Source organism: Anarhichas minor, unplaced genomic scaffold (genome assembly GCF_050575085.1).
Source record: "Anarhichas minor isolate MPS153535 unplaced genomic scaffold, ASM5057508v1 ptg000052l, whole genome shotgun sequence".
Lineage (NCBI taxonomy): Eukaryota > Metazoa > Chordata > Actinopteri > Perciformes > Anarhichadidae > Anarhichas > Anarhichas minor.
The window spans coordinates 492099-564187 of record NW_027466498.1 but is presented as its reverse complement, the minus strand read 5'-3'; the positions used below and the strand labels follow the sequence as shown (position 1 = coordinate 564187).

Here is a 72089-nt window from a genome sequence, read left to right as displayed (position 1 = left end):
TTGTATTTATGAATTTTATGATGGTTTTTGATGTATGTTAAGCGCAATCATCATTTTAAATACATTCTCACATTAACAATAACATTTTCTACAAAAGGAAACGTCCGGCGAAAACAATTTATTCTGATTTACAGTTCTTCAAATCTTTCATTTTTACTCTACTACATATATTCAACTGCAATAGTTAGTAGTTACCTTTCTGCCACATTAAAAAAGACTGTCTACTTCCATCAGCCACGAGAATAGTCATTAGAATGTATCCTCTGTGGACATTGGATATGTGTGGCTAATTCCATAGCAATCCACCTGATAGTTGAGAGCCACAATGCTGCTATAGATATAAGATATAGGCTTAAGCTATATGTGTTATCATCTTATGAAATATGATATATTGTTATACATATTATAACCCTGCACACCCATGGAGGTGTTTGCAGTTATTGTGGCTGATTAGATCTACTCATGTCGAAGGAGCACAAAGCTATTCTGGGATTTATGTGAGGTCACCAACCTCCATGTACACACTTTAGGGCTTTCTTTCTGTTTGTGCACATTAAAGGGTAGTACTCCCAAAGAACTGTAAATACATGGAAAATATGTGGAGTTCCCCTTTAAGTCCAAAATATCTGTTGTCACTTTCCATCTAAAACACAGACATAAAAAAATAACTTCCTTGGCAGGTTTTAACAGAATTCAATCTCAGCACAGTTGCTTTATTTTTATTTAACATAAATAAGCCAACTGTGACATTTGCAAGGAAATGTGTTTTCTCCACTCTGTGAGTGTGTGTGTCCTTATCAATATATTCCATAGCTGTGCTTCTTTCCATCTCTGTATCTGTCCAGGTAGCGTAGGGGCTGTCGATGAGGGTATTTGACCTGTGGAGGGTGGTACACTGGAGGCCAGATGAACTCAAACACCGGCTCCCTCATGTCTACAGGGAGAAGGTACAGCAGAGAGGCTTCATGGTTAGCGCACACACAACGTCGCTGTCCTAAAGTCTCAGAAAGAAAAGGAAAATGTCACAAGACCAAAGTTGTGCTTTGTCTGTGAGCATTAGCGTGACTCACTGAGTGTGGTGTGAAATGTTTCGGTAATAGATTCGTCCCACTGGCACTGGAAGAAGGACGTGTCATGTTGTCCTGGTGCTTTCTGTAGAAATCCATCGTCTTAAATGAGCGATCCACCAGAGAATGGCTACTGGGGGGAGAGCAACACATGCTTAGTGTCTAAGATGCTATACAAAAACATGTGCTAACATGCCTTAATGGTATGCTTGTGAATACAGTTTATGGTCTGATGTCATGGCTGCTGACAATAGGACACTCTTATGCTGAAACCGCCGGTTAAATTACATGAAAAAAAAATCGTTATTCAGGAAAGTTTTCGATTTATAGCTTCATGCCTGTAAATCTGTCACTTCCCGTGGGGAATCATTGGTTTTGGCGATTGTGGCCAATAACATAAACATGATTCATAACAGAAGATTCTATTTGAGCATCACAAGAACAAACCAGAAAAGTGTATTAATGCAAAACTTCACCCACAAAATAATCATTTGTGTATCAACTACTTAACCCGAAGAAAACTTTTGTTTTTCATGTAGTGAAGGTTCTTGATGAATTGAAGTAAATGAGAGCCGTGTATAATAAACAGCAGAACTATATGTATAATGTGTATATATGTGCGTATATATATATATATATACACACACACATACACACACATATATATATACAAGACTGTTTGGACGCTGGAGGAGCCATCAGTGCTCAGTCTGTGTTTAACCAGAGTATTGGGAAAGGTCGTGCCAATAATCCTGTGACTATTATTGATGTACAGTTTGGTGATGAGTTGATGCTGTTTATTGAGAAAAACGACACACGTGCAGACATAGATATTCTCCCTACATTACTTGCTTGTTTGAGCCAGGAGGATACTCTGTCACTATCGCTCCCTGTTTTTTCAGCAGAATCAAACCCGTTGGAATTGTGCGATCCCTATGATATCGGTATCGATCTCTGTAAGTCATCGCTACCAGAGCAGGCAAGTCATCAGGGAACATCTGTACAAAGAATCCCAATCAGAACCGTTTATTGCCAAGTATGTTACACAGGAATTTGACTGGCATGAATTGAAAAAAGATAAATTGATGTCAACTGTAATTTATGTTTGTCATAAATTATTTAATGACATGTTTAAACCTGCCTGTAAAAGCAACTTTTGCACAGTTGACAAAAAAAAGATTTAAAAAAAGTCGTAGTATAGCATATTAAAAAATTTAAGCGTGTTGAAAAAAGTCATAAAAAAGCCATTATGTTAAAAAAGTATAGACTTTTTGAAAAAAAAGTTATTTAAAAGTCCTAGTTTAGGATGTCAAAATATAGTATAGTAAATAAAAAACAAAAAATATCATGAAAAGTAACAGTAACAGTAAAAAAGTTATAGTACAGTAGGTTGAAAAAAGCTAAAGTATATTATGTTGAAACAATCATAAAAATGGCACAGTATCTGAAAAGACTGCTGCTACAGAATATTTTGGGTAATTTAGTTTCACCCTCCAGCAGTTAGAAGACATGACATGTTTGGATCCACAGGCAGGATCCACCCAGACCCCCCTACAGAGGTCAGGGCCCAGAGTATCCCCAAATGCTGGAAATGCCTACGAATATTATCCATCAACACTATTCAAACCTGCAGCAATGCAAATTTGCGACAGTTGCAAACCTTTTTCAATGAAAGGATGGAATAGATTTGCTCAGTCAGTGGACCACCGTGTCACCCAGAGCAGATTCTGCCAGTCTGTCTAAGCTACTGTAAGATATTTAATGGAGTTTCCTTTTAGCCAAATGCTTTGAGTAAGTTCCCTCTGGTAAACAGTAACTCTGTGAATATCTTTAGGGCTTTTATTGTGAAAGGTAAGAACGCAATGAGTGGATCTGGTGTGCTTTGTCAATGTTAAAAAGAACACTGGAGTGTATGTTTTGAATGTGTCCGTTCCACACAACTTCATTGGTTGATGCCTCTATTTGGATTGCAAAAGCTCAAAAAAATCGACCTTGTTTCGATCCCTTCTTCACTAGTTAATCACGTTCTGTGTAAAAAAAACGTTAAACAAAACGTTAAACAACAAAAAATACATTAAACGCACAAATGAAACGCCCCTGGTGTGTAACGGTCTTAACAGTCTCTCTGTGTGTTTTGCAGCCTTAAATCTTCATCACCTTAAAAGGAGGCATTAAGCATTTTCTTCATCAAACAACATGATTGTGTAAAAAAACAATATCCTGTAGTAAAAATAAATAAAAAACTTTCCCTACCATTCAAGCAGACTGAACCAGCATGATGTGTGCTTTTAATCCCCCTCACCAAATAAATAAAGTGCTTCTGTCAAAAGAAGAAGACAAGCACAGCTTGGTTGAAATTTGAACAACACATACACTTTTTCCAAGAAAAATACCTTTTTATTTCATTATAAATCCACATAAGTGTATCTATGAAAGCATAAAATCCCCATTTTGCATGTTGTTGTGTTTTTTTCTCCTTATTGTGGTCATTTGTTTCATAATATTCAAAGTAAATCATGGGTATCAAACCATCGAAGACTGTAAGGTGTATGTCACATACAAACACAGACACTGGCAAACGGCAAAGGGGGAGCAAAGGGGGGAGGGAGTGGACGGGACAGCGCAAGTTCTGCTGGCCATCTTTTAAAAACGCTTAATACATTTAACTCGAGCGCCAGCTTTCAGTGATAGGAGGTTCACCAGTGTTTCTTACAGGTACAGTTGCTTTCCAGTGTCAAACTGAAAATCAGGATTCACCATTAAATGTAGAGGCCTGGACGTCAGTGCTTTAAGTTTGGCTGTGAATAAATCCTCGCAGGAGTTCCTCAAGGCTCCGGTCTCAGGTTTTCTTTTTTAATACTCCAACACAGAGAGAACCAATCCACCATGGACGCAAACACACTGATTATTTCAACATTATCTAAGTCATTCGCAGCCAGAAGAGTTAGATTGGTAATACTGGAGAGTATACTATTCAGTTGTTCATGAAAATAAGAGAGAGAGAGAGAGAGAGAGAGAGAAGGTGAAGACATACAATTAAAGTGCCAGAGAAGTTCACCGTTTAATTTGACAGTTGGTTGTTATTGATGCTTTGAGACAAGACGTTTGACGATGTGCTCGTATTTTCAATCCAAGGCCCAACATGGATTTTCTCTTTGACTGCCAAGAGATAATAGAGAGGTGTGCTTTTGGAAGTCTGTATATTCTCCCGGTTTTGTTATAATGCTGTCATAATACTGTAGTAATCCTTTGGCATATGACTGTATGCTGGGGAAAAGAGAGGAGCAGTGCCACCAAACCATCGACAAACCACAATCGAGGAGATCCTGGAAAAAATGTCATAAAAGGGGTTTTCTGTAATCCAGTAATCCATTCAGTGTATTCTCAGAGCAGCATTGAGTGTCGGCATGGATTCTAACTGTCAAATCCACACGCCAAAAAATCCACACGACACCCTTAAGAGCCCTGTCAGATCATCGGATACTTCCTTCAAAAAAGAAGAAGAGATCCCCGAACATGTTCACTCCCGACTCCTCTGATCCAAGGTTTCAAGCTCCAGTTAAGCACCGATCATAAGCAGGGTTCAAAGCCCAGAGCCAGACCTGTATCCAACGGGGAGCAGACCTTTCTTCTGCCAACAGGAAGGCTGTTTCTCCTCCTCTGGATGCCCACTGGATGTTCGTATCACATCACATCTGGTTCTGAGGTGGTGTCAGGGGTTGGGCATGTGTGTCTGGGTGGAATACCTGATCATCGGGGCTCATTAGAAGGATGTGACCATGCAACCCACAGGGGCACCTGTAGGAGACGAGAGAGGGAGACAGGTACAGATCGATCGAGTGATTGATTGATGACTGTGAGTAAAGGTGCATAAAGTGGGATTTTAGCGGTTTGTGGACTCATGTTGACTTTTTTATGGCAGTAGTGGAGGAAGTATTCTGATTCATCGCAAAAAGAAAAAACTAAAATGATCCTGCATTCAAAATATTGCTTGAGCAAAAGTATGGTAGATTATAAACAACATTTAATTAGTAAAAGTGATCAAATATAAGGAAATGGCTCTCTTGAGCGTCATTATATATCTTATTATTATATAATTATTGAAGCATTAACATCCAACTTGAGCTACTATTTTGCATACTGTTGGGCATGGATTCTGAGACGATGACACTTTGGGACCAATGTTTTCTAACTTCTAAGTGAACTTGCTTTTCCTCAGCTGTGCATGTTCCTTTAGTATTGGCTTGTTGTTTTTGAACCTACGCGCCTGAGACATCCTTTGAAAGAAGAGTGCAGATATCCTCTCCCACCTTGTCCAGACTCACATAAACACCCTGCAGTAGCTGCACTGGTCTATAAAGTTGTTTTTCAGCAATGATGACTCAGTGACTGCTCGGCCAACTGCTGAGATTTCAGGCTTTAAAAGCCATTTCCTGCCTACACGTTGCTTTGAAAACTACCCCCTTCACACCCACAAACCCTTTTGTACTTGTGCTTGAAACACAAACAAACGGAATCCCATAACCTTTTTTTGTCTGTTTAATAAAGCAGATGGTAAAGCTGTGCTGTGGTGCATGGTGAGATACTACTAATAAACGAAAGGGCAGGAAAGTGAAGTACAACTCTAGTTTTGCCAGCAGGGGGCCCTCAAAGTTCAGTGAATGCAAATGACAGTCAACTAATGGTAGGGAGGAGAACCATAGAAAATCCTTTTATATTACAAGTTATCCTGGAAAAAGGGAAGTGCTTTAAAATGAACTCTCCATGTCAATAATTGGCCGATAGTTGGTTTCCCACTGTGCAACTAGTGTATGAAATTGACAAGTGAGGATTGTGCATAATGGAGCCTTGATTATGGAGCCCGAGTAATTATAGACTTTAAGTACATCATTATAACTAATTCATAAATTGATATATTTTAAAAAGCTGCAGGGCAGCAGCAAGAGCTCTGAGTGGTCAGCTGCCAGTCTGGCCAATCAGAGCTCATGCTGCTGTTAGTCGTTATGTCTTTAAATCAAAGAGAACATGAAAGTAAAACTCTAATCTTTTACAAAGGAAATAAATGATAAGTGAAATATATATGGAATATATATGCAATAATGAATCATTTAAAGATAGAATAAGGAAATTATTAATTGGCAAATGTAACAATATCATTTGTACTTGATATTGAGTTTATGAATCAGCTAAGTGCAAACTGACTCAATGTATAATTGCTTTTTAACATTTAGCAATTATTCCATTGAAAACAAATGCTGTAAAGGTCTATAATTAAGATGGTACAATCAACACTCCCTTAAGTGGGCTATTTTATGAAGGAACATTTTCCCAAACCAGAAATCTATTAGAAATTAGAAATCTTCAGAGTGTCAGAAGTTGATACTTTAACCACCAAACATCATCAAGTTCTGTTGATCAACCAAGCATTGTTCATCAGACAATATCAAGTTCTAACATTTCAAAATATTAAGCATGGATATTAATAGAAAATGATTCACAAGAAAGCCATATGTCCATCTGATGCAATGATGCAGATACATGAGAGGAGGACATCTTGGGTTTGAGCATCTCTCAGTAAACATCATGCTGAACTTCAAAGGTCGGATTCAGGTGAGCTTAATGAGGAACATTTATCACAATGATTTTGTAAATTTATGCTAAAAGTCTTTTGGATAAAACAGTACAAAGTACGTTAGTGCAGTTTAGTAAATGCAATAATAAATGAGCATCTGTTAGTATATTGAAACATTAATATAAAGTAAAGATCTGTTGTGTGTTTTGTTCAGCCGTCTCCTGCTGCAGCTGATTTGATCTTCAGCAGTTTGTTTCAGTCGTTAAGGCCCTGTCCACACTACTCCGTTTTTACTCCGTATTTGCTACGTTTACACTGAGCGGCCACACTACGCCGGAGTTTTGGAGCACCCTAAACGGAGGAATCTGAAAAGTGCTGTCCGCCTTCGAAGGCTGCCGTGTGGACGCAGATCAACTCGAGAATGATGCTGAAACTCCCGTGTGGACGGAGATCGTTTCTATTTGACAAATCTGCATCCAAGGAGAAACGGAGTAGTGTGGACAGGGCATCAGAGAGGAGCTTTGGCCTGTCGAGCGTCTCCACATACGAGGTGACGGAGAGGAGGGGGAGGGGGAGGAAGGGCGTGGCACGGCACGAGAGAAGATGAGGACGGAAACGAGAGGAAGGAGACGAGAGTATAGGGGACAGAGGAGCAGATGAAAAAAGACGAGGGGAGAGTAGAAGAGAGGAAGGAAAGAGGAAGGGAGTTAGAAAAGATGAAAGGACAAAAAGGGAAGAAGGGAAACAAAGAGGAGAAAAAAAGCAAAAGAAAGGAGGCAAGGGGGGAGTAAGGGCGACCACAGACGGGAAAGAAAAGAAAGTAAGACAGGGGAGAACAACACATGATACACAAGAAAAGGAGATAAGAGAGGGAGGAAAGAGGAGACAAAGAGGAAAAAGAGAGAGGACATGAGAAGTAAGTGAAATGAAGAAAGAAAAGGGTCATGAATGGAGGAGAAGGATGAAAAGAGGAAAGATTAACAAGAGACAAGGGGGAGAGGAGACAAGGGAGGAGGTAAAAAGAGGAGAGAGCAGAGACAAAAAAAGATGATGGAGTGAGAGAGAAGAGGAGAAAGGGTAGCAGGAGGAGAGGAAACAAGATAAAGGAAGGTGAGGAGAGAGGAATCATGGAGAGAAAAGACAAAAGAGAGGCAAAAGGAGGAGAGAGGAGACGATGCAGTGAGAGGGAGGGAGTAAAAAGCAAGGGAACGAAAGGAGGGGAGTCGAAAAAGATAAGGAGAGAGTGACGAGGGAGTGAGGGAGAAGAAGAAAGGAGGAGTGGAGGAGACTGCTTACATAATGGAAGATAGAGCTTACATAATGGAGTGACACCAATCTGCATACTGTGGGGGATCAGGCCATTATATAATGGCCCAATAAAGAGGAATAATGTTGTTTACTAAGGCAAGGAGATATTTACAGAGCACTTAGAGGCAGACACACTCCAGGCCGGCTAATGGCTGCTCGCTGCTCCTCTCTTCCTCATTCCCTCTCTCTTCCTCATTCATCCTTTACTCTCCCTACGTCCTTCTCCGTTAAAGACTGGGCAGCATGTTCCCACGCCTCCCTCCCTTTGAGATGCTCTGGTGTAAGCCTCTCCGCTGGAACAATGGAGGAGGGGGGGGGGGGGGGGGGGGGGGTTACCCTCTCTCACCTGTGTGTGTGTGTTTGATCTCTCACCTCTACTCTGCCTCCTCTCCCTCCAGCGCTGTGAAGCTGACTGTAAGGATCTGGAAAACACACATCACCAACAAAAAAGACAAATGTCAAGAGGAAGAGAGAATGTAGAGCTCAGAGAAACAGATACAGTTTAATGGTGTGTTTGCATGTTCACGTTTAAAAGAGCGCCGTCCTTCATGAAATTGAAGAAACTGACGGTGTCATAAATCAGAGTGGCGACATTTCTTAATCACAGGACAGTCAGGGGATTAAATCAGACTCCCCCATCCCAGTGGAAATGATGTCCTTGGATAGACAGACGGATAGATAGATAGATAGATAGATAGATAGATAGATAGATAGATAGATAGATAGATAGATAGATAGATAGATAGATAGATAGATAGATAGATAGATAGATAGATAGATAGATAGATAGATAGATAGACAGACAGACAGACAGACAGACAGACAGATAGATAGATTTAGAAAACTCTAATATGCAGCTGAAGACGTGGTTGTGGTTGAGTGAAAGTATATTTTATGAGGGCGTATTATGGCCATTGTAGCTCAATATACAGTATTTACATATTTTTCAATAATACAGAACAAGGGGAGGGTAATAACAAAACTCATGAATTCTCCAAAATTAAAGTCACAAATAAAAGAATAAATCATAAATCATAAATATTGTGAGGTGTTTTTGTCAAGGAACCACCTTGTTTCACTTTGGATCAGCCTCATCACAGCACAGATGCCACCGAGGAGAGCAAAATATGTTAAGTATTTTAATATTCCTTTAAGTTATTGAGAAATAAAGAAGACATGTCCGGTAAAGGACAAATCAACGGTCCACACTCATTTAGGTACTCAGTGAGCTGTAAATCTGGGCTTCAACTTTCTATTTGCAGACTTCTCCTCATCTTCTTCACATCCAATCTCCTCCCAATCCCTCCCTCCGTCCCTCCTCCACCTCCCCCTCAGTTTTCATTTTCTCTCCATCTCTCTTTATCCCTCCATCTCTGCGCGTCAATAACTGTGTCTCGGGGCTCAGTGACTCATCTGTACTTCGCTCCCTGTTTGCTTGGCTGTTTCTGTCTCACTAACTAAATATGAGTCCATAATCCTCCCTTCTGTCTCTCTCTCTGTCTTTCTCGGGATGTCTCTCTCTCTCCTTCACCAACTCCAAGCCCACAATCCGCCCGTCTGTCCCTCTCTCTCTGTCTCTCTACTTCCTTTCCACATGCACTCATGTCTCTTTCAGATGGAGATTAAAACGAGTTTGACTTTGTTTTATTTTAGTCAAAGGCTTTATGAGAAGCCACTGGCAATGTTATTCTGTAAATTATATTCAAACGCCTCCCTGTGAAAATAGATATGGGGAAACAGAAGAGACGGAGTTCAACATGTGCATTCGCGAGATATATTTAGAGGGAGCAGCTGTGTAGAAAAGAGTGAAACTGAACTACTTTAAACCTTAAAGGTACTTTATTCTGTTATCTTTTCACAAGTATGCTATTGTAACTGGCTTTGAAAGTGAAAAAAGGAACATGTGCTGGATTTTGGAGGGCTACTTCGTGGTTCAGCGTGGACTGGGTTTGCTGGTGCTCCCACCGCAGATAAAACGGTTAAACTGGGAACTTCATTTCTACTTTTAGCATCATGGCTGCAACGCATGACTCACACGTGGATACTGTATGCAACCCAAGCTCAAGCATGTCCAGAGTTTTGAAAAAACCTTTACAGATGATGAACTGTAAAAACACAACTCCAATTCACGTTAAACCGGCACAAATAAGACTCTCGAATAAGTAATTCTCGAAGCACCTCAAAGGGTGAAAGGCCACCCTAACTGCGCTGCCAAGCAAATAGAGTCTCAATGCTCCTTTGCTATTTACATGTATTTAAATCAAGTTCAATTTGGCACAAAATTTGCTTCTTTCTATGCAAAAACAGTCCAATTCACAAAGATCAGGGCTGATAGCCACACGCAGTTACAGTGAAATTATTAGCATCTTCAGAGAGTTGGTGGAACTAAAGCACATTTATACTGACAGACTGTGGCATTCAGTCCCAAACAGTGTTTCTCTCTGTCACGTATAAAGTCCTGGCCTGAAGTTTTGAGGAATGCCTCTGCACCTCATCGACATTTCCTTGTTTAATTTTTCTCTCTGCCATTGTTCTGCCTACTGTGCTCTCGGCATTTAGTCTTTGCCTCGTGGATAATTGCAATCAACTGCAAACTTTATGTGTTTGCTCTGTAATATCATTAGCGCAGTATCTTTTGTGTGTCAGACCTTAAGACGAGGCAGATAACGGTTGCAAATGACGAGCAGGTCATGTTGCTATCAGCGACCGCAATCCATTCTTTGTGAACTCGCCGGTCAATTAAAAAAAACAAAAAGCAAAAAAATATTTATGAATAATTAAATTGCAGCAAATTTAAAGGCAAGTACAACGTGAAGTTCTCAGAGCAAGTTAACCTCCAGGTAAGGGAACATGAAAATGATGTGTTTTACAGTTTACAGACCCACTTCCTGCCAATGACTCAGTGTGGTTGTGAGCATTGATGGTGTTTTCTAGTTACACATACTTCACAATAAATTGGTTTAGCTAATGTGGTTGAACGGTCGGCTTGTTTATACCTGTTTGATCATCTGATGCTGGTGTTTGTTGGCCTGTTGTTTTTAATGTGAATTTTCAGGCTGGTCTCATCCAGCATTCATAGTTATACTGATGAAAAATAAAGCACAGAGGAAGTATAAAGGCCGCTAAAGCACACACAGGGCGGGAGGGAGTGGAGTCAGATGGGGCCAACAAACAGCAATCTTTCAGATCCCCGTGTGACACGAGAAGTCAATGTTCATTTATTTGTCATGTAACTTGTTATTTTAACCCAAAAAATCATGTTTACCTAAACCTAACGAAGTAGTTTTGTTGCCTAACTAAGTTAATTACAAAGAGAGAAGTTTATTTTGAAAAGACCGTATGTAACGAGGGGAAATTAAAACGAGTTGCTGAACTTTAGTAGAAAACGAGCAGTAACTTTTCTTAAGATATCATACGAACCGTTGTATGATTTTTTTTTGTATTTTCTCTCAAATTTTTTTTTGTTGTAATCAATCCGTTTTTCTTATAATCAATGTCTTGTTGGATCATTCTGGAGGACACAGCTGTGTCTAATGCCAACATTCAGCTCTAATGCAAGAAGTAGTATGATGCTCATGTCACATGTTGGAAAGGGGCTCATGGGTATACAATCGGATTAGACGCCGTAAACTGGGGTTCATAGCCGACTCACACTTACAATGACTGCTGGCTTTTTAAAATATGATGATGTTAATTTGAGTAATACTGGGTGACCCATCACTTGGAGGCTTTTTTATTTAATGGAAAGGGAGGTTCTGGACCTGGTAGATGGTTGTTGTCAAGGCTGTTGCAGGCAGGGCCTTCTTGGTTTCCTAAATGTATCTTTTGTGTTATGCTATTTTATCATGCTGTGATGAAGAGAGTGTTGAAACATTAAATACAGCATAACAAATATTGGGAACACCCACTTATAAACCTTCAGAAAACCTGATGAATGCTGGTTTCACAGCTAAACATGTTGGTTTCCCTCAAAAATGTTTCCCAACATCTTCCGGTAGCAGACTGCAGGTCTGAGCGTGTGAATGCATGAATGTGAATGACTGCGTCCTTTACTTTCCCTGGATACTCGAGCGGAGAAATAAAAGCCACTACATGGTGTGACCACCAGGTGTCACTGTGGCTCTGCGTGGGGCCGCAGCCTGCCGCCCTCAGTGGGAGCTCTGTGGCAGTTGCTAACCGTTTAGTCACTGTGCCAGGCTTCGGATAATAAAGAAACACTGAATGAGGCCCCGATGCCTCGTGGCTTCTCGGGTCGCTTCGTGATGCTATCAGCCTGTGTCTGCCTTTGTCTCTCTCTACCTTTCTCTACCTTTCTCTGTGGTACTCGGGGTGGGATGGTAGGATTGTATTGGAGGCAGCCAGGCGGTGTTGAATTAAGGTGTATATTTCTGTACTGTGTGTGGCCTGTGTTCGTGTTTCTGTTGTTGGAAAATACGGCTTGAAGACGTTATATATTACATTTCAAGTGTTTTTTACACGGACATGCCTCGTCTTAATGCCTGCATACTCTTATCTCTATTTACCACAGTGCTCTAGTTCATTACTGACAGCCTGTACCCATCGTGCTCCGTATAATAAGGCTGCTGGCCTTGCACACACTAATACTAAGCTATTCTTGGGTATCCTATGTTTATGCATTCTCAGTACAGTAAGTAAAGCAGAGAACTGCTGTTTACACTTATATCTGTACTGAACAAGGAAAAAGAGACTAAATGTTGTGATGCTGCTGCCTCTGATATTAATCTACCTCTTTGTGTTTTTGATTTAGAGACAATTCTGAAAAAAAAAATCCACATAAATGTTTGTGTCAAACTTTGAGCCGATCCATCAAGCAGATGAAATATTTCACTGGGTAAAAGTTTGACCTGCTTGTGGCATTACATGAAAAGCCAGAGGCTTCATCCTCTGGGGACCATGATAATCAACCCAACAGGTGTTATATTAGGACATGTTTCAGTTTAGACTTGAAGGAATAGTTCACCCAAAAACAATATCAATTGTACATCGTACTCGACTCCCTGGGCTCTGTATGGTCCCAGACAAAGTTTCCTATCAAAATGTCAATAACGTTGTCATATATTACTAACACAATACAAGCAATGACATCGCTCCAGACCGGCAAAATCAAAAGCTCTCTCCATAACGCATTCATTCGCCAGAAAACCTTTTCCGGGACTTCAAATAAGATGGGATTGATTTTAATTTATCCCAAAGGAAATTCTGGTGCCAGAGTTTGGTCAAAGATTAGAAGAAAAACTAAAAAAAACTATGTAATAAAAACGTAAACATATATGTACAATAGTGTAATAGTAGTTTTGTAAAAAATTAAAATCAACTAAAATTAATTAAGTTAATTACAACAACAAAAGATTAAAAACAAGAGTAAACATATGAAGTCTATAAGAAGTAATACTTCAGCCTTTGTGAGTTTAATGTACTATTTATTGTGTTTTTTGGTGAACTTTACTCCTTCAAGGCGGACTGACATGCCATCCCTACTTTCAATATGTGTGTGTGTGTGTGTGTGTGTGTGTGTGTCTACTGGGAGAGGATACTGATGGCATTTTGAGGAGCGGTAAGTCAGGCTGATCAACAAACACTATATCATTTCACATGGGTGGGAGAGAAAGCAGGCACGTTGAGATTGCCAAGGTTTGTGTGTATGTGTATGTATGTGTGTGCGTGTGGTTGATATTAAACCCACAACAAATGGTCTAAGGGCCAGAGGGGGCTGCTGAGATTGCTTCCATCAGAAAAAAAAAGTGTACTTCTGCTTGTGTGTCTGTGTGTGTGTGTGTGTGTGTGGGTGGGGTGTGTGTGTGTGTGTGTGTGTGTGTGTGGGTGGGTGGGGTGTGTGTGCATACATCCATGACAAACTGTGTGTTTTCGATGGGAGGTGTTTTATTACAGGAAGGAAAGGAGGGACAATATGATGAGTAGATAAAAAGAGCATGTAATATTATAGAGGAATCACGTGATAGTGGAGTAGTGGATGATGGATGGATGACTGGAGGAAAACAAAAACAAAGGAGGAGATGAAGATAAAGAAATAGGAGTAAGAGTCAACTCTTAAATCTTAGAGTTGAATGAGAAAATCATGGCGGGTGGATAAAAGAGAAAAGGAGGAGACAAAGACTGGAGAGTCAAATAAGAAAGTGAGGAGGAGAGGAGAAAGTCTCTTCCACACATGTTCCCGGTAAAGTACTGGGATAGCCTTTGAGGCACTGCTAGTGATTCTTACTATTCACACATCATTCAGGAACATTTCCATCTGGCACCTTTTCACACATGCCATGGTGATGCAGGAATAGATGGAGCGAGGGACAGTCCAGCACAATGCGGTAATGCGACACTTATGGATTTCAACCGCCGTAAAAAACTCAACAGAAGAAGAAGACAGCGTGGCGGATAATGTCTCTTATTCTTTTCGGAACATGGCGGACGGTGCCAATGTTCTTGTAGTATATTAGATAGTCATTAAGTTTGTTTTTTCATGATCTACTTGAATCAGTAAAAACATATGTGAGTCTTGTGATTGGTTCGCTCACTCCAGGACTGATTCATTAATCACTTCCAACATTACCACTAGTGCATGACGGTGGTAACTGTCTGCAGCATTTGTTTATTACGATTACATTATATGACATATTCTTATGGATATTGCGTCCTAAAAAAAGTAAGAGTCAGATTATATTTGATGATATTTCAAAAGAGCAGATGTTTTCCTTTCAATGGAGCGAATGATAAATGAATAATAATCTTCTAATACTGTGCAAATAACACCAAGTATGATTTAAGTTTTCATATAGTTTTTGTGTGTAAAATCGCTGCAGTGAACACGACTTTGTTTATTTCATTCATGGGGACAGAATGCTGTATTCAGACAAACTGAATGAGTGTTCGGGGATCAGCTCACCAGCAACAACCTCCATTTCTCTGTCAGAAGAAAATCCTTTTCTTGGTGGTTGTGTTGTTGCCACTATTCCTCCGTAAAGAGAACCAGTGATCAGCAGGCTCATTTCTGTCCATAGACATTCACGGCGATATACGAGTTGGGATTTATAAAAGGAAATTGCTCACTGGCAGGCGTACGTTAGGTTTTTAGAAATCAGAATATTAGTTTGCGTAAGTACATTGCCTCATTTGTATGTACGCAAACGTTTAGTGTGAATCCTACGCTCTGTTTTATTAAAGAGACCCCTGGTCTTTTCACAAACACAGATGCATAAATGGATTGTCATTTAGGTTGTTTAAATAATATTTGGGCCAATATGGTACTACTTGATACTTTAATCATGCTGTAGCAGTCATGTAAAAACCTCAGCTACATTTAACCACTAATTCTATTCATCACGTTGATGACGGACTGACAGTTTAAAGCAGGAGACTGAGAAGAGGGCTGAAAGAACCGTGTTGATGACATTTGTTCTGAAGAAACAAGAAAAAAAAACACTCGTTATGTGTATACATTATCTCGATTATAATAAGCTGAGCTGGCAACAAACACGGTGACGCAGCAGAGGAGGAGCTCGTCTGTCGTCGATATTACGACGCACAGAAAAGGAAGCAGGCCGATGCAGAGCCTCATGATACAGAAAAGAGCCTCTTCCCTCAGGTTTGGATGCACAGCCCGTCTGTGCCAGCTCACACAGGACCCGTGAACCACAGGCACAAATGACTCGTCCTGCCTGTTTAGTTCAGCAGTAAAGGGAGCCGACAGCGTCAGTGTCACACCCCATCCATTGAGCGACACAGAATTCACAGAGATAAAGAGAAGAGAAAAAGAAACGGCTCATACATTGTGTGAAAGGGGCAGAAAATCCTTCAGAGCTTTGATAGATACCTGGCGATATATTTATACACGCACGTCACAATTTCAGAGGGAAATTGGTGACGGAAATATCACAAGATAAAGAGAAAAGCCGTGGCGGAGGCTAACAGACGAACAAAACGACCTTGAACTGAGATATGAAAGGAGAGGAGAAGAGAAAGAAGACAGCAAAACAAAACAACTCATTAAAATCCAACAAATGACTCAAGGAGACACTGAGAGGGAAACAATGTGCTAGGTTTAAATCATAATCTGTGTGAGAACAAGCAACTCATTTAGTTATTATCTAAATTAAAGTTGGCTTGATATGGAAGCCCTGAGTATAAAAAAATCCAAATTTAAAAGTCTGATCTAAATTGTTCTCCTGTGTTTATAACTTGAGGACAGGTCAAGAGTTTGGGCAGTTGAAAATAATCTTATTGAACAGGAACATTTTTCTAACATCCATTTTTCTTACACCAATGAAAACAGATGAAAAAAAAAGTCTTGGCAAGTGTTTGTTGTTGTAATACACATTTCAGCCACAAGAGGCTGAAGCGCACCACTACAGGACTGACCAGGTGAGTTTTAACTCACATAGCTTGATTACACACAATATATGCACCTTGTGTTTGGAGTGCACGGATAGATTATAACTCACCTGGAAGAAAACATGAACAATTATAGTCCTATTTAGAATAGCAGTGCACTTGAAAAATGATAACAAACACAAACACCTGACAAAACCTTTTTTTCCACCTGTTTTCAAAGATAAATATTTTCCTACCTTCCCTCTTTTCCATAGCTTTGAATCAGTCATTTTGAAATAATGTTGTTACACACACAGTATGATGATATTATCACAATATAATGATTGTGTTGAATATTCACCTAGCCCTAGCAGTGAATGAGATAAAATATCTGCTCTTCTTGGAGCGTCGATGGGCTGATGATGATGATGATGATGATGGGAAATCACACAGCAGCAGAAAGACGGCCTTGGATGAATTACTGATGAATGCCTAACTTTAATTCACCTTCAAATTGGGGTTCAGTTTTTGAGGAATGGGTTTTGAATTTGCTAAAGTTCTGATTCACGTCTGCAACGGAGGAAAAACGGTGTCTCATGAGTATTGTAGTGATACATCAAACTAACAAAACAAAACTTAAAAACACAATGTCTCAGAACTTAAGTTGAAACAAGTGCAATTTATGTCCGTAACATAAACCCATGGCACTGTTACATTAGACAGGAGCCTCCTGTGTCCACATGTTGAGGAACGCTGCGGATTAATACTTTTGGCACCAGGGGCTCCTCTGCATTCAAAGCTCTATTAATAAACCAATACCTACGAGGTACTTCTTGAAAAACTCTGGTCAATGACTACTATTTACTATTTACTATATAGAGATGAGTTTATTGAGAAGACTGAGAAATATTTAGGGGCGTTAGTTCCTAGATGTCCGTATGGTGATGAATCATTCCTCACACGTGCAATAGGTGATGTTACCAGATAATTCTGTGTATGTGCGTGTGTGTGTGCACTGTATAGGCTCTATGCACAGAGTCATTTAATGGTGAGTGCCTATTTCATTCAAGCTGAGGAAGCAGCATTGCCAAGCAGCACCACCCAGTTGTGCGTGTGTGTGTGTGTGTGTGTGTGTGTGTGTGTCCCTTATCCAGGTGAGTGACTGTTCATTAAAGCGTGTTTTTCTAACGGAAGAGTGTTCAGTTGGTGCTCAGCCGTGCAGGCTGAATGAACTTTGTCCGCATGGTTTACTGCCCTCTCTGTCACTTCCTCTCTCAGCGCCTGTCCGTTTCAGATCTCAAGTTCAAACAAACTTCAAATGAAACTCTCTCTCTCTCTCTCTCTCTCTGCCTCTCCTCCCCCGTCTTGCTGTCTGCACTGCTGTCTATCATATTTAACTGAATTATTTTCTTACTGGCAGCAGCAGCAAAAAAAACAAAAAAAAAGGTGCAAGTTATGTGTCTGTGACCACGCCGGGGGCCCCACCAGCGGTCCGTACCCCTACACCTGACCCTGCAGGTGCTGGATATGCGGCTACTTTTGCATATCACTAGTGCTCCTCCCCGCCTCCATCACCTTGTTCTTGCCCAACAGCAGCTACTCACCAATGACAGGAGTCGCTCCTCGGCGTTAAGTGGAGTTTGGCTCCAGGCACCAGCAACAAAACAAATTTAAAAAAAAAGAAAGGGGCGGGAGGTGGAGTATTGGTTTGGGCTCAGAGATTGGTGAGTTGTGGGTTTGATTGACAGTTTCTTGTGTGTTATTGGGAGATGGCATCATCGTCGTGGGTGGGATTTAAGTCTACTACAGTCGTCCCTCGAAGAGAAGCTCCTCCTATCCCCTCCGTTGACGATGACGTTTGGGAGTTTTTATTAGCACCTCCACCTAGGAGACAATGAGACGGAGGTCGATTATTAGGAGCAGATGACAAAGACGAGTCACATATTTTCTTTCCCCCGTCTGTTTGTCCTCCAGTTACCCTGCCCTGCAGAGGAGGACGACGGAGGCAGGACATTGGCTCCCCCTCCGTTGGTCTGGGAGCAGACGTTGGCGTGGCGCGCGGCGGCTTTCTGCTTGTAATGGTTACTGTGGAGCTTGTACTTCATCAGGAGGATGAAGATGAAGACGAGGACAGAGGCGACAATGATTCCCCCGATGATGATGATCATGGTACCTCCCAGGAACTGAAGGAGAAGATCCAGAAAGATAGTTAGCCCAGTGTGTGGATCAGCACATCTGACCTCGCCTTTCACTAAGATGATTTATCAACATCATAACATCCAAAACTGAATACAAACCAAAACAAACACTTTTATTTAAAGCTTTAAAGATGGCTAATTACTTGCTTTTTGAAGTTCATCGTTGACCAAGGAAACAAACTTTTACATCAGCCTGAACAAGACGCCTTCAAAGGGCCCAGAATTGATTTTAACATCTACGGTTCAACGAAAATTGCTCAAACTCCTTTTGATGAGGAAGATTGTGTGATGCAACCAAAAGCATTTTATTTATTTTTTTAAAGAATTGACGATAACTGGCTAATTTAACTTGCCATCTATGAAATCACAACACCTCAAGATCTGCCATTTTGACTTGTCACATTAACTGCGGCTGGATTATGGTTAACTACACAAATAGAGGGAAAATAAATAACTAATGTCATTTGGGAACTGAAAGGGAGAATTGTAACTTGATTTCCAAAATACTTTACGTGTTTTTATTGAAATTTGTATGAACATGCATAGATGCTTCGCTGTCTAATAGAAATCGAGGATTTGGTTAGTATTTTCTGGAAACAAATGCAACATTGTTAATGACTGAAAAAAGACTAGATCAAATTAAACCTCAGTAACTATATTAATGTATTACTGGAAAGTTTATTTTCCATATAAGTAGAACTGCATACTTGCCTGTTATTTACAACCAAACATAAACTGTTGCATGTTCATCTCTGCTGCTGAGCACTGTGTGAAAGACTCTTTAAGATACAAAAGAATTGGAATGACATAATTGAACACCGTCGGCATTATCAGATTAATTAGAGCTAATTACAAAGTGACTCTGGGATCTGTGAAATAAAGCGTTCATCCAAATGGGCTCCTTACGTTGTCAGACTGGCAGAGGTGTAATACACTAACCTGGTCTCGTATCGAGTGACAGCGTCCGTACTCCGTCTCCGTGGAGAAGGACACGCAGCCCACCAGCTTGGTGCCCGTCAGGGCGGTGATGCCGTCATCATAGACGGCCAGAACACACAGCTCGTAGTCCCGCGATGACGCCAGGTCACTCAGCAGGAAGTACTTGTGGTTGGCTGGGATCATCCTGAATGAGAGGAAGACAGAGACAAACACATTTTATTCTTTGATGTCCTGATTTGTAGGTCATTAATAGAACAGGAGAAGGTTGCGGAGACAGATTATTTGGTGCTTTGGTTTTGTTCATATCAGTTAGAGATACATTAAGAGTCACAATCCAGACCTCTTCTTCTTCTTTCAGATTGTTTCCTGTGGTTGGTTAGCTTTACATTCTCCCTCCTAATGAAGCAAAATTCTGTCTATGTACACCCAACACGTTCTCATTCCCAACTCTTCACATGAAGACACTTGGCCAGGACATACGCATCAAACTGTGCAGGCTTTTTGCATCCAGCGATCCCACAAAATTAAATTGAATGTGAACCAGACCGCAAAAGCCCACGTCAAACAAAAAACGATCTTTCACCCAGGAGGCCGCTGTTCGTGCCACGTGTGAAATGAGAAGTCAACGGTGATTTATTTGTCTCGTAACTTTAGTAACGCCACCTCCATAGTTATTGTAACCTAAACAACAGTCTTTTTCTAAACCGAAGTAGATTTGTTGCCTAAACCTTACTTAGTAGTTGACAATCTATTCTTAAACCTAACTAAGTATTTCACGATCTTTTGCTAAACCTAACCAAATATTTTTTTTGCCTGAAGTTGTTCCCTGTGAACACGGAAGTTTATTTTGAAAAGACTGCATGCGTGTAACTAGCGGAAAATTCAAACCGTTGCATGATACTATGGTCACACTTTTAAACACGTGGTTAACGTTGTGATTTTAAACAAAACTACTTGGTTAGGTTTAGGAAAACTTTGTGGTTTGGGTTAAAATAAGTATGTTTGTTTACGTTAGTTAAGTTATGTATGGTAATTAAATAAAAGAGCCACAGACACAAACTGTGGTCTCCTGGGTCAACGTCATGTGTTTGTTTGACCCATCCATCCACCCCATCCTCCTCACTATGTGGACTTTGTCACTCTTCCAACTACATCACCTGACTTCCTCCTTTGTTCTAAAATGTGTCTAAAATTGCCGCAAATGGGTTTACATTGGAGTCCCGGTGCACCTCTTACAGACACTCAAGGGTGCCTTATGCATCGGTATCAGATGTTGACGGCCAGTGACAAAAACCAACGATGCTGGGAAGGCATCGTCATCTTTAGGAGACAAAGGTCATCGACCAGGTGTCTGTGGACGGATGGAGATAAAAGACATCCACATCCAGATGGACCTTATAGATTATATGGTTGCATACACATGTTTCTTTGTAGAAGACCATTTCTGGGTGTCAGAGTTCATCACTCCCATTTGGACATCCACATCAAACCACAGGAGCACTCGCTGCAGAGGTCAGATTAACTGGTCAGAGCATTAATCTCATGAACCTTTTAATATTCTGTGCAGAAATTCCCTGAAAGTCCCATATAGTACAGTAATTACAGACATGGAGCTTAACCACAGGAGCAAAATTCTATTTGGTTTTTCACTGTGACTCTGGCAATTATTATGAGCTGGTGGAGGACAGTGGAGACAGACGGTGAAGAGGTTTGCTGCTGTGCATTCAACCAGACAGAATGAAGGAACTGCATTCTGACACAAATGAACTTCTCTCTGTCTCCACGAACTGTTCAAGCAATTGTGTCCTTGTGCAATAAGTTTATGATTACCAAAACTTGGGAAAAACCTATTCTATTGTTGTGCTGGATGGGTTATTCCGTCCGTTGTTGTCAAAACTATCAGAAAATACCACAACTCTTCACTGTTACTTGCCGTCTCAGAGCCACGCTCTAACAATTCAGCCTCACAGAGAGAACCCTGCCAGCAGCAAATACTATTTGTGTTTTCTGCCAGCTTGTCCTGGATATAAATGCCGGAGTTATCTGTACGTCTTTTGACACGAGTCCAAGTAAAGTCCAAGGTCTTCAGAGGCGAGCCAGTTGCCAGAATAAAACGTAGTCAATAGAATAAAAGATGCCTTTCAACAGAGCAAAATATCAACTTGCATGCACATTGACTCATGTAGTGTGTTTCTAAATGACATACAAATGCACTGCGTTGCAGATAGTGCTCTGTCAACCCTGTCTCCTACAAAATGATGATCCTGTACAATTAACTGCTCTCAATTACATTTCGAGGAAATTATATTTTCTCAAATTGAAAAAAAACTAGTTGGTTATGTTGAGGATAAAAAATGAATTTTGGTCACATGAGACAAGAACAGCAGTCTCCACAATGATCTCCTCCCAATGTGCACTTTTGCTAAATCATTTAAAACACATTTGTGATACATCAAAAGCAAACGTTCGCTAAATATGTTTCCCTCAAAACATAATTCACAATGCAGTTTCATCGTATGAGGACAGAAACTTTAGGAACCAGGGCCGTAAGGATTGTTACACATAGCTTTTCTATTAGTGTTTTAATTTGATATGAGTTTATATTAAGTGACATCATGTTTGATGGATCTTCTGTTACCCAGAGTGTACGGTCATATTTTATTTAGACATTTTGGAGTGTCACTGAAGTTACATTTTTACCTCCACGTGGTGCTGCAAAGAGAAGACCTGTCACTAATCGCTCTGTCTCTATCTGATCAATATCTGATAGTCCTCATGCTTACATGTCTAGATTATTGTATTGATGTTGCAGCTTTGCTGATTGAAATGACTTCTATTCCAAAAGAAGTCAGAGGTAGAGATCCAACACAATTGTTCAGTTAAAGATTGAATTTGAGGTAGAAAATTGAAGTGGAAAGAATATACACACAGAGGAAAGAGAGGCAGAGCAGAGGAGAAGAGGCAATGGAGGACGTTGTAGCAATTTCAATTTCAACTTGAAAATCAAATGGTACAAGGTAGAGTGGGATGAAAGAGAGAGGGGAGGCGAGGAAGACGGCGGCGAAAAAAAAAAGGAAATATGGGGAAAGAGAAGGCAGACAATGGCGAAGGCGCTGAGGACAAGTGATGAGAAGGAGGGGACGAGGGGAGAAAGAGAAGATGGAAAAGGAGGTGAGGGCGTGAAGATACAGAAGTGAGGACGCAGAGAAACGAGGGTAAGATGAGACACAACACAGACAGAAATGACAGAAACAAGAGAGATGACGAGAGGTGAGACTGTACTGAGCAAATGATAAAAACATATTGACCCGAAGCAGCACACCCATTTTTTTCCATTTGTTCCAGTTCCACTTTAGTCTCTTTGCTGTCTGTCCTGATTGGTTCACACAGCCTACTACACATCTCTCAGAGCTGGAAACAAGGATCCATATTAATGTTAGGCTCATCACCTGACACTATCACTTCATACCATATCTAATATCCCATTAAACAAGATGACAAGACTTTATCTCCAGCTTTACGCTCAACTAGCTCACTCTGCGTTGTAGCAGCAACTTCATGTTTCTGTTGTGAACATGTTCAGCAGCACCGAACCTCATACAGACATTTGATGGTATGAATATGAGCCTGTGTGGAAGAGGTTTTGTTTTCATGACAAATAACTTTATGATGCTCAATAAAGTTATGAAATCATAAAATATGAAAAGAAAATCCTGCATAGTGTAAAAGTGTAACTCAAACCTCTGTTGTGTTTTGGTTGAAGACATCAGCACACGTTTTGGGATGTCCACAACCTGTCGAACTCTGTTATGATATAATATTGTAATACAATACACTGCACATTTTATTGGAACAATTGGTCAAATATTTGCTTTGCAAAAGCAGCAGATGGAAACCTACACAACATGTCACATTTCCACTTTCACATAGAAAGAGAGGAAAAGAGCAAATGTTGCATGTTTCTTCATTGCCGTGAACACAGACTCTAAATGCTACCTCAAAAAGAGGCTGAAAACAAGCTCCCGGGTTTGCTGCTAAAACTGGGGGAAAAGAATTATCGAGATTTCAAAGACCTGTACAGCAGAACCAATCCAAAGTGTTTAGGGCGGTGCTTCATATTGGGGCGGTGACATGCAGAAGTCAGGTGCTCGTAAACACTGCTGAGCAGAAACACACGCACAGAACTGTTGTTGCTACAGCTGCTCTGCTAACGGTTTACTCACTGTTGCTGTTTTACGTTTCAAAAGTAAAAGTCATCTTGGAGCTCTCCTCCCGCCAGTAAACTTCTCCAGAATGTGACTCACAGGTTTTATTATTTCTCCAGAATAACCGGCTACCTCCAGACTCTCCCAGGAGCTGCATCCTAGACGATGTCGACCAATGACAGCGTGTTATTCCCATGTGGCAGCTTGTATGTCCTCACGCATGCAGATAAACAGTTGGGATGGGCCTGTCTGAATCCAGGACATGTGAGGGGCGTAGGTTTATCAGCGGCCAGCGTTGTAGCAACAACTTTGCACTTAGAAATGCACAGAAATTCGGTGGGCGGAGATCTCCATCAACATGGACAGCGTCTCCACTGTCAGAATGGTACATATGGTAATGTAACATCTACTCGTCAGTCGTGTCCCTCTTCACCATAACAGGAAGTGAGGGTTTCAACCTTGAAACTACTGAAACAAAGTTGCTGCGGGTGGCAGAAAACTGGCCTCACGGTGGCTGTTCAGACTCAAAAGCAGCAGAAAAGCGTTAACTGTGCCTCCTTTAAGACGATCATAAATCGGCCCTGATTCCTTAACTAATTTGAGTTGAGATAGTGATGGAGAAAAGACGAGGGAACAGCTTGTAAAAAGAACTGAGGGGAAAAAAGAACAAAGACGGAGTATTCTGGGAGATGTTATCGATAAAATGATAACTGAGCGGAGAAACATGGGAGCTGTGAACTAGGCCACCCTCTGAACCACCAAGATTACTGCTAACGCCGGAGCCGCTCATTCGCTCTGTTACGCACACACACACACACACACACACACACACACACACACACACACACACACACACACACACACACTGGAGGAAAAACACAAACATGCAGGAATATAGGTGGACATAAGGACATCTCCTGCTTTAAGAGGAAGAGGTTGACCCAAAGTGGATTTTGAAAATAAAAACGATAGTTTGGGGCAGGAAAAAGAAACCATAAATATGTTTAGGTTACTATATCGTGCCCTTCCACCACCCCGATCTCCACAGCCTTACTTTACTTACTACACCTCGACAATACTTATATTCACGTCATTGAAGGTGAATATTGAGGTTATTAAATATGGACTTAACTCCTCCGTAAACCAGTGCTTAAAGAATGTTGGACTTGCATTCATCAGGAAGACATCGAGAGACCTGGACTCGAGTCACAAGATTCAAGTCACAAATTTGATAACTTTAGACGACTTGGACTTTGTCACTATGACTCGTTGCGTCACTCGGACTTGAGCCTTTTGATTTGAAAATACTTGACACCTTTCCCCTAGCCCAAAAGATTAAAAAGTTATTCAAAAAGTGTTCCAAGAATCAATTAATTTCCAGATTTTTTAAAATAATTACCAGAAAATCGACACTTGACTCCCTAGATCCACTTTGTTTGAACCAATCGGACAGCATCCGATGAAGTTGCAGAATAGAACCACAAAGAACGGCAGTTGGTTAAAAAATGATACCAAAGAATATTTTCTTTGCATACAAAAAATACACAGTGGTCAACAAAAAACAAAATGCACTATGCAAAACAAGTGCAGGTCAAAAATGACAGAGAGAGAGACACAAATGGTATTATATTTGGTGAAGAGCACAGCCTTGTTTAAGACTCAGGACTCCTTGGACTTGAGTGAAAAAGACTTAGTTGTGACTTTCAAAACAACGACCCACATCCCACATCTGCAAACACCACTCCGAACGAATAATCGTGTCTGTATGGGGTCATCATTGTAGCAAAACTATTTCGTGAGCTAAACTGACTAAATGTGTGTGAAGAGTTGTGTAACTGCATCTCAATCTGTGTGTGCGTAATCCGATTTGTAAATGTGTGGAAGAGATTCAGTTACAAAACTCTCCGCAGACATCTGCAAATAGTTCTGCTGCAATCATGCCCCCATAGCTCTGTGTCGGCTAAGTGTGCAAGTAGCCAACTGTTTGCTTCTGTGTTAGGTTCATACAGCTTTAAACATTTCACATTATCATCAGCGTCAACCTCGTACAATCTGCTCTGGTGGTACTCTAATTTATTATGGATTACTACTGGATCTGAGAGACCAAGAGAGAGTGTGTGCTTGTGTGTGTCTTTGTATTTGTGTTGACACCTGTATTCTCTCTAGCTTTGTGTTTCTCTGCAGGTGTGCATGTCCTTTGTGTGTGTGTGTGTGTGTACCTGTGGGTCTGTGTATGCCTCCTATATATTATTCAGGTGTCAGCCGGTGCAGGGCAGTACCTATTTATCAAAACTGGAGCGGAGGTGACGAGACAAGAAATGGAATTATAAAGCCTAGCCTGACCCGCCGGGCTTTGTGTGTGTGTGTGTGTGTGTGTGTGTGTGTGTGTGTGTGTGTGTTTCAGAGAGGGAATCAGGGAGGGAGAATAAAAGGAAAAAGATAGATAGTGTCTATTTTAGTGATAGTGTCTCTACAGAAAAGTGCCTCAGTGTGTATATGAGCGAGCGTGTGTGTGTGTGTATGTTTTTGTGTAATAAAGAGAGACACACCAGGTCTATTATAGATGTCTGGTTTATAAGTGTTGCAGAGTTCTGGGTCACAGTAATGGTTGAATGAAGGCCTCAGGCTCTATCTGTCTTTCACACACACACGCACGCACACACACACACTCTAAATGTACAGCTACTATTGTTGCCTGTGGCCCTGTTGCTGCAGGAGGTAACTCATGTCTCAGCCGGAGGCTTGGAGACAGAACTTTACACAGCAAATACAGCAGCCCTGTCAGGGTTGACTGTTCTAAACCCTGTGTAGCTCAAGGGGCGGAGGAAGGCGCGTTATGGCAACTTGTTTGTAGGGCCACTACAACTCAGCAAATATCTTAACTATCTTACTGTGACGTCAGCACAAGGCAGCAGGCAGGCAGAGGAGCAGGGCCCAAATGCAGGCACACACGGGACGTGTGCCGACGATTAAAGGTGATTGTGATAAAGAAAACATCCAAGCAAAACGTACACGTGGTGCCATTTGTTTTTACATTACGTGCCACCACCACCACATAATGCGCCGTTGAGAGGTCGTGGTCATTCCATGTATCTCAGTGAGATCACATTGGTCTAGAAGCCAACAGAATATCTACAAGTGAAACATGAAAACAAAAAGTCCACGTCCAGAAAAGAGCAAAATGACAAATACAATGGGACCAGGTACACAGGGAGAAGTAGTGCAAAGGCACCCGGGATTATCCATCTTTGTTTTGTACTAGAGTTTGATATGTGTGAATGCACCGTCAGGAGTGCTGATAAAGGAATTCTATTCTATTCTGTTTATGAAACACTGCTTTTTTTTGCTCATCCCGAAATGCTGGATTCCTAGATTTCTCATTTTGACCATGTTGCATTATGACATATATTATAGGAGGAGCAGATACACTCAACCATCCTTAACCAGCAATATTCATTAGTTAAAGGGTCACTCCAATGGTTTTACATGTCATGGTCAAATTACTCATCATGGCGACTCAGCATACTTAAATATTAATTATATGAATTCCATTTTCGTTCTTCTTTTAGAGTGAAATATGACAACAAGGCACTCAAACCATTGACTGTTATTCGGCTCATTATAGTAAAGACATTTGCCAAGTCCATCTTTTTAAAAACATTTAAAAATAAATACGACCTCATATAACTTGTGTCACGTTTACACACCGACTCCAAAACTGAGAGCCACTGTACATGCAAACGTTATCATCCAAGATGGCGTCCGATAAGCCGATTCACTTGGTTCATTCGTCTCCCGGCACAAAGCACTTTACGACAAACAAAGAAAATACAGAGATGCGCAATTGAAATATTGTGCCAGGTGATTGCAGAACAAGGATGTACAAAAGGTTAAACAGTGAAGTGATTGTGCTCGAGGCAGCTAAACGATAGCTTCTTGCTAATGTCAGTCATTCATCAGCCCCGATGGGACTAGCATCATCCATTGCGCCCTCAAAATGAATTCACTTTTGTCTTGTATTGTCTTGTTAAGATTTTTATCAGATGGCGGGAAAAATACGGACTTGTGCAAAAGCCTTATGAGACAGACTTTACGTCCTTGTGTTAACCCAGCTTCTTAGTGTATTTGTAAGCAGACTGAGTTATGACGTACTCAAATGAAATGTACAGCAGCAGTTGGAGCATACAGACAGTGAAAGTCATCCTTTATAGTCTGTATTACCCTTGCCTTGGGCACGGAACAAGTTAGAAACCTGAACAATGGAAAATCAGGCAAAGATCCAAGTTAACAGCAGTTTAACTACGTCAGCATAGCAGTGTGTGTCATTTAAGGCTGTGAATAATGCAGTGCTCATAATGACATGAAATACGTTGAACGCCACGTAGGATTTAGAGAGAAGCATGAACTCAAGTGGTGCCTCTCCATCTGGCCATGACAGCTTTGTGAATAATGCAGTGGCCACAGCCGTATGAAATAGAGCCACTCAGGATTTCATACGAGGCACGACACTAAATCCAACACATCACTCGGGTTGCAAGCTATATGTATGAAATGGCCATAAGCTCCCATTCGCTTTATGTTCCATTATTAAATGACACAGTGCTAAACTGAGAGAAATGTATTTCGATCTGCTTCTGGAAACGGCCGCTTACATCTTTTATTGTCTCTGGAGTAAAGGTCGCAGGTTTGATTCCTGTATTGGCTGCACTGTAATCCTGTTTAACTGTCAACAAGACACTGCCGTCATTCCCACTTAACTCTGGATAAGATCGATAACTTTAAGGTCATTACCAATGAGCATTGAGGTCCTGTTCTCACATGGAAAATGACAGCCCCTGTCGTTCGTTTGATTGCCTTAAATGGCCGACGTTTAGCTGACGGCTGTGAGGAGTATCACTCTTGTCTCTCACGTACAAATGTGGAAGTAGCGTGACGGCGTCAGTAAAGCTCTTAAGGAGGAGGTTGGTCAGCTGCTTGGTGCCAGTTTACCTTACCAACATTGTGCTTTTTTTAATCATGTCTGCAATCTTTGCATAGCCTTTGTGCCAACACCTGAACCAATGGCTGTGGCAAACCCAAAACCCTTTCAGACTGGAATCAATCTTGACGATGCTGGCCTGGTCGGGGCATCAGAGAAACATAATGTCTCCTCCTACAAAGAAAAAAGCTGCAGAAAAAACTAAATTACGATTAGCATAAAAACATGCTTGTGTAAAATAACTAAATACAAACACACATTTACTCCAGTATTGTACTTAGCACAATCTTGAGCCACTCAAGTATATGCAGTCCTTGAAGTTTGAGGCATACCGTCCCATTTAGAACACGTTTGATTCAATATTTAATAAATACATACATAAACAAATACATACTAAAGCCAATAAATATATAAATGAATCTAAATATATAAATGAGTCAATATGGTTGGATAAATAAACACATTTTTTAATTTTTTAAAGAGGAATACTTTTATTCAATTCAATTTTATGATTGTAATTTGTAATGTATTTATTTTATTTATGTATTGTTTTGTTTCATTTGTGTTTCCTAATATCACATTTATATCCCATATTTTTTATTTTTACATCTATTCAAATAACTGGGGCTCGTTTATCAGATTACAACTTCTACTAATACAACTAATGATAATCATATATTTATTGAACCACACTGACTCATTTATATATTTATATACATTTATATATTTGTTGCCTCATCTATTTATTTCAAAGTTTCTTTCAATGCTATATTTATTCATGTCGTTGCCATATTCCTTTATTTAATCATGTGTTTATGTATTTATTTGTTTATTTATTTATTGATTGAATATTTATATTAAATATTTTAAAAAGTGGCACTCCATACAAATCATGTATTCTAATCATTTCTGTAGACCCTTCTGGAATGTATGCTGTAGGCTGCAGTTTCAGATTGTGGTTATTCTTTCCCATTGCATTTATTCTCCATTAACAGCTTTTGGGTTCTATTCATCTCCGTATGGTATTCAAATCTCATATGAGACTCTCACCCTGATCTGTGTAATCCATCACTGTGAACACTAATGTTTAGTTTCTTTGTTGCTAAGTGAAGAACCAGAAAATGCCTTTAAATAGTAAAAGAATCGGCATTGGTAAACCAGTTAGTCCTTCATATAAAAAAGACTACATGTATGGTGTTTGGTTCAAAATGTGTCAAACCCCCTAAAAATAACAAAAATAAGTAAACATTTCTAAAACATAACCTGTGATGTAAAGTAAATTATTTTATGCAGAGGGATAAAAACTTGACTGATGTCTTGATTTGATCACATTTTCAAAGAGGTTTTGTGCAGACCGGCAGCAACACAAATAAAACATTAACAGACTCACTCCATGACATAAAACACAAGCATTCAAACGAAACATTCTGTGACATTACAGCATTTTGTTGAAGACAGAAACAACGTCTCGTAAACTGTCCAGTTATTTCCCACCAGATAAAACCACAGAGGCATGATGGGAGCATGCCAAGAAGGGCTTTTTGAACAAAAGTGTACTGAGACAACACCCTACTGAGAGCCGGACAACAAGCCAAGTGTGTAATTGACAGCAGTGAGTCAGAGCTATACAATTAGTTCTGCACCTGAGGGAAGCACCTGCCAGGGTGTCAGCCATCTGAAGACACTGAGAGAAATGCTCACCAATAATCCAATAATCCAATAATCCAACACCAGGAGAAAGAGTGAACCCGTTTAATGACCAAATAGCCTTTCATGGAACATGGAACTCGATTCCCGACAATTCATTGTGACGTCAATCAAGATCCGAACAACATCAACAGAACTTTCTTTTATTCTTTCAATTCCTGAAAAGGTGACTTTATGGAGATTCCACAGGACACTGAAGGTATAAAATACACATGGATGATTCCCTGAGCAAGACACAAGGTCAGGGTGAGAGTTTCATCGCCATCATCCTCTGAATATCAACAAGGAAAGAAAGAGAGCAGAGGAGAGGAAAACAAACTAGACAAGATGAATTGAGGAGAGGGGGATGGTGAGGGGGATGAGTAGAGGAAGAACAAGCAAGCATCCTTGCGTAGATGAAGAGACGGATCAAATATAAATAAATAAAAAGAAGCATGGAACCTGTCCAGGCACACATCTAGTAAGATGTCTCTTTCACAACTCAATACACCAACATAATGTGTGCTCGGTATCTCACAGATAATACAAACAGCAGCAGCTAAAGAAAGAAAAAACAATCCTGTCTGAAATAATAAACGGTAAAAAGTCCTTCCTGTCTGTTTGAGCAGTGAATGATGTTTAAACTGGTGTGCAGGATGAAAACACAATAAGTTACATTCAATATTTGAACTGAGGGAAATAGCTGCATGGATACTTGTAGCATGTAACAAGACCTGTTAGCAGAAAATCACACATAAAAAGAAATCAAAGTTATTCCAGAATACACATTTTAAATGGTGATGAATTTAATTTCCACTCCGAAGAGATCAATAACCGGTCCGTCGTGTGTGGAGCAAACAGAGTTTATTACTAAATACACTAAACCGCAGCATTTAAGGGGTGAGTTAAACAACATAACTAATTAACAAAACTTCTGTGATTTTAAGGCATGCAGATAATTTAGCTTTCATTTGCTGAGCTTTGGAGATCTCTGCTGTCTTCATCACCACAATACAATGAAGGTGAATTGATTGCTTTCAGCATTTACGGCATTGAAAACTCAACAACAGAGTGTTTATCCACAACATCCTTCGTCCTCATAATCCACAGATGTAAATCCCATCAGTTTTCCCTCCTACTACCTTCTGCTAAAGAACAAGTCTCTGTAAAAGCTCTTTTGTCAAAGACACGAGGCTATTGAATTGTTAGTCGAGGAGCACAAATGAAACTCACTATTCATCTCCACTGTTAAAATGTATACTAGTAACATTTTTCGAGTGTTTTTTTACAAAAATCCAGCAACGCATGTGGAGTTCTGCTCGTTACATGCATACAGTCCGTGTTCACAGGAAACTACTCAGTGCCGTAACTGAAGTACTCCAGTTAAATGAGAAAATAAACACATTGACGGTGACTTCTCGTTTCACATTTGAAACGAACAGCGGCCTTCTGAGTGAAAGATGGTTTTGTTGGACCCATCTACCTCCCCTCTTGCCCTGTGGGAGCTTTTGCCGTCTTTTCCTTGTTCACGATGACGTGGCTTGAAAACAAAACTATTTTGTGGGACATCTACAAATTATGGCGCATAATTTTTCGCAGGTATAGCTACGAATGCTGGACGAGACCAGCCTGGAAGCAGAAGGTTCGGAGGCTGTTAAAAACGACATGATGAGACGGGCTCTGATTTCATGTTGTTGTAATGTGGGTGAGCTGACTCTTTAAGTGTTGCTGGTCTTAAATGGTCCTGCTAGGAAAGACCAGATTGGCCTTAGGGTGACACTGATCAGTGGTGCAAGAACATAGAAGACATTCTGACTATAATGCACATCTTTAGATAACAAAGAGGAGTGAATGTCAAGAGGCCATATTTTCCTATCTTTACCTACAGACCACAACAAAGACATGGACTACAATTCAGCTGGATGGAAGTAGCTTTTCTAAACTGTATGAGTCTGAATAGGACTTGCTTGAGATTTGAATGGGAACAGAGACGGAGAGAAACTGACAGGGCATACAATGCAGAGAGGGTGAGTCAGACAAAGAGAGAGATGAAAAGAGAGACGGCTGGCAGAGAAGAGAGTGGCCATCATTAGTAGGAAAAGGTCAGCGTGGCCTCAGGTTGGGTTTCCTGTAGGAGCTACACACATGCAGACATGTGTGGGTGTGTTTGGTAAAGGGAAGCTGAACAAGTGACTGAGGCAGGGGAGCAAGGTCAAGAGATAATGGTGTCAGATACAGATACTGGTCTGCTGTGTGGGGGGCCGAATAGATGACTGAGATGTTAATTCTGCTGCTCCAAAACATCTTCTGTGTCATCATCATCACCTCTTGGCACAGGTGACTCCGTGCTACCTCGGGTTTAAGTACTTTTACATACATTGTTATCAATAAGAAATAATTTGATAAAAAGTAAACGTAAATATATTTAAATATAAGTACTTTTACATACATATATTTAAATATATTTACGTTTACTTTTTATCAAATTATTTCTTCTTTTTGGTAAACATTAGGCTTACTGTATGCATACATTGTTACAAGCCCTGCTTTCTATAACATTACTTTCCCATAGAACTAACCTGCAGCCTCAATAACGTTTCGAGGGAAACGTATTTTCTCTCGGATTATGTTCTTAGTTTTAAACAGTTTGAATCAGTTTGAAACACGTGGTTCACATTGTAGAATTGTTTCCCTCGACATATAATTCACAATGCACATTTGTTGTGGGGGAATGTAGTTTTTAGGAGACATGGCTGATTTTTCTGACTTTAGCAACATACAAATGAAAGGTTACCTAAGCATCGGCCTCACAGTACAACTGGGGCTAATGAGGATCTAGTCATTGCTTGTAGAGGCAGCCGTCATAAACTAAAGTATTGGACAAGTGGACATTTCAAGCTAAAATTAATTGTACATGCGCTGGCACGACTGTCTGAGATCGCCATTCTCAGAGCCACTAAGAATAATTCCTAATGTCTTTCGCTGACATGGGAAACTCTGAAAATGATTGTTTTGATGATGTAAGATCCGACCCCCCGCCGTCTGGAGCAATGACACTGAGAGCCGAGCTGTGAGTGTGAACAGTGGAGAAAACCTTTTGATTTGATGTTGGCCTAAAAGCCCGGCTGTCATCTTCTGTACTTCAGGTTTTTGCTAACTGGAGACCGAGCGGGACAACGTGACATTTGGCTGACGGAGGAAGAGCAGAGAGGAGGGAAAAAAAAGACGGGGAGGGGCAGGAGGGACGAGGTACGCACGGAGGTGATACTGGGAGATGGAGCGAGGGAAGAGAAAGAGAAGAAAGATGACATTACAATGACTTTCTGAAAGGTCTGTGCACTGATAGAGTGATAGAAAAAAGAGAGGTGTAGCAGAAGAAGAGGAAAGCTGATGCCTCATCATCTCAGCAGAATCTGATCGGCTGTCATTTCCTGCACCCTTGCTCCCCTTTCTTCCTCCCTCCTTCCTCCTTCACTTCCACCTATATCGACTGAGTCAAAGAAAAATCCTGCATCAAGCCACCCCTCCTCCATCACCGCCTCCCTCCGTCTTTCTACTTCTCCGTTCTGCCTCTCTCTCTTCTTTAATCTCTCTCGTTCGAGGGCCGGGCAGGATGGTAGTTAGAAAGCCGGCACACGCACAAATTAAAATGCACACACACACACGCACACTCTTCACACACACACACACACACACACACGCACACACACACACTTTGTAAAGCATTTCATGCAGACACATATTCCGTTTCGGGACAGAAAGAGAAAGAGAAGCAGAAGAGAATATTAAAAGGAGGGGGAATCAATAGATTCATTTCCTGGTGCTGAAAGAGGTTGATCTCTCCCTGGACCCATAATCCTTAGTCTGTGTGAGAGAGAGAGTAAGCACGAGAGAGAGAGAGAGAGAGAGAGAGAGAGAGAGAGAGAGAGAGGTGAAGGATAAAGCTGGTCAGGTTATTCTTACCCTGAGGCAAAACTGAAAAAGGAGGACGGCACATTGTAAAAATAAAACTTCCTTTCCACTCGTCATCCCCTCCAACAGGCACAGAGGGGAGGGACGGAGAGAGAGAGAAAGAGAGATAGAGGGGGGGGGGGGGGGGGGGGGAGATGAGGACATGTCGATCTGTTATCTCGACGGTTCGGTTCACGACTTTTCTGCCAGCGCAGCACGTTTAGCTGAAAACCTGAGAGTTTGATGAAACTGAGATGAAAAAAAACAAAAGAAAACAACCCACAGAGGCACCGAGGAGGAGGAGGAGGTGCTGATGGAAACCATGCAGTCTGACTGCACCTCCAAACCAGCTTCCTCTCTCTCTCTCTCTCTCTCTCTCTCTCTCTCTCTCTCTCTCTCGCCCATACTCCTTTCAAACTTTTCTGACCCGAATTGCTCCTTTTTCTGAAAAATGATTGGTCTACTTCAGATTTACAGTTTTACCAACTCTGCTTCTATGCACCACTGACTTGTTTTGCCAAACACATTTTAAAATAGATGTCATATACCCTTCGCTAAGCCCCGCCCCCCGTCACTCCATCAAGGTGTCAGACCTATCATGGAGCTCACACTGTCACTAACTGCACTCCCTATCGTAGCATAGAAATGCTAACGCTAGCCAATGATGTACTCAGCTAATATTAGCTCCACAGGTTTCTACTCAGACACGTATCGTTTTAGAAAAGTACATGTCCTTCCAACCTCTCTGGGTAATGACTTTACATATATATAAATATATATATATGTATAATATACAGTGCCAGTACTTTCCTTATTCACGTGTTCCTCATTATTTCTACAGTGAATATAGGAAATAGTGGGTTTAGAGGTACTAAGAAAATGTGAAGGTTTTGACTTAAAACTAAGCAATTTCACACCATCTCTTTATGAACCATTATTATTACTACATAACGCCCAAAACGTTTTCTTACCAAACTTCCTATATAGTGAAATAATTATTTTATTAATTACATATATCACAGCCTTCATCCAAACATTTAATTCTTCCTTACATTTTTCCCCCAGTAGAATAGAATGAACTGATTCAGAAATTATATTTCATTATATTTGTTCCCAAATAAAAAACCTATGTAAAACAGTTTACTTATTATTCTTAAAAAAAGGGACATGAACATTGCATTGTTAAATTACAGCACCCTTGTTCTCGACCTTATTTCCTGTCTCCAACATTTCTTTTTGTGCAGCTACATTTGGGTCAGTCTTCCACTGAATACTGTGAGCTGTAGTGATGTTCGCTGCTGTGTATCTTCTCCTCATGTTACAGCTTAAAGGGAAAGAAGAGGACAGGCTATGCTAGTGGGAGAGGACACATCTGTTGATTTGTGCCCAATTAAAAAAACCTGGAGAAGGTTTCTTACATCTATTTCGTGTGTAATGCATAATTTGTTCAGCTGAACTGTACTCCCCTGTGGCACGGGCAGAAATTAGAGCCGTGATGATGGTCACTGAACTTCTAAAAATCTCATTGCCCCATTTGTCACGCCATTATGATAGGGCAGCAGCGGCCTACAGGGAAGAGCCGGCAGGGTTCGGACTGGAAGATCAGCGGCTGGGAAATTGAATGAGCAAAACCCCATCTCGCTTCCCGCCATCCCTCAACAACCTCCACGATGAACACAGAGCTGCTGCTGCTGCCGCACCACCGGCTGACTGCGGTTAATGCAGTTCAAGCAGTATTGGACAGCTCCCAAATGTGAATGTTGAAGCAAGCCGGGGAATAACAGCAGGCCGGCTCACTCGGCTTTCCCTGGAAAGATAAAGGTTAAAAAAAGGCCGTGCACAGTTTGGACGAGCCATTTGTGGGGAAGCTAACTGCATCCGCACTTTTAGAACAGTGTGGGGTAGAGGTGTCTTTGACCAAGAACTGGTGAGATTTCACAGGTATCGCAGGTTTCAATACTTTTGCTGATACTGCAGTTCTCACTTTGTTGTCCACATGAGGATCTGAACAAAATGTTTGTCAGTATCTGTCTACTTGTTCTAACGGTGGACACACTCCTACAGTAGTGCCTCCCTCCTTCACTGCTCTGACTGCCACTGCTCTGAGAATGCAGAGGAGGTGCAGAGAGCTCCCTCATGTAGATTTCAAATGGTCTGCTGCAGACTCTCTTCTTGAACACTTTGATCCAAGTGTACTACTCTCAAAATGGCACATGTTGTGCAGCAGGCTGTTCTCACACAGCGTTCGTATACCTACGAATCCATTTGTATGCAATCCACGTAATCATGAACCAGGAAGTATGAAGACCACAAAAAAACCCACACAGGATGGGCAGGAGGGGAGATGGATGAACAAAAAACGAGTGGTCTTTCACTCAGAACATAACTGTTTGTGTGAAACGCAAAGTCAACATTGAGTTGTTTGTCAAGTAACCTGCGTGCTCAAGTAACCTCACTTCCAAAGTTAGTGTGACCCAAACCACGATCTTTTTCTCAGTAGTTTTGTTGGTTTTTGTTTTAACTAAGTTTATTTTGAAAACACGGTATGCATGTAACGAGTGGAAATTCACACGTGTTGCTGGACTTTTGTAGGCAAACGCATAAAATATATATATATATATAGTAAGATATTATACGCATCGTTGAGCAGACACACAATTGTAAAATATGCGTTGCCCTATATGTCATTATGTTAATATGTCAAGAGATTCTCATCCAAGTAGAAGGATATTTAGTGTTAACAAAAGTGTGACAAAATGTCTCTAAGAATAAAGCAAACATTGTCTTAGGATACGATGTTATAAGATTGCAGTTTTGAAAACTGTGCAAGCTGACACGTTCATCATCTACTACTGCCAGTTCTCTCCATTTTCTGTTGCATTGTGAAGCTGTTAAAGAGAATGCTGTTAAGATTAGCTTTAGTTACATCATTTTCTTCACACATGCGGTTCACATCCTGAAGGCCTTTACACACTGGGGGCGTGAAAAATAAACAACAAGAAAATGTGAAATATATACTATTTTTACCGGCAGTAATGCCGATTTGCTGTAGTTGCAACACTTTTTCAATAACAGTTTAAAATAGCTTTGTGCAGGCAGACGACCAACTACCAGGATCTTATTGACCCAGAGCAGCTTCTGGCTAATTATTTTTTACTTTAAGCTGTTTTATTGAGTTTCCTTTTACCTAAATGCTCTGAGTGGATTTGAGTTCCTTCTGGGAAACAGTTAGGCAGTCTATAGCTTTTATTGTGAAAGGTAAGAATGGATGTGAGTGGATCTGGTCTTCGCTTCCTTTGTCAAGAGAGAAAGGAGTAACAAAGTTGTCCTTCCTGGTTAGTACTGCAGAGCCTCTATATTGTTGTGCACTATAGTGTATATCTTTTAAATATGTCTGTATGTTCCGCGCAAAGTGATTGGTTGATGCCCCGATGTGTAACGGCCATGAGTCCTGTGTGTGGTTAAGTTTAGGCAACAGAAGGACTTTGGTTGGGTTGGTTAGGGCCCGATTGTTCAGTTGCATTCCGAAACTGTTAGAGAAGACCACGCAGAAAATGTCCCACCTTAAATGGACATGCTATTCTTAAGGGCAGTGGTGGGCCGTCAGGGCCTGCAAGGCCTTCTCTGCTGGCCTAAACAGAATCACAAAGTTATAGCTATTTTATAATTTAATAATTTTTTTTAAATACACTACATGTATTATAATTTATAAAAATATTTTCCCCATTATCTTATTTTCTCATTGCACAGCTACTGTCTTCCTCAGTTGCAGCTTGTTTTAAGTAGAGCTTTTATCCAATCAGATTTCACCTCTGTGTCTCTAGGTAAGAACAGAGGCCCGAGGCCTTCAGACTCTCACCTGCATCCATGTGCAGTTTAAGTAAATGGGGACGATATTGTTGATTGTCATAATGTTCAACCAATCAGATCTTTAGTTTGACATGTTGGGCGTATTCTTTGACGTGTCAGAGCCTGCTAGCCGGCCTATAATGACGTCAGCATTACGTGCAGCTCAGTGTCCATGTGCAGCTCTGCCGCGAGGTGCAGAGTGTGCTGTGATTGGTCAGTGGGCGAGCACGTGACTATCGTGAAACGAAACTTAACAGCAGAGGCTTAGTCGGGTAGTGAATCACATCATGTGATGCAGCTCAGCCAATCAAATATGGGCATTCTGACCCGAGTGAGATGTACCACACACCATGACACAGGGGGCTGAGACGAGGGAAGACATTGCAGAGCAGTACGTACAATGTTCAAGTTGTGAAAGTAAAATCCTAAGTCGATCTCTGTGGGTCGCGACTTGTCATTAAGGAATGATGGTGGGTCCCACAGCTGAGAACCACTGTCCTCCATGAGCGCAGAAAACATTATGTTGTCCTGAATTTAAGCTTCTAGCATTATTCAAACATATGTAAGCCTCGTACCGAACGGTTTAATACGAAGACGTATATAGTTACAGCCTTAGAAATGAATAATAGCTGTGGCGCTATCATGTGGTTATAAGGTGGTATTTCAGCTGCAGGGCAGCAGTGAAGGCCCAGCTATAAAATGCACGGCCCACCACTGCTTAAGGGTTTACAGCCTGGTTATAGCATGCAACAGCCTCCAATTCTTCATTTTCCTCTCAGCTCTTAGATTAACATCTACAATGAGCTGTGAGCATATTTTGGGAGTCGGGGTGCTGTTAGAGGCACACGTCTTCTGAAATGTAGATACTACTATATTACATGCGTCAACAAATACGTTGTGTTTAGAGTTGCAGACTTCTCTACATTTCGACTGTAAATAGTTTGATTCTAAAATTATTTTTATGATTTCTCAAGTGCACACAAATCTGAGTTTAACCCCTGTACCGTAATTACAACAATGTATGTGGTGCGTTGCAGAGTGCAGCGCGTGCCTCAGTATGTGATGATGTGGAGCGCGGTGTTGCGCTCTGACTGCAGAGTCTCTGTAAAGCCAGGCACCAGACTGCAGAGGCGGGGCAGAGAGGGCAGAGTGGGCGTCGTGAGTCTCCTCTATTGCAGTGTACAGTGGAGAGGCCAGAGAGCTCCACTTGTGTTATGAAATGTTTTGCTCTCAGAGTCAAAAGTCGAAGCACTGCTACTGTGAGCTGAAACGGGTGCTTGAGGGAGGCCACAAAAAGCCGGAGCACAAAGAGCTGACTGCCTGTTTATAATGGAGGAGCGTGTATGGTGGCCAGCAGGGACAAAGTTTCTGATCAAAGACGATCAGGGTCTTGAGACCTTCATCCATTAACTTGTAAAAAATGTGTCTTTAGAAATACATAATAGTGCAACACAAATCATTGCATAGACACAATCAATTTGATTGTTTGTGATCACGCATACTTCTGCCATAATGTGATATATACTGATACGGTAAAATAGTATTATTAATATTAGAGCATTGATTTCAGCCATATTCCTTAATGCTGTAGATTCTGGACTCTAATGCTAAATAATATTTGCCAAAAAGAAATGTTGTTTCTGAAAGAATGCTAACTTGTGACTCTTTTAGTTGATCTGTTTTCTGGACCCCACCCTCTCAACCCTTACTCACCCAGTCTAAATCTGATGGAGGCTCCGCTGGAGCAACTATAGGGTGTAAACGCCGGGCTCAAGGGAGCAACAGCGGCCGGTGTAAAAACGGAGAGAGCGGTTTTGTTTCACTTCCCATACTCTGGTTGTCGTCGCGTAGCATTTCTCCAAAAGTTGATTCTGTTGCAATTTTGTTTTCCCAGCATCCCATATGGACCACCGCCACTTAAATGAAAGGGAAGACCGGTGTTTTCGGCGCTTCGACTTTTGACGATATTTTTATTACGGCGTCCAATGTGACGAACGGGGCATTAAATACACACTCGTGGGTGGAGATAAAAACGAATTACGGGAAAATCATGAGCTCACCCCCATAGTTCAACCGTAAATGATCCATTTGGACGCCCTGCACTTGACCACATGTTCTCTCCAATCGAATGGTTTTTGGTCAAAATGAGAATTGAAGCTGTGGACACATTTCAAACTGTCATCTGTCAGCTCTCCAAATGCTTGGTAATAACACTCAATTATGCATCCTGAATGACGTTGCTAGGTTACAGAGCTGGCTGAAGTGGCTGATGGGACCATCCAGCGGTCACTCACGATCACGGGCCGATCGAGGGTCCCCACTCAGCCACTTGGCAGCTCGAGTCTGAAACATGCTCTGAAATCCACATCTGGTGATTAGGATGTGCAAATCAGCTGCTGCCTGGAGGATTCAGGGTTTTGGTGACGGACCTAAAAAATCCTTCAGGGAAGTTTCACTGCTCATTTACTCCTCAAAAACGGCACTATTTAATATACATTATAGATTATCACATCATCGTTTGATCTGATTTATGGCTTCCTAATTTGCACTGCATGAACACTTTATGTTCTCTGGACAGTATCTTTGTCCGATGTATTTGTGTTTTTACTGCAGAGTTCAAAGAGTTTTTGCTGCATAGACTCTTTCCCCTTTCAGCATTTTTCTGCATATTCTTTGTTTTAAGTAGTGATTACATTACATTAATCTTAATGTTCTGTCTGGCTTTACTCATTAATTTTCATATTTGTGCCACTACATCTTTTACTTTCCATTCAGCAGTCTATTGCAGGCTCCCACCAGCAGCCACTGATTTCTTTGTCTCCACCTGTCTGATGCCTGTACCCTGCTGGGGGTCCTGACTCTTCCATGCAGACCCCCGAGCTCTGATACGGTCTCGTGTCATCCCTGGCCGAGAGCACAACACCAATAGGTACAGGAAGATTTAGGGTTTTCATTAACAATTGTTTGATCCAGCGTGGACTCTACACCTCCTGTACACCTCACCTAGAATTCATGTCATGTTGTTGTGTTTTAGGATGTGTCCTTCAGAAATAGAATGCATTAAACTCTGAATTATGACGATAATATCCTAAATCCTAATTTGTGCTTTTTGAAACAAAAAATGTTTCGTGAGATAAATAATTGAACCGATCTGATATCTGTTGCCCGAAGCCAAGTCACATTGTTTTTTTCTTCAGCTTACTCGTCTTTTGTTGCTCACTGAGCTGTTTATTTAAAAAAAACCTGACAGCCTGAAAAACCCTGAAACAGACTCCTACGCACGGAAGACCTTGGTGATAACGACTCACACAGGGATGATGTGTGTTTGGAGCAAAGACAGACGGAAAGGAGCACACACACAACACACACACACACACTCATGCTGCATTCACGTGCTCCTCGGATGGTCCCATTTCAAGAGTCGAAAAGTCGACTTCGGTGTGTTCACAAGCTTACGTTGTAATGTAGAAATGTCGTGTAAGAAGTTGTGTTGTATTTTATTGCTCAGACTGTTGAAACAACACGTCGATAGCTGTATTCAGTATTTGCGTGACAACGAAGAGCAAAGGAAACGGATCAGGTGAGCCATGACATTTATTTAGGTTACAACCTAATACCATAATGTAAAAAATGTACATGCAATACGTGAATAAACAAAAACTTTCTGACCATCAACCCAACATTTACTTCCATCTGCTATCATTTTGCCTAATAAGACGTCATCTTAGCAAGCCGTGTACCAAACTGTCCACTTTTTGAGTTGTTGCTCAGACTTGAGGGGGCGTTCACGTTAATTTCCCCCTTTGGCAACTCATTTTTTTTTTATTATTCCGGCACTACATGAATGCAGCATCACACTCACTCACTTCCTCCACCTGTTTTTATCGTGTAAGGATCTTTTTTTGTCCACCTCCTAAGTAAACCCCACAAACATAAATGCAGAAACATAACCAAGAGCGCAAATGTTCATATATGTAAAATCACACGCTGAACAGACTCATCTCCCAAATTACCTAACAAAACACACACACACACACACACACACACACATTTTTAGAAAAACAATCAGCTGTTCCTACTGTTCCTGCAGTGACCCGGGGATCTCTAACAAGACTGCCATATGTAAAACTTTCCATCCTCTGCTGTGGGGGTGTTAAGCCACCGCAGACTACATTCAAACAGCTGCCTGCACAGAGCCTGATATACTAAGAAACATAAAGAATTGCTGCACAGTCAAACATTATTGAAACCCACCCAGAGTTCTCATTTGTGCATCACGAAGTTTACCAATCATGCCAGGCTGAGTTTTAGGTAATTGTATCTCAAATTATATAACAGACATCTAGAAAAATATATGTAGTAGTATAAAAACACGGATTTGAATATTTCACCCAGCGTGAACATTATAAAGCTTCAATGGAGAGCTGGAACTTGACGATGGAGAACATGTGTGTTACCGTGAGACAGAGTAATATTCAGACAAAAACGGTCTTGTTACATTGCCAAAGGTCCAGACGATCCAGTAAAACATTTAGTCCAAAACACATTATTACATCAATAAATACCCACGGACTTCTGTTGCATCATTTCAAATTAGCCGGCAGATATGCCTAATTATTTATGTATTTTCCGTAGTAACTTCAGTCCGCATGTAAACATTGCCGGTATCTGGGTCTCAAAATGGCGGCTGCACTCTGACCTTTTGATTGACACCTCACTTGACCTATTAGGAGCTTCCATGTCCTGTCTACAGCCTACAGTGCCTGCCCCTCTTCTTTCGTGTAAAGCTCGAGCCAATTGCAACCGATCGTTCTGATGACTGACGCTTCGTATAGCCAATGAAATTTCAAAAATAACGATATACAGCTTCAGGGGTGGATTTACAGCCACAATACGGAAGTAACTGCGTAACCGCGAGTCTGCTCCCTGTGACCGTGCGTAGAATGCAAAGTGTGGTTTTGGAGACTTTAGGAAAGTGAATAATGGTGAAATAACTTATAAATTATTGTATTTCGACATAAATAAGCTTTAGTTTGAATTATGAATACACATTTTAACACAGCCTAGGTATGTTACCATGTTTACCATGGGTCTCCAAATGGCCTTTTTTGGAAATCTTCTAGACCAGCGGTTCTAGGCGTGGCCTAAACTTTTTTTTTTGCCACGCACCCCCTTCTACATCCCGACCGGGTTCACGCACCCCCAATCCCCCACACCTTAAAAAAAAAAAGCAACAGAGCCTATTTATAGCCACATAAAAATCGGACCAATGAGAGAACAGTTTGCTCGCGCGTGGCGTTTGTTTACAAGATAAAAAACACAAAAAATACAAAAAAACTTCCTGCACCGTGCCTTCGAAAAGGTAACGGACATACACCAGAAGATTGGCCAGATTGGCCACATCTGTAGGCAACACAGTGTTGTTGGACACCGGGATCATGTCCAACTTGTTTGCTTCTCTCTCTCCAATCATACATTCCACCATATCTTTGGCAGCACACGTCTTCGGCGATTGTGTGAGGTAGCCCCTTTCTTGCTATTCTGTGACCAGATATGAAGCCCGTAGTGCGTTTTTTGTAGACCCAACACATGAATGAGACTGCAGTTGTTTTGGGCTGTTTTGTAACTCCTCCAATTTCGATATAAAAAATGTAAGGGGCTTTTGACTTGCACTGGCATGCTTGGTGTTCAGGTGGCGACGTAAATAAGAGGGCTTCAGACAGCTGTTAGCCAGAACCTCACTGCACCAGGCATGACTGCACCATTAGACCACCATTACATTTTTCCTCTCGCGCACCCCTAGAGGCAGCTCGTGCACCCCCAGGGGTGCGTGCACCACACTTTGGGAATCCCTGGCCTAGACATATCCTTCGAAATGTATAAAATATTCACTTTCTGTGGTATTGTCAGGCTTCATGCTGTGGTCCCATTGTGTTTTCCAGCTAATAAGTCCCAGCTATAGTCATCTGCAGGCATCTGTTTGCAAATAAATATTCAGGCGGAAATAAAAACCTTCTACTTCAGTGTGTTCAAACTTCTATTACTCAATGCCAGTAGCACTTACAGTGATTCTGACTGTTGGGGGACCATGCATGTACTCCAAATGGTTCAAGAACAGCTTTCAATTTACTTTGGGTATACCTTGGATAGACGTTTTAGGCTAATTTTACTGATGAAGACAATGTGCTATTTACAGGGATTTAAATCCATGGGATGTAAATTGAAAATAATCTCTATTTATCAAAGCATCCAGCCTCGTCAGCCACCACGCAGTAACTGGATTTCTATACTAAATGTTCCCTTGGAAAGATGCACCACTCTTTTTCTCCCTATAAGTCATTGTCATTTACAAGCGCTCTTTCCCACAATTGATGGATTACTCTAAAAAAATCCATTGTTTAATATGTAGTGTTTATGATGGAACTCCACCGCACACAGCAGAGAGGGAAATGTGTTATCGTATATCGTTGTCTTACTCTGGATCCTCTGAGCTGGAAAGCTATTGTCTTACATTCTGACTGGTCCTCTTCTTCTGTCTGAACTTGTGTTTTAAAGATAAAGGAGAAAAGCTTGGACGTGCAGATCAGTTTTTTCTTGTCAAGGGACACTATCTTTGTGACCTACAGCAGCCACACCCCCACTATCTTACCTGTAAATGAGGATGTCATCTGAGGAGCTGTTGTACTGGATCTGGTACATGCGGACTCCTGGTATGTGGTTCTGTGGGGGCCATCTGATGGTGGCAGAGCCGGACGATAGATCTGACACACTGACCCTCTGCTGATCAGACCGTGCCTGACCGCCGCTGGCGTTGGACTTGATGGATGTGGGGATGTCCGAAGGCCCCGGGTCGGGGTCCAGTTTTGGGTCAAAGTGTGGCGAGGGGTTGACGACCAACTCAACAGGAGCAGTGGCCTCCCCGGCTGCGTTGGACGCTATGCATGTGAACTTTCCAGAATCCTAGAAATCATTGGAGAAGAAAAGACCCAAAATGTAACTTAGCTTTTACTTTTATAATAAACAGACTTTGAATCTTTTATTCACTTAATTCCGGACAGAATTTGGGGAGTTAAATACTCATTTGAACAAAGACAAAGCGGATAAACACTGACAAATCTAGTAAAACAAAGATTTTATAGGTCACAAGCTAACAGCTAACCATTTAATATGTTAATGTCCCTGCTAAATGCAGGCAGGAATAGCATTTGCAGTTCTTGATGTTGTGCTTCAATTTAATAGCTGTTACTTCAATCTGAAGTCATTTATTTATACGTTCCATCTCTTTTCAGTGGGTTGCGGGCCTTTGCCTGACAAAAAAAAATAAAAATGTTGTGATTTTATTTTGAAGGGCATTTTTTATGCAGCGGAATTATTCCAGCATTTACGGCACTTGTTCAGCAGTGCAGGAAAAACACCGACCAATGCGTTGTGAATCACATCACGTGATGCAGCTCAGCCAATCAAATATGGGTATTCTGACGAGTTTCCTGACTTGAGTGAGATGTACACACACCGTGACACACGGGGGAGAGACGATAGAGAGCAGAGCAGGACTGTTGAGGTGAGAGTTGTGAAAGTCAAGTCATAGAACGATTTCCAAAAGAGAAAAATGTCCAGAGATACCAGAGTCATTAGACTCTGACTGGACACACTCTTATAAGTGAATTCTTCAAACACTCATTTCTCTTTTTAGTAGATGAGCAAAATATAATATTGTGGCTTTTTCACTTCACCCTGAATTAATTGAATTTAAAGCTGCAGGGCAATTCAGTGAAAATAACTTTTCTAAAATGAATTTCATTACGTAATTTATTTTTTAATCCAGCTGTTATTTTACTTGAAATTAGAAGAACATTTATTTATGTATTTCTATGTATTATTTATAATCCATCCAGTTAAATTTGAAAAACGAGAATAATATTTGTTAAAATATAATTGATGTGTACTTTCTTTATTTGATTTGGCAGTTGTTTACTACACAAAGACATTACTACTACTAGACTTCTTGAATATAGATATACCCAAATTATATATATATATATATATAAATAATTTGGGTCGTGGGTCGTGGGTCGCGGCTTGTCATTAAGGGGTGATGGTGGGTCCCGCAGCCAAACCAGTTGAGAACCACTGACTCAGACAGTTATGCTCAAGTGTATTTGTCTCTTTATTACGCAAACGGTGAGTGAGTATAGGATGAGGGGTATTTACTGTATGTCTTCATGTGCTGAAAAAACTAAATGTCCAATCAATATATTTGTAAATATTTAACAGTGTTTTTCTAATCTCTCCAAAAATCACTTCTGTCAAAATGAGTTGTTTTAATTAACTTTATAAATGTCTAAAACTTTACACACGAAACATTACTCATTGGATTAGAAGTTTTGGGTATTTGAATCTGTGCGATGAAACTTCAACTTTCGACTTTATTGCACTCGTCATACAAGTACATACATGACATTTGACCTCTGCATTTAAGCATAAGGAGCAGTGGGCTTCAGTGAAGCTGCAGTGGAGCCGCCTCAGAACCAAATAGTTAAAAGAAAACCGACTCTACCCCCTGAGCTACAGCTGCCCCAAAATAGAAAGCATAGAAAGTTGACCAACACTTTTAGAAATAATCAACACAAGCATAACCAAATTCTGACAATGAAACCCCATCTCTACCTTCACCGAGGCCTTGAGGATGTCCAGCGAGCCGTTCTCGTAGCAGACGGTTCTGGACGTGTTGCCGATCAGCTTTCCTTCAGGACTGACCCAATGCGTGGACGGCTCCGGATCCCCGATGGACTTGCAGCGCAGGCTGACCTCCTGACCCTCCATCACAAACATCTTGGACGTGTGGCGAGTTATCATCGGTGGCTCGCAAACAAACTCCTCCTGTTGAGGGACATCAGACCAAAAACATATGTCACAATATTTGAATGGCTTAAAAAACAAGATGTGGAACGTATAGTTATTGAGAGTTCACTCCACAAACTCTATTATAAACAGCTGCAGTAAAGGTGCAGTACTATCAAGAGGAGTGATTATTTAAAGACTTCTAAAGTGCAGTTTATGGTTTTACAAAAAAAAACAAGTGAGATAAAATATCCAAGAAAACATGTGAACAAATGAAGAAGTCAGTTTTCTGTGCACAGAGCCCCTTACTGGCTTCCAGCGGTGTGTTCTTCCAACAATAGACTCTCAGAAAGAGTTCTATTGTGTGCAAATGGAGATTAAGTGAGTTCAGCCCTCGCAATATTTAAAACCCACCCACTGGCACCCAATCCCAAATAAAACCAGCCAAAGCCCTGGTGGAGTATTATTGCGAGGCCATGCAGGGCCTGCCAAGGCTTACCAGGGCTTACTCATCATTCCTACCACTCAGTGCATCTTCAAAAAACCCTTTTCTGGGTCCTCCTTGGGTCCTGTAACCAGCAGAGAAGATTGCTGACCTGATGACCACTGGGCTGTAGCTTCAAATGCAGCACCAGTGCCTTTCAGTCTTGTATTACATTCTAACCCTCAATTGCTCCCGTGAAGCTCAGAGTAAAAAGGGCAGTGATTGAACCACGCTGCGCCCTGATGTGTGTGGAAGTGTGAAAGTAAGAGTGTGTGAAGGAGTGTATGAAGTGCTCATCTGTTCTTAATATCTGTTTTGTCTAGTTAACCCATTCAAATGCCAACCAGATTCAACTCTCCTTTCCATTTCATGAGGATCTAACCTTTCAGATTTTTGAGCTTCCTGTCGGAGAGGAAGCGGTGCAGCTTTCATCGATTTCAAAGCAGGAGTTCCCTTGGCGGCTGACGGTTAATGTCTGACTGCTGACGGATGCAGTGGAGGCCCACATGTCCTTGCAGTGGGAAAGAGGCTATTAACTCTCTGAGTGTTAATATGCCTGGACACTTAGGTGACACAGGGGTCTCTGGATCGACCTCTCTACAAGGCTAATCCTCTTATAGTGATCCTACAGCACCTCTCTGAGGGAGGCCCACAACTATTACTCGAGGTGAGGCAAAGGTCTGTACATCAACCTCTCGGAGATGATACCAATTAATCCCATCTTTATCTCACGGTGCACCTCCACTTATCATTGAAGAGGGGTCGGCTCCTGGAGATCTCCAGGTGAGGGATCCCCCTCTATATCCTTCTCTTTAAGGTAACATGTCCTTCTGTTATCTCTCCAAGTATCAGTAAAGCTCTGCAACCGTGTGGAAGTAGCTTCCAAGCAGGTGAAGAGCAGATTTCTCAGCGGCTCCTCGACCTTTAGTCCCACAGCTAAGATATGCAATATAAGATATGCGATATAAGATATGCGATATAAGATATGCGATATATGGTATACGATATAAGATATAAGATATGTGATATATGGTATACGATATAAGATATGCAATATATGGTATACGATATAAGATATGCGATATAAGGTATGCAATATAATATATGCGATATAAGGTATGCGATATATGGTATGCGATATAAGGTATGCGATATAAGGTATGCGATATAAGATATGCAATATAAGGTATGCGATATAAGATATGCGATATAAGATATGCGATATAAGATATGCGATATATGGTATACGATATAAGATATGCGATATATGGTATGCAATATAAGATATGCGATATATGGTATGCAATATATGGTATACGATATAAGATATGCGATATATGGTATACGATATAAGATATGCGATATAAGATATGCGATATATGGTATACGATATAAGATATGCGATATATGGTATACGATATAAGATATAAGATATGTGATATATGGTATACGATATAAGATATGCAATATATGGTATACGATATAAGATATGCGATATAAGGTATGTGATATAAGGTATGCGATATAAGGTATGCGATATAAGATATGCGATATATGGTATGTGATATAAGGTATGCAATATAATATATGCGATATATGGTATGCGATATAAGGTATGCGATATAAGGTATGCGATATAAGATATGCGATATAAGGTATGCGATATAAGATATGCGATATAAGATATGCGATATAAGATATGCGATATAAGATATGCAGCGCAACTGCACTGGGTTGGCTTGGCGCTCTCTGAGCTGCTCTATAATGGCTGTTTGCTTTTGTAAATAAAATGGGAGAAATGGATCAGCAACAATATTCAAATGTTACTCCTCTGATGTCCTTCAGGTGGAAGACACTGTAGCTTAGTTTGGTTAAAATGTGCTTTCATAAAATAGACAATGCCACATATTGTTTTCACATATGTCTGGTACATACAGCGCTGTCTTTTACATTAACCCTTTCAGTCCTGTGATCTCCTTCTTCCATTTATGTGCCTCTTAAAAGTGTCTTATTGGCATTGGATGTTTTGCATATTTTCTTTAAACAATACATATCTTATTAGGATTCTAAGGGTGCAAACATGGTCGCTTTTAACAGAACAGTAACCGCTACAGGAAGTAATTTGCTTCAATCACTGAACTTATCCGCCGTATTTTTTGGACAGGCATCAACATGAGACGGGCCTTTAATTCTTGCTCAGCAAACATGGGAAATGGTTTCGAATTGTTTATTTAAACCATCATGAATATTTCCTGTAAAATAATGAGGCATTGAAAAACATATCAGTTGTGAATAATTTGTTTACGACGCTCTTATTATGGCAGCCTGCATGTCCATACAACGCCTCCCTTTCACCTCTTAAAGCCCACCTGCAACAAGCTTATGTGGCACACCGAAAAGGATAAGGAGTGACAACTGTACATGTAAAGGTGGGAACACTTTTAATGAAGTATTGTAGAAACTCTGTCTATCTATCTGTTGGTGTTATTGGTGGAAACATACCGTCTCACAGACAATAAATTACAACTTATAAGTGCAACAAAAACACTTTACCTAAGGAAGTGTTACTCAGGCCTCAAGTCAAACCATGTCATTGATATTCTGACTTCTTATAGGTCAGGACTGAACACCTACAATGTGAATATTTCACTAAAACATCACAATCAATCCATCCCAGCAAAGTATTTATATAACTCTTTACAGCTTCTTTCCCCATTAACTTTGGTTATTATCCTACATAATAACTACACTTTGATGTTACACATGTTGCTTGGATGTGAGGAGGGTTTACAATCAAGCATGTCAGCTCATTTTACTCATGGGGACCAGTACATGATATTTGTCATGATCTTGGTTTTGGTTTAGTTTGTTTCCTGTTTTATTTTGAAGTGCCCTGCCTCTTGTGTCCCGTGTTTGTTTCACTTCTTGTCTTTGTGGTCTTCCCTCCTGTTTTTCTGTGCAGCACCTGTGTTTGTCAAGTAAGTAAGTCAGTTAAAAATGTATTTATAAAGTGCTTTTCACAGACAAAAGTCACAAAGTGCTTAAGGTCTCGTCCTGTTCCTTAGTTAAGTTTCTATATTATTGTCATTTCGGTGTTCACTGTATTATTTTGTGTTACTTACTCTTCTCAGCTCACTTCACTTCCTGCCTTTGTTTTTTCCCGCCACTGTGATGATCTGCCCCGCCCCTGATTAATCCAATTTGTGTCTAATCACCTACACCTCCCAGTGTATTTGAACCCTGTGTTCCACTGCCTGTGTCCCAGTTTGTCCTCTGTGTCTAACGTTGCAGCAAGTTTCATAGTGTTCAGTTTCCTGTTTCTTTTCCATAACCTCATCCCTGCCTGCCTGTTTGCATGTACTGACTGCCTGTGTACCGATCCTGATCCGATAAGTAAAGGATGTTTTATCTGCATCCTATCCTGCTGCCTGGGTCGTGCTGTTGAGTCCTGTTTATTCCTGTGTTTCCACGAGGCGTAACAATATTGTTATGTTGATTGACAGTAGGAAAGAATTGCATCGTGTGAAAGCATCATGGAGGCAGAACACATGGACTTGTAAGGGTTAACTACTATTCGATTTAGTACTTCAAACCCAGTTGTTTATGTACTCTAGGTTGCCTTTGTAACATGTCTCTCGACGACTTCTGATGGAAAATGGCTTTACTGCCACATTTGTAGTAATGTTCATTAATGTGCACTGTCCTTGTTAAATAAATAAAGCTATGGGGCTTACTTTTACACAACGCTCTATCATCTTAACAAGATCTTAGGTATTTGCTGTGACTTAAAACCGGAGCAACATTTCCCACCTCTGTGTCTTCTAACTCTACAATGCTATAAGGGATTAATACATAATGCAATGTCATGCATCTGATGCATTTTGCATATCAAACTCCATGACTCCACACTTTCACCAGAAGGTTCACTCCTCTGTGACACCAACCATCTGTCCGGCTCAAGTGTCCTTGAGAACGGCCGTGATCGTGCATCCACAGAGGGCTAAAAGTTTAGACAGAGAACAAATACATTTTGCTGCAGGGTTTAGTATTATGATGCCAAACACACAGAATGCAATTTCTAGGACCAACATGTTTAAATCATAAATTGTTTAGGTGACAGAATTAGCCAGCTAATGATGACTTGGGGCTGCTTTTATCAAGAAGTACAATATTTGTGTTATTATTCTCACAAAAGGTAACAAGATCAACCAGAGGCCACTGTAGCTGATCTCTGTTTGCATACGTAGCATTATTTATCAAAGCAGGCCGAGGCCTGAACCAATATTGTAGAACTTTGTTGAGCAGGGCTGTACCAAATGTCTTTTTTTTATGAAATTCTCTATTGAGGTTTTTGAATGAAGCATCAAATGTATGTATTATATTTTATGATGTCATCACCCTTAAAACAATACTTTTGGTTCTTGTGGGTATACAAATGTAATGTTTGGTGCTGTTAATACAGGAGCTGCCTTCCTTTGTGACTAGCAAGCGGGAGAGTGAACGTTTTTTAACAGCGGATAAAAGGTCGGGTTTGAAAGGCTAAATGCCAACAAATATTTATTGAAGCAGAAAATGTACATCTATCTTTTTTTAAACAAATGTAGACTTTTTGACTTTACAATGCTCACATTGGAAATGTTTGGATTACACAAATAGGAAACAATCCTATGCAGCACATATGCAACGTAAAAAAAATGGTGTTCTTTGAGGTACTGTTATGCTAACCTTCAGGTTGCATGACATCAACAAATGGAACTTAATACAAGAAGGCAGCAGACCCCTTACCCATTATCCAGCTAAATCACTGTATTAGTCATGAATCCTCTTCTCTAAATATACATTTTCCAAGTGGGACCGTGAAGCAATGTGCACATCCGAATGATTTCTGTAACGTCCTATGATCTGTATTTGAACTACTTTACCTAAAAACAGAAAATACTTTCAAACTTTCATTAATGCTCTAAATCAGTTCTCAGTGCCCCGAAATAACACCAACTCTGTGGATAAGTTGAACTGATGACGGACATTTATCAAGTTTAATGTTCCTTTTGTCCCCAGGTGACCACGGTTTAAGTGTGATAATGCATTAATAATGGATTATTTGCCCTTAGTCTATTGTTTTTCTTCCATCTGGACACTTTGTTGTGCATTACTGTATCCCCATGTTTCTATATTGTAGATTATACACAATGTAACCTCTGACATCTCCATTTGTTCAGAATGTTTTTTTGATATTATTTTGTTGCTTTCATGACATGATATTACTGCAGTGACTTCAACCAACCTCTTTAATGGTCCAGAAGTATTTGCCGGCCAGGTCTTTGGGTGAAGCGCAGGTCTCCAGGTCGTCCTCTCTGGTGAGTCTGCGAAGCCAGACCAGCTCGCAGTTACAGTGCAGGGGGTTCCCACCGAAACTCAACACCAGCGCTGTGAGAGGAGAGCCCTTCATCTTCGCGTACACCGGGATCCGCAGGAACAGCGGGTCTGGAGGAATCTTCTTCAGCTTGTTGGATGTCATGTCCAGTCTGGTGATGGAGACGGAGACACAGGGAGAGGGATCAGACTTGAACTTTGATTTCGTTTTGAGACATGTAGTGGACAGGGAAGGGAAACTGGTGAATTGGTTCATCAATCACAACACCTTTTTTTTGTTAAAGATTGCTTGCCAGCATGCTTAGGTCAGAGAAAATAGAGGATATCAAATCTGCTAAGTAAATCGGCCTAACCGTTTAATCCGTTTTGAATATATTTAATAGGTTTAACTCTCAACCATTGTAACCAACAACATGTATGGCTAAAGGACAACAAACCAAGATGGGAGGAAAAGCAGGTAGATTATGTACATACTGTACAATTATGGCTAAATGACAACATGAAAATGTACCAATATTAGAAGATTTTAATAAAATATTTTGAAAATAGATTTGGGGATTTAGACTTATAGTGCTTGATTTAGGTTTTCTATCAATACAAAATTGAGCTGAAAAGGAGGTGGACATATGGACCCAGCCTGCCTGTTAATCAGTCGAAGAGCTAAAGCTCCTGTTGAGGACAATAAGGTCATGTCCTCGTTCTTTATTCTGGGAAAGTAGAAGTAGAAACCTTGAAAGTAGTTTACGTGCCACATGTTGCACGGATATTACACATGATGGATGTTGAATGCAGATTATAATACACATAATATACTTTGACTGTTGAGTCATTCGTCCCTGGGGATGAATGTGGATTGAAACCTTTTAAAGGCTAAAGCCAGGTGTTAGTGAGGTTCAGTGGGTTTTTTGTCAAGTCTGAAAGGGGCTTTAGATTGGAGTTGAGGGAATCATAAGAATCGACTTAAGGTGTATGAATCTAAAACTGAAGCAAGCCTCGCTTTTCTTTTTTTTTAAAGAAAACATCTCAAAACCTTCAGAAAAGAAAAATCCTTTAGTCCATCTCCTTCTGGCTGCAGCTGATGTTGAATTGCAGTCATATGAATGTAGATCAATTCAATAATTTCTTGACTTCTCATTTACACGTCTTTTTTCAACACCACACTGACAGCACCTTTTAAAAGGCTTGTTCTTTACCAGCTCTGTTCACATGCATAAAGTGGGAATATGAGTGACTGTGTGGTTTAAAGCAAAGAGCCCATTTGTGTCACAGTTCAGCTCCACACCCTCCTCACTCTTCTTGTCAGTCACTCCCTCCTCATCAGTCTAAACTCCCTTCACCTGTTCACTCACCTGCCTCTGATCAGTAATCAAGCCCCTATATAGACTCCTGCCTCCCAGACACATTTGCCAGATTGTTCTTCAGTTTTCCATGCCAGACTCTCCAGCACGCTCCCACGGATTGATCGCCTGTTACCGACCCTGCCTGCCCCTGTTGTACCTGCCTTGACTGACTCCCGGTAAACCCACCAGCCTTCTGATCCTGACTCTGATTAAACTCTGCCTGCTGTATCTGGAGGTTTGCAATAAAGCCAAAGATCCCTGGAATGTGGTGTGTTGCATTTGGGTCCATATACAACCTGTTACAATTTGGGTCTGAATCATCCCTGCATGCAGACTTATTCCACACTGAACAGATTGCAGTATTATGTAAGTATCTTCCTGCTGTCAGACATGGACAGCCTTATTATTTCATCGTCACACAGATCACAAATAGAATCATCATTTTAGAAATAACCTAATATTCAGTGATGGCTCTTTTTCAATCCCTTTTTTTGCTGAGAGTTGAGTTACCATAATGGGAAAAGTCTGCTGCAGCGTATCAAATGTACATTAACTGAAGTGTGATTCCAAAATGATTATGATGTAGGGAAGGCGAGCAACGGCAGAACAAGTTTGATTGGTATTTGATTCTCAGCTCACAGAAGTAATCATGTGGCTCCAGGATGTGGTGATGAAAAATCACCTTTAACCACAACTATATTGATAATGAACAAACCGACATAGAAAAACTAGCGTCGCCTCACTTCGCCTTTTTCTAGGCTAAACTTGATCACACGGCAAAGACTTAAGCCAACCGCCAACTAGCACGTATGTTCTGAGCTGTGTAAGAGCAAATAACTCAGTCTGTATTCGTCATCCAGAAGGGGAAACCTTCAGACTTCGGACAGCAGATATACAAGTCGTTGTTATGATACGTACATGAAACAAAGCGGCGTTCACCGACCGCTTTCACACCAGTCTCGCTCACCACTTAGCTTTATTCCGGATGTTGTTGTGAAAGTACCTTTGTACTGGAGCTCCTTCTGTATGTGCCCTCTTGACTTTACTTGTTCGTTTGCTTTCCTGATTTTTATTCTTGGCCATTTATTTGCTCAATTGGCCAAAAAGCCGCCAGCAAGTGCAGACTAGTGCCAACGGTGAAGGACAGATTCTAGAGCTGCAGAGGTTCGCCCACGGCTCAACATTGGCCAACAGTGTGAAAGGGCCTTGAGAGTTATTCTGCCCTCAAGTGGCCAAGATGACCACAATGGCACTTTAAATGTCATTTTAAGGTCAATTTCAAAATAAAGACCAAAGAACTCTTCATGCAGAAGGAAAAATTGACTGTAGAAGAAGCACAGATCTGTATATCAGCAGAAAATGTACCCCCAATGCCATGCCTGGACATCATGTAATTACAACAAACTATCTCTCTTCTACTCAATATGCACAATCAGCAGTTCAATCAAAGATGTTTGCACCCTTCTAAAGGTATTCTGACCGACAAGTAGAAAATATTGAATTACATTAAAAGAAGATGGGGCATGTTGAGGCGAATTGGGCTCACACTTAAAGTCAATAATGGTGGATAAATATTCCACGGCTGCATTTGTTTGTCATTAGGCCACTGCACCCTCTCTGGGAATTGAAAAGTAATTTTGCTGGCCAACATATTGGCGCAGACGACTGGTCATAATGTGGTCGATTAAAACATTTACTGTCAGCAACAAACACGGAAAAGTCTTTTTGTCCCCCAAAGTCCCTCCAGAAATATTCGACAACAGCGATGACTTTACAGGAAGTTAATAGATGTTGAGAGCAGCGAGCATGCTGCACTTTACACATTTCAATTATGTTATTTCATGGGCAGCAGCCTTGTGGTGGTGTATGTGTGTGTGTGTGTGAGTGAAACGCTCACCTGTGCACACAGACAAATTGTGAGTAACGCAGCTGGGCCATACGTTTTGTGTCTCGAGGGCAGAAATAACCCATTAGAGCCGTTTTAATAAATGCATGACTGTTTATCAAGAACCTGGCTTTCCTCTTTGCATATCAAAGACTGCTGGTCGTCAGGACGCAAATTGAAATTGATTACTATTAATTGGGTTGAAATGTTATTTTGTGCCAGGAGTGCCAAATTACTCAGACCACACATGCATCCATGTATAATAGGAACAAGCTTTACTTGTAGAAACACAAAATGCCAGACAGAGCTTTGCAGGGCAGAGGCCAGGGACGATAAAACACAGAAGTAAAAAATAAATAACAAACTGTGCTTCACACCTCCTTTATTCAGGGAGGTGTCACAGGTTAAACCATGGCTGCTGGCCACGTCGATGACCTTCGACCACTTCCTATGCTGTAATATGTTCCTCTCGGCGCATGTCCTGTCTTTAAGGTGGACCAGGAGAGATCTTAAGGTGTTAAATGGTGTTGGTGGTAACTCTTTGTGAAAGGCCAGCCACATGGGAGCTGCTTCTGGTGGTCCCTGTTAGGTTGGCAGCATCCGCTTTCGTCTCATACTGGGTTCGCCTGAACAACCAAGGAAGGTTATGAGAACACTATTGGACCTATAATACCTTCTAAATAGTTTTGTCCTTGAAAAAAAGGATTAATATGAATTCGTTTTTTTTTTTTTTTTTTCATGAGTTTCTAATCTAATCTGAGTTTAAAAATATTTTTTAGGTAAGATGTCAAATGTCTGTCTCCATCCTGGTTGAGGTTGGTAGACTGTGGAAACCGGCAAGTCAACAACAACATCATCATCCTTAGGGCCAGTAATTTTCCCTGACAAAGTCTGATATGGTGTAGTGTACACCCTTATAAGAATCATCAAAATGTAATGGATATTAGAGAAAATTGAAGAAGTAAGAGATCAGCAATGGAAATGCCATTGCACGCCAAGTCCGCATTTTTGTTTGTCAAGTTTGTAGAAATACGTCATCTGATAGAAATTGTTAGACGCAGAAACTTTACAGAGTGAGTCAGATGCGATGCTGTCCTCTAGTTTTATATGAAGAACGGTTTAAGTTTCGAAAATAATATCAGCACTTTAGCACTTTTAGTTTTTTCAATCTGTGTAATGTGGTTCATTATTTTCAGTCCTGATTTCTGCAGTTTGAAACGAGACTGAGGCTAGATAGACAAAGTGCATTCTCATCTGTGTATCTGAGGAGTCTGTCAGTAATATTACCTTCAGATATGCCAGCAATGTGTCTGTTTCCTTGTGAATTTGTGCAACAACTCAGAAATCCCCATTCTGTCTGGAAGTCGGTGAAGGCTGCAACATTTACCATCATCTACTATCGATGTGCCCTCGGGCAAGAGGCCGAGCCCTCCGGCTGCTCCAGTTGAGCTGCAGTGCAGCCTTGGTCTTACTGGGCATCTCCCAGCTGAGTGAGCGTGCAGCGAGCTGCTGCTGCTGAACAGCAGTTTGCCTGCAAAGTGAACTGAGCCTCGAAAGATCAACTTCCATTAAAGTGAGCCCTGACATGGAGGGATTTACTCTGTGATTCCGGCTCGGTTGTATCCTGCCTAAAGCTCTCGTCTTCTGTTTAATTGCTTTAAGAATCGGTGAAATGAAAAAGCAGCTCACCACTGGCACCAATACAGTTGAACAAAACACAATTCGAAATGGTTTATTTTGATTCTGGTGCTTCAGTGAAAACAAAAATTCCCTTTAGGGAGATGTACTCCCAGAAGACAGATGCACTGAAGCCCTTTGATCAGTCTTTTATTCTGGATGCATTCAAATATTTGGTACAAAGATGGTACGACTGTCTGTTTCTCAAAACTGGGGGCGTGCTGACCCACCATCAATTGTAGGTAATATACTGACTATGGAGAAGTTACTCATATAACCCCACTTCAAAATATCCCTTTAACATCAATCAAAGCTGCAATGACTAATATTTGGCCACCAGGGGAACACAACTATAAATACCACCATATCAACACCTGTGCTAATCAGAGAACAGATTCCTATTAACACAACCTGATGAATGAAAGATTTAAAAAAAAAGAAGTCTCTTGAGCTGCTAAATGTTCCATTCTCTTCACCAGCTAGTCTCTCTGTCTGTTTGTTGCTGAGCAGCCAGTGTGCAGAGGGTTTATGAGAGCTTGTTTGATGAATGCGGTGTGGTGAAAGTGGCTGAGACTGCATCACACGGTATATGTGCTGTAAGACTGAGTTAAAATAGGCTATGAACATCCATCAAGCTATCAGTATCAGCTATAGCTGTATGTTATAGAGCACCTCAGTGCTGAATGTTTACTGCACCCAACTGGTGACATGGTCTCTTTTTCTCACGGCAGTCCGTGAAATAGTCCCGAAATGCAATCTGTTGGGTTCGTGGGCAGGGACACGAATTGTATGTATTTTTCGTGTTGCACAGACAACCTTATATTGAAGATGACATTAAAAACTAAAGTTAGGTTGAGGCAACAAATCCACGGAACTAGGTTTAGGAAAACCACAACCATAAAACCACAACTCGCTGTCGAGCACCGGCCACCAATAAACAGGGGTCTTTTTGGATATTAAAAACTGCGTCACTTGCTCTGACTGTTGCTTAATGTGGATGCATTACATCTGTGTCCATCACAAATAAGCCTCCAAATTGCCTTTCTATTGCCATTAGTTACGTCCTGAGCGAAACGAAGAAAAAGAAAGATAATTTGGAAGTGTCATCACATGATCCTGACCTGGCCAGTTTGTGCAGGTTGGAGAAGATTCCCTCTGGGACGTTCTCGATGAGGTTATGGTCGAGGCTGAGGGTGTTGACGCTGACCAGCATGGAGATGGTGTCCCAGGAGATGTCCACCAGGTTATTGTAGCTCAAATCCAAGTCCTCCAGAGTCTCCAGAAAGTCCTGCATTAGGGGAGAAAGTGGGGAACATAATTAACCATTCATAATTTTACTCATATTGCAACATTGTCAACAACTTTAATTGCAGACAGCATCGTTGCCACTTTTGAGGAAACATGGAAATTCTGGGCTTTAACAGCTTCTTCTTCTCTAAAACAGAGGAGATAAGGAAGGGAAGGAAGAATGGGGCAAAAATCGGAAGGACAGAAGTATGTAAAGTAATCGATGGGGATATGGTAAGAAAAAGGGGAGAGAAATGAGAAAGAAGAGGATGCAGTGTTTAGAGAGAAAGAAAGGGATATGAGAAGAGACAGTTGAGTGGATAGAGAAAAAAGGTAGTTAAGGAATAAAGAGAGGAAGAAATAAAGATAAATACAGAAGAAGGGACAACAGGGAATATCAGAGAAACACAGAAATGGAGATCAATCACCCTGCTCAATGTTGTGCACTCAAAACATGTTTTCTTTAATTGCTTCTATACAATTCTCACAATCAGTGCAGCGTTGAAATACCACGAGTCAGCACACAAAACAATGAGCAAAAATACAAAGAGAGGAATAAAGAGCGAGGAAGGGGGGGTTGGAGGAGAGCGATTACAGCCTGTTGATCAGCCAAAGTGTTGTTGTCGTGGCTGTAATTGCTCTCATAATTCACACAATCGGGACACTGTCTGAATGTCACAATGCCTCGGCTCTCATTACAATAATCTGTGCTTTATTGCTTTCTGAACAAAGAGAATCTCATTTCTTAATGACAAAATAAACTTTAAAGAGCTGTGAGGAGTACAAAGAGCTCTGTGAGCAGAAAATATGTCCCAAATGACCCAAAAACTGTTCATTTCAGAAAGAAAATGACTGAAAGTGACTTGTGTTAATGTGCAGTTTCTGGGTGAACGGAGCATCTGGCTTCGTCACTGGGGACTGGAGTTGTCCTGCCAACAGTCCGACGACCAACGATTCAATACGTTGTTTGCTAGTGCCTTTAAAAATGATATATGTTTTATGAGTCATATCATGGGAATGTTTTCTGATCTGCCACCCATTTTGCTCAGGGCTGAGGTCTGGTTAAGATTGAGCAAATAAAACTACTTGAAGCTAAATCTGGAGATGCAGTTTTATTCAAAGTCAATTGAAAGACGTGGGTGTTAATCCAGCAACTGAAACTTTAAGTGGAGACGTGTCCAACGTTCCAACTGATATCTCAGCTCTCCCTGAAGCTCGTTGGCTTCATTGATGTACAGTGAGAAGAGGGGGACAGTAGATCGAAACCGGCCGGTCTTCATGAACTGCTGACCGGCTGATCAGTCTCATATTTCTGTAAATGTGATCGGCAAACAGCTGCACAGACAGTAATGCCACACACACACACTCAACATGTTGTTGGTGTGGAAGTTCTTCAGTGTGACTGAAGAAGACATAAAACTCATAATGTGCAGGTCCAGCAATGTCAACATTTACTTTTAGTTTTGCACGGGACATGAACAGCATTCTCCTGGACGTCGGCCCTTAGTTTGTTTGATCCATCCACCTCCACACGCATCGATATCTGACCAACATCATGGGAGTGAGACCGGGTTGTAGTAGCAGTGACAGCTGTGTAGTATTAATACTAGTTTTAGCAGAAGCATCTGTCGTGTCTTTCGCATTAAGAAAGCTAAACTGTTGGTCTCATGTAATTTTAAGAGCGGTAGTGTTCGTGAGCAGGGTTCAGGTGTAAGTGTTCTATACCTGAAAGGCTCCCTCTGATATGCTGTGCAGCTGGTTGTTGGCCAGGATGAGGTGCCGCAGGTTCACCAGGCCCTGGAAGTGGGAGTCGTCTAGGGCGGTGAGGCGGTTGGCGTCCAGGTGGAGAGCGTGGAGGTCCTGGAGGTCAGCGAAGGCGTACGGCTTGATCTGACTGATGGTGTTTCTGCTCAGGGTCAGGTGGATCTGGACATACAGAGAAACGTGAGAAATGTCCATTAAACACTGGATCAACTTTGTCATTCTGGATCTCTGACTGTGAAGAAGTTGTCACTAAGTTTCCCACTTCCTTTTTAAAACTCTATAAAATGATTTGATTCAATACAAGCAACACTTTAGTAAGATTTCACTTCCGTCAAACACTATACCATGTTTTACAGTGACACTCTTTCTGTCAGGGAGGTCAAAGGTCAGGGTTAGCAGAAGAGCTATTACCCTGTGATAATAGAGTTTCGATGTTTCACTTAAGAACGGTTCAGCAGGATGGACACTAGTGGGGATTAAACTGGCACTCAGGTTACAGGATGGCCTTTAAACACCCTGCCACCCTTCATTCATAATAATGTTAGTAATTAAAACGAGAGTACAGTGGGTCAGTTGAGATGTGGAATTACAGATAAAATAAGTCTAGGTTTCATTAATAAATACTAGTTTGATTAGAAAACACACTGCTGAGGTCGGGAGTTTGCAGGCTGCGGAATTCTTCCACTGCATGGAATACATAAATGCAGAAATACATTCAATTAACACCTGAGAAAAGGTCAATCAACACCCACACATTTCTAAACCTGTTTTGGAGAACAGTCGTGTCTCGCTCCCCGCCGTGTGATTAAAACCTCATTTCCCACGCTGCCCTGAGTGTGAGCAAACATCATCTGTACTGCCGCGATCATACTGAAGAGGAAACCTATTTTGTCAAACACTGAAGGAAGTCTCCAGCTGCGTCGCTATTTCACGGTGACATGACGATGCTGGTACTTTTCTTTTTGTGCTTGCTGCTGGCGGTGAAGCCCTTCCACCTCCGTTACATGATTACAGTGGGATTAATTGGTGAAATCCGTAAAACATCACGGATTTCACCTCAGTCAATATGTTGTATTGGAAGGAGCAGATGTTCCTACTAGTTTCTGCATTCAGTGTTGAATAAACATGAAAAGTGTCCTCAGTGTGTTTACATGTTCCTGACAGCACTGACAGAAGTTCTCTTTCAATCAGAATGCTTGAAAAGTCAAATCAGGCCGTCGCTCGTCATCTGTGGTGCTCAGTTCATTCTAGAAGTTATTTTGAACTCCACCGTTTTTGACGTACCCACTTCGCTCAGCCTACCTTGTGCCCTTTTAATTAAATTAGTGATAACCTACATATCCCAGAATGCCTTTTGAAAGTCCATACATAACCGATGTTTACCTTCTGCTTTCAAATGGGTTTTGATGTATTGCAGGTGGAGATAACAGCACATTTACTGCAAGATTGCTACAGAAATTAATATATTTAGTTTCCTGATCTTGCCGCTTCAAAATAAAAGTTTTAAAATTACAAAATAACTGGGGACTTTTTTTGTGAAGAATATATCGGAAAATGTGTTTATCACCAAATTATTTTGCTACTACTGCAGAGAGGACGAAGTAAGCAGCAAAAATAACAAGGGGCTTTTATGTGAAGACTTTAAAGGAAATAAAATGTGTTTATCCGCCATTTAACAGCCGCTCCTTTCACCACAAAATATATCTGGTCACTACCCAGTCAGGCAGTTTGCATTAAAATGTCAAATGTGGACACAGCTGAGTTCTAATCGAGTACATCCGATTACAAAAGTGGATTCAAAAAGTACCATCCCGTTTGAGAACAAAACAGCAATTTTAGCAGATATGTTCGCCTCATTATGGCTGCAGTTCTGCGACAGGATAGTCACTGATGATGGCCATAACAGCAGGGGTTTGTCAAGGGTTGTCAGTAAGTTTAGTATGCAACACTGTTTTTGAGGAATTGTTTTTTTACATCAGGTGGAATGAGTTACTCTCTTGTCATGATATTTACCATTGCTGATTAGTTCAAACTGCCACTCCTGTAGCAGAGATAGAGGCCACCTGACCTGGAACTATCCAGGCCACTGCAAAACAGCCTTTGTGGCGAATCAGCCAGTACATGTATGTACTGGCTGATTCTGCACAGTCCCAACTACCACTACAAAGCTTTTAGAGTTCTTTGTTTCGCACTATCGGCAGTGAAGAACTACAGTAAGGGTAAAGGGGAATGAAAGACGCCTTCTCCTGCATGGTCAAACCTTTCTTTATGTTTCTTTCAATATCTCTAAAGCATTGGGTTCAAGATTCATCCATGACTGACTGACTTTTCCTTTATCTTTACGACTGGCTCAGTGTACATTATGTGTAGTTGAGAATGATGACTGTGAGTCATATACGTTAAAGCCTGAGTTCTGTAAGCAGCTCAGTTAAGTACCCATAACAGGTAAGGACGTCAGTCACATCATTTAGCTTTTATATAAATCTTGTCACTTGAAGCCAGATTTTATTTTTTAAATGTGCTTGTTGACTACAGTAGCTCCCTGGCAACCACAGGAAAAAAAACAGCGAAGGGAAACAAGAGTGCAGTTGGATCACATCCATATCAAACTGTTTGGCAGAAACTATGCTAATCAAAGTAAATTGCAAAGGCTTTCATGGAGGTGAGCTCTGACCAGGCTGGACATGTTGGCGAAGTCGCGGTGCCTCAGCGTTGTGATGAAGTTGTCCATCAGCCTGAGCTCGGCCGTCTGGCGGTCGATATTGGGCGGGACGAAGAGGAGGCCCGTCTTGGCACACAGCACGGTGTAGGACGGCAGCAGGTTCTGGCAGGTGCACCGCTTCGGACACAGCATTGAGTAGCCGCCGGAGGGGAGGGAGGACAGGAGGACGAAGAGGAGGAGGAGGAGCGGGCGGACCAGCGAGGAGACGACGTCCATGGCTGCTCTCCTGCTGCAACACAGAGAGAGAAGAGACAGCAGACGTCAGTTCATGTAGCTCTCAAACTGGGTGTTCAACTCCCGCAGGGGACCGAAAATTACTTTTTTTTTTTCTCACACTTTATTTTTTCGGCTTTTCACCAGACAGACAGACAGACAACACGTACACAAAAACATAAATTAAAAATAAATTAAAAATAAATTTAAAAAAAGGGATCTGGATTGCTCTGTCTCTTCAAAAACATGATAACTCCTGTGAAATATTCAGGTTGTGTTATCGTTGACATGTAAACATCGTCCATTTCTCCCATTTCTCACGACATCGCTCCGCTTGAGCTCTTATTCTATGGGTTAATAGTTCCATATCATACATTTCAGTCACAATTTCAGCCATCCATCTGACTTTTAAATCAGACACTGCAATTCCTTGGCCAAATCAAAGGTACACCCCCCCCACACCCCAGTAACACTGCTGTACATGAAGATAATTCCGCACAGTGACACGGCATGTGAGAGAACGGCTACAGAAAGACATTTTCTGTGCTTTTTACAAACCTTTTTTTTCAGCTTATAACAACATAGGAATCCCTCCTTTAATGATTTCCCCGGACTTTTCAGACTTGAGGGGCCAAGAATTTTCTAGATAAGAAGTATTATATAATGCATGCTCCAGGAGAAAGGGGCAGGACGGAGAGGACCAGGGCAAGCAGGAGGGGAGGCAAAAGAGTTTGTTCGTGCAGCAGTTGGTGTTTTTTTTTCCTGCTGAGTAAGATGTCCTGGGAAAGTGAAAGTAAACACTAGGCTACTTACATGATCAATTAAGCTCACTGCACTCATGATTACACCATTAGGAGTAACAGTAAAATACACCTTGGCATAATTATGTGCCTCACTTCATAAATTTTATTGATGTTTATGTGCATAAAAATGAGACTAAACTTTTCCAGCCAAGACGACAAAGGAATACATTTACATTGATATTGAGTTCTCTCCATTCAGTTTGTACATTCGGCTCAGCGGAGCCTTGAAAACTAAAACACACACAAGCAGAAGTCACATATTAAGGAATGCACGCCAACACACACACACACACACACACACACACACACACTCTCACACACACTCATGCACGTGTGCGCACTCCAACATGCACACACTCTTTAAAAAGGTCCCTTGAGTCAGATGCTGAGTGACTGGAGGAAGGTCGATTGCAAATAACAGCAGAGGAAAAGAGACGTGTTCATTTATTTACGGTGCTGAAATATTCCAACTGCGCCTCAACTTGCAGAGCGGAATACAGAACAGGAAGTGTGCACATGTCCTCACAACGGGGTAGAGTGCAGGATAGGGGCTAAATGTGAGGAAGTAATGGGAGAGATGTAATGGAATGAGATGAATTCAGTGGAAATGATCGAGAGAATTCAAAACCCAACACTCAAATGTCAATGGGTAATTGAGGAGTGTGCCCATGATGGGGATGGGAGGACCCGCGGGTAACAATGAGGGACAACTGGAGTTCACAAATCTTCTCACATGACTATTTCAAGTTCAGTCAGGCTCAAGGTGAATAAGAAGTTTTGGTGGTGACCTCCGTGAGGTTACACAACCACCACTCATGTCACGGTTTAGGCTTTGCCCCCTGTGTCCTGTGTTCCTGTGTCTCTGTGTCTGAGTGTCTCCTGATGACTTTCATTCACATCACCTGTGCTCAATCACCTGCCCCTGGCTCTTTCCTCTGCCAACCCCACACTGCACTCATTCAACTCACCTGCCTGCAATCTACTCATCACCCCACACATATACACTCCCCTGCTTTCCCTGTTCTGGTTGTCAGATCGTCTTTGTTCGTTCCCCTGTGTGCTTCATGTTACGGCCTTGCTCCTCCCCGTGTGCTCATCGTGTCTCCAGTGTCTATCCCTCGTGTTGTCTCTCTACGTTCCATGGTTTGTGACTTTGCCTTTTTTTGTGATTTTGCCTTTTTCCAATTTTTGCTCGCTCCCAGTTGGAGTTGTTTTGAGTTCCTGTTTTTGACTGCTTGGTGACCAGTAAATAACCTTGCATTCTACCTAACCTCATCTCCTGTGTCTGCGCTTGAGTCTCTGATCTGCCCCTCGGACATGACAACTCCTCAAAACTCACGACAAAGTCTGACTGTCTTGTCTTGACAGCCTTGAGCAAAACGATAACAAAAGACATGACTTCGACGACGACGTCGTGAAGAAGCGTAGGATCATGGGAGTTGTTTTCATTGTTAAACAATCGTGATTGCCGTTGAAAATCTGTGTGATGTGACTCAGGCAGAAATCATGTTCACAAAATGGGTAATGGAATAACGTTTTGTAGCCGAGGGTTAGGAGTTATAAAGGTAACGAATAATAACACGGAGGCTTCATAGTCTGAACCAAGACGGGAAGCTCTTTATTGCTCCCACGTTGTGAACGGCACCACATTTCAGCTTCACTCCTGCCTTTCTTACCTTTCACAATAAAAGCCCTAGACATATACACTGTATCATCGATTACCAGAGTGGACTGGAATCCCATTAGAGGCATCTCAAGAAAATAATTATAGCGTGTATATATATAGCATAGCTTACCATTAGTTGTGTCGACTACCCATACCGCTAACGTTGGCTAATTCAGTGGTGAGGTAGCCCAGCGTTGTTATCCTTGGTCAAAACAATCATACAATATCAATAACTTATACCATAGGTCCAAATATATAACATTTTCCATAAAACCTAACCAAACAGATTTAAACAAAAAATATTTTTAGCAAAGACATAAATCAGTACTTTAACTTTCATTTGAATTTAATTTGAATCATTTTATGTTTGGTCAACAAACTTATTTTATTTTTTTCAGAGCTTTGGAAACAAGTCTTTTCCCGTAATTTTTCTAAACTTTAGTTTTTGTGTTTGTCCCCTTTTTGAAGATTATTTTTAGGATTCTTTTAACCATTTTGTCTCTTTCAGTGGGCTTGATCTTTGCCTGAGACCATTACCACTGTGTGGTCTGTGAGGAGTCAAAGCTTAAAGTCAAGTTCAGGAAGTGCACAGACTGAAGTAGAATTAATTTAGGTTTATTGTTTTAATAAATCAAATTATTGTTATATTCATGTGTAAGTTTTAAATATTTGGCCTGGATTAAGTACATGATTATTTAATAGTCATTTTGAAAAGTGAACTGTTTTGTTTGATCCTATGATTCAGTTGTTGGCTTCAGAACATTACATTTTCATCAAGTCAACAATTAATCCAGCTGTTGGGTCCTTGAACTCTGATGTCTAATTGTTCCCTGGATCTTGATTGATGACTCTTACTGTAGTAAATAAACACTGCTGGTGTAATCATCTCCACCAAAGACTCATTGGTTTCCAGTCATATCACTGTCCATGTATCAATGCCTTTATATGATTCTTTAGATTATTTTGCAATAGGTTTTAGGTGCAATGTGATGCTCGTTCTCTAAGGAACACTGCCGCTCTGGGAACAAATTTAATTTGAACTAAAGTCAGCTCAACGCGTGGAGAATGCAAAGCACCTAGTCTCTATCTCCGTCGCCCTCTCCTCCGTCCATTTATCGCTCGCTTGTCGACTTAAAGCGCCTCATTTCAATTCCACCGCTTCTTTTGTCATCCCTCCCTTCATCTGTCCGCCTGCATCCTCCCATCATCTGTCCGCCTTCTCTCAAACTCTTTTCAGCTATTTTCAGCTCTCTCTCTTCCTATGAAATTCCTTAATTCTTCATCCCGCCCAACATCTGATCGTTCTTTTCCTCTGTTTGAACCACTGCCTCTATCCATCCCTCTGTATCTGTCCATCTGTATCTCTCTCAAAATAACCTCAATCTCTCTTGGCATCTCTCCCCACATTCCGTGCTTTCTGTTCATTTTGTCTCTTCGTATTGAAACGTATCGTGTTTAATCTTACGTGTTTATACTGTGGACAACTGTGGCTAAGTGGAGAGCAGGGTCATCCTTCAATCAGAGGATCGGCGGTTCGATTCCTGGCTCTGCTGGTCGCATGTCCATGTGTCCTTGAGCAAGAAACCTAACCCCAACATTGCTCCTGTAGCTGTGCCTACGGTGTATGAATGTAATAGTCTGATGGCAGGTGTATCTTAGCTCTGTGTGTGAAAGCACTTTGAGTGGTCAGAAAGACTAGAAAAGCTCTATACAAGTACAGTCCATTTATATGCACATACCCACACATGATTAAATGATATCCATGTGGGATGTATTGTCTGTAAAATGGTGCGCGCATGAGTGACATAAACAATTCGACAGTGAAGACCAGCAAGACACCAGCCTGCAAGAGATAACTGGGTAACGTTAACGTAGGGATGGATCAATTCGGTGTGAATTTCATGAAAGTGCAAATAAAAATGCTGATACTCTCATTAGCGTCAGTGTTATTCCACACAGCCCCCACAAGTGTTGAAACTCACTCGGCGTGTTAATTAATATGTCAACCTACAATCATACATTTCATTATCGTCTTATTTATTAAACAATGATGTGTCACTCAACATGCCCTCACCGTTTTAGAGACGACACATCCCACACAAGTCCTCTCAAATAGGAGTGTCACGACTTGGATCAATCAAGTCAATGATCAACAATCCAATACATCGATGCAAAGTGAAAACGATATCTTTATAGTTCTGCTGGAGGGGGGTGGGCCTGCCTGATCTGAAACCAACTGGTGCTTTGTTGTTGGACTTCGAGCAGGGGGCAGTACATAGGTGGTCTTGGCACCAGAACACCCTGGGCCATAGTTCAATGATCAACTTTGTGGTTGTATGATCAGATCTGTGGCTGTATGCCCTGGACACACGTGTGAAGAGTGGATAGGTGTCAAAACCTGGTGGTGAGTTAAATCAGATGGTTTTGGAGGCTGCTGGACAGATTTGGTAAGCCAAAACTTGTAGTGAGGGCTGACTGAGGCCCCTGTCCGTGAGATCTTCAACTCCCCCCTCCGGAAAGATATTTTTCGTGCATCCCGGGTGAGGCTAGGGACATGGAATCCCAGTGGGCCATGTTCAAAGCCCCAATTGTGGAAGCAGCTGCAAGGAGTTGTTGGTTGTAGGGTCATCTGTGCCTGTGCCTGTTGTGGTGACAACCTGTGTTGTGGGAAAGGAGGCCGTCAAGTTCAAGAAGGCCTTTCGGGGCTCAGCTGGATCAGGGGTCCCTGGAAACCGCAGAAGAGGTACCAGTTGGCCACGTGGGCGGCAGCTGTGGCGGTTGCCAAAGCAAAAGTTTGCATGACAAGCAACAAAAATCTCGCAGCATGACATCTTATGTCCTGCAATGTGACCATTTGCAGGTGGGACCAAGAATGGCGACGTCATCTTTGTGTGCCAGACACTAACAGTAATTGAGACAAGCGTGGAGGTACAGGTTGTTGCTGTGCAGGCTGTAGTAAATCCATTTACAGAAACTGACAACTCTTAAGCTGACATTTTGCAGCTTCAATGCCGAGCAGCAATAAAACAACTTCAAATTCATGTGGCGCCGACAGTGGAGGAAGCTGAGCTACTCGAGCAGGGTGAGAGGGTCAACCAACGAGAGGCTGTTTGCTGCTTCTAGACAGAGAGAGAGACACACTAAAAAGCACAATCGCACCCAGTTGAGGAGCCAGCTAATTATTTCAGCTGATAGATGGAGATAAACAGCAAGGAGCCGGGCAGAGGTGGAATCAGCAGAAGAAAAAGAAGAAGGGTGAAGGAGGATGAAGTCTAAGATGAGGAGAGGATGGAAAGGTGAAGGAAATGAAGAAGAGGAGCCAATAAACAAGGGAAAGAGGCAAATTAAATAAAGGGGAAAAAGATTTTTGCAGAGAACAGGGGGAATAAAAAGGAGTGGGAAGCGAGGAGGAGTTTGATGAGAGGAGGCGTGATTGGCTGAGAAGGGAAGGAGGAGAGGCAAGAGGAGACTTTATGTCAGAGAAGTTGCATTTTTCATCCAGTTGGTGGGGATGTTGTGCTACGGCTTTAGAAACGTGCACAAACGGAAACACGTGCAAACAAGCATTTGTGCAAGCACTCAAACACACACACACACACACACACACACACTTACTCAAGGCGGAGAGAAAAGCGAGGCTACTGTGCTAAAAACGAGCTGTGCACGACTGAAACAGAAAGAGAGATCGACCCCCAGAGAGAAATAGAATATGACAGCGGTACGACTACTTCTTATTTATCACACTGTAAATATTCTGAACTCATTCCGTCTCTGTCACACTGAGCAATGCTGCTGCGGCATTAATCCACACAGCACTCTCTATTACACCTTCTACATCACATGCTGCAGTGACTTGCACATGTCACAGTACAACTTTGCTGTCCTCTTGTTTAGGTTCTACTTTCCTTTGTATTCAATTCCCACTATATCCAAATTTTATCCTAGATATTAATTCAAAAGCAACTCATTTGCAACGGCGAGTGATGTTTGGGAGAAGCCCGGCACCATCTTTATTACAATTTATCCTCGTAATCAGGAAAACTCTTTAGTGAAAGTAGCTGCCTGGTCATAAAGTCCAGAACGCATCTGTTCTCTGACTACTGAAGCGTGATTCATGTTTATGTTCAGGCACTTGGTTAAGGTTAAGGAAAGATCAAGGTCTTGGATATTGAAAAAAGCCAAAGCGTGACATGTTTATATTATAAAGGTCAACGGTTCGATCCTCGACTGGGACGTGTCACGTGTCGAAGTGTACCTGAGCAATACACTGAACCCCAGGCTCCCCGGGCGCCTGTCATTGGCAGCCCACTGCTGCCTATATACAGGGATGGGTCAAATGCAGAGACAAATTTCCCCCTTAAAGGGATCAATATAGTATAATAAATAAAAAAAATAAGCAGTCAACTAAAAGCATGTTCCTCCTGACCATGTGGGGCTCTGGGATACGAGACTGGTGTCTACATCGATGCCATAGACTGTATAACACATGGACATAGTCTCCGTGACGTCCCCCATAGGTTTCAGAAAAGCCTCGTGGGTGGCTCCGGCTATGAGTTTGGGCAAGGAGTTTGAGCGTTGGTGGAGCTAAATTGGGGCCGGGCTCATGCAGCAGAGGAGTTAGCTAGCAGCTAGCGACCCGAGAAGGCAGCCACATGTCCCTCAAATCTTTGATTTAAAATCAACCATAGTGCAGTTGTCAATGAATGGGAGATCATTATTAGAGACCAAAGCCGTATTTTGGTAGTAAGCTGTGAACATGTTTAAGCTGGAAGTTTTATCCTGGTGGTCCACAGACATTGACCCACTTTTGGAGCCGGCCTCGAGTGTCCATTTGAGGAACTGCAGTTTTTTGGCACTTTTCACGTTGGCTTCATTTCTCAGCACCGGAGGTTGCCGCTTGTGCTGAACATAATAATAACCCAGCCAGCTAGCAATCAGTTGAATATGAACTTTATTTGTAGGACGCAGGGCTGTCTTCTAATGCAACCAATATTAAGATGATCAAATCTTCGTATTTTCTCACAGAAACAACTCCATGAATTACAATTTTACAGTAGACATCACTCAGACATCACTGAGCATGCTCAGGAATGCACTTCCATGTTATTGAGAGAATAAACTACACTGGCTGTGTTCACCCTGATGATGGAATATAACACATTTGATTTTGATATTTTTGGACAACAATGGACCTCTATGGCAGAGGAAGAAGATATATCATTCTTTGATACACACACAATACTTTTATTAGGATATATTTATTGTTGTTCAATTAAAATGTAGTTAATAATAAAAGATAAAATAACATCAGCCTAATCCTTTTAAAGATGACTCATTTAAGCAACTAATGCTAAATGTTGCTACCCAACTGGATCTCTCAGAGGCGAAACTAATGTGGTTGAATTAATCTTATTCTGCAACATTGAAGTCAACAACAGCCCATCACAGCTCATCTTTCATGGATACGTTCATCTCTATTTCTCTTAATAACACTGACAGACAAAGCTTTCAGAACACGACATATGCCAAATCATCACAAAATCATCCTGCAACTAATTCATCAAACATTAGTTACAGAATTTCAATATCTTTAGACAAAGGCTATTCCATGAAAAGGAAGATGTAAAGAATGAAACAAGCTCAGTGGAATTCTGTCTTTTAATAACAAATTATCATGATTAAATACAACAGACTATTATTTTTATATATTGTGCAATAATAATTGCCTTATTGTTATCACTTTGTGCTTAAATTGTCTGACAGAAATGGTACTAGATGCATTAATGTGCTATAAAATTCCATCGCTCAAGCTGAAGAAACAAAAACAAACTGTGGATGCTTTATGTCATGTTACATTATGTCAAGTTTTGTGATGTTCCCCTCGGTCATTAGTCCTAAAACAAGTGCTGTCTGATCTCAGTACGACTTGATTGGAACAAAG

General features: G+C 41.2%; 1 protein-coding gene across 2 annotated transcripts; it reads right to left on the bottom strand.

Moving 5' to 3' along the window:
- Positions 1-17427: 17427 nt before the first annotated feature.
- Positions 17428-64362, bottom strand: LOC142931497 (leucine-rich repeat and fibronectin type III domain-containing protein 1-like protein). 2 transcript variants are annotated; one of them, XM_076075443.1, is made up of 9 exons: positions 63419-64362; positions 60706-60906; positions 58815-58981; positions 52703-52943; positions 46761-46973; positions 44743-45053; positions 19425-19608; positions 18231-18470; positions 17428-18151 (listed from the first exon to the last, which is right to left on the bottom strand). In XM_076075443.1, exons 1-9 carry the CDS (start codon positions 63680-63682, stop codon positions 18047-18049), a joined length of 1926 nt encoding a protein of 641 aa, XP_075931558.1. In that variant the 5' UTR covers positions 63683-64362; the 3' UTR covers positions 17428-18046. The 2 variants fall into 2 exon arrangements, with proteins under 2 accessions (XP_075931558.1, XP_075931559.1); XM_076075444.1 differs by having other exon boundaries at positions 17428-18171; positions 18266-18470.
- Between the last annotated feature and the right edge of the window lie 7727 nt (positions 64363-72089).

Excerpts from the sequence above, each read along its gene's own strand:
- LOC142931497 (XM_076075443.1), bottom strand. The coding sequence starts at position 63,682 with ATGGACGTCGTCTCCTCGCTGGTCCGCCCGCTCCTCCTCCTCCTCTTC. Across the intron at positions 60,907-63,418 it reads TCGCCAACATGTCCAGCCTG|ATCCACCTGACCCTGAGCAG; the intron begins GTCAGAGCTCAC and ends CTGTATGTCCAG. Across the intron at positions 46,974-52,702 it reads ACTTCTGGACCATTAAAGAG|GAGGAGTTTGTTTGCGAGCC; the intron begins GTTGGTTGAAGT and ends GTCCCTCAACAG.